The sequence below is a fragment of the Vipera berus genome (genome assembly GCF_964194415.1).
Source record: "Vipera berus genome assembly, chromosome: 1".
Lineage (NCBI taxonomy): Eukaryota > Metazoa > Chordata > Lepidosauria > Squamata > Viperidae > Vipera > Vipera berus.
Window position 1 is genome coordinate 228506150 of NC_138202.1, and position 60948 is coordinate 228567097.

Consider the following 60948-nt stretch of genomic DNA (forward strand, 5'->3'; position numbering starts at 1 on the left):
TTGAGATAATATTTCCATGACATTGCAATTTTGACAAAGTTCCCGCCCCTCCTCTTTAGTTGGTGTCATAAGGGGACTTTGTTAGAACGTTACTGGTATTATTTGTGTATAAGAATGAATGGTGTATGGAAATTGCATGTGTGAATGTGCATTGGTTGTGGAATTCTAGCTCCAAAGCTAATTATTTTAGTTTATTACTTTATTTTCAACTTTGATTTTAATCTGGATTTTAATTATGAATGGAACCATTTGCTGTTTTCTGAATGTTATATGTTATATGTAGTAACATATTGCAAGCATTTACAATATTTTTAATTTTCCATATATGAAAAGGTAAAGGTTCCCCCGCACATGCGTGCTAGTCGTTTCCGACTCTAGGGGACGGTGCTCATCTCCGTTTCAAAGCCGAAGAGCCAGCGCTTGTCTGAGGACATCTCCGTGGTCATGTGGCCGGCATGACTAGACGCCAAAGGCGCATGGAACGCTGTTACCTTCCCACCGTAGTGGTCCCTATTTTTCTACTTGCATTTTTACGTGATTTCGAACTGCTAGGTTGGCAGAAGCTGGGAAAAGGCGCTCACTCTGTTACACGCCACTCGGGATTCGACCTGCCAAACTGCCGACCTTCTGATCGACAAGCTCAGCGTCCTAACCCACTGAGCCACCGCGTCCCTTTTCCATATATAACAGTAACTCAAAAACCATTGCCTAATACGAGAATTATTATCTAAAGGCATTTTTTAAAAATCACAATAAGAGAAACTGTAGCATATATATTAGGTGTTTTCTACACAAAAGGCAAATATATTTCATTATAAATTTACTATTTTATTATTTATATCAACATAAATTAACTAAAGCTGTATCTTACACTCAAAATTGCAGAAATAATTGAACAGCATAAAATAGTTATATTTTTACCAACTGATACAAATACCAGAACAAGTTTTCCATATTCTGAATAGAAACTCTCTAAAAATGCTTCTGAAAAACACTATTATTTGTCAATTTTGTTTTGCTGCATATCTCGCCATCGAACTAGGCAATCCCACTTTGCTTCTTACATGAATTTGGATCATGTTTTATTGTAGAAGTTTCATTCAGTTTGTTTTCGTGGAGTTTCACATTTAAGTGCTAAGAATGCTGTTTTGACTCAGAAGAGGATTTGGTGGAAGTTTGGTGAAAATAAGTCATAACTTGGGAAGTCTGGTCAATTTATCCCATGGTTTGGAGACTTTCTTACCTGACTGCCCAAACAACAAAAGGCAGGAGGAGTTCTAGATCTCTGTTTGATTTGCACTAATTGGGCAAATATTGATTACTGTAGAGGGCTCAACCTTTTTTGCATAAAGGCTGTGCCATGAAAACATACCTGATAAATTGCAGCCTGACATTCAGCTGTTAAAGGAGCTGGAAACAAATAATAATAATAATAAAGTCTGTTCCTATTCTAACAAATATTGAGGTTAAGTTATGTGGGATGTACAGATGCTTTCAAATAAATTTTCAACCCATCTTGAATATAAACAATGAACCAAATGAAAGAAAATATTAAAATAAGTAAAGGTTTAGGTAAGCAGTGGTGTAGTTCAAATATGTGAACAACTGGTTCTCTAATGTGGATGCTGCTTCTGGAAGTCCGTTCTGGACCTGGACAACAAAAAAATTAGCTAACAGTTCTGCCTAAGTGGTGCAAACCAGCTGAATCCCACCACTGGGTATAAGTAAATATACTATATTTACTTTTTGCAAAGTCACAGCCTCCATTTGGAGAGAATTGAAAGAGTCTCTCTCCCTCATAAAGGGATGAAATGAGGGGTAATTATTTAAAATCCTCCTTTCTCTCATAACTTTAACTTGGTTTTCCAAACATACAGCATACATTTGAGGACTTTCTGTGATTCTTACCTCACACTGAATGAGTTTACTCATTCTCATTTATTCATCCCCATTAAAATTTAAACTGATTTTTATTCTATTTGGAGTTCTATTTAAGAGTATCTTTCTGTCTTCCATATTTTGCTAATGCCTGATGTCACGGTAGATAGGGGTCCTCAAACTATGGCCTGCGGACTGGATGTGGCCCGCCTTGTCTTTTATCCAGCCCGTCGGGTGAACGGTGGTGGTATAGTGCAACACAGGACTTGTGTGTGGAGGGAACGAGCTAAAGCGGCACAGTGCAGGACTTGCCTTGAGAGAGTCATCAGGAGTTGCAGGGCTGCTGGGGCCAGACAAAGGCCCCAGGATTGGCACTTCTGGCACACCCAGAAGAGAAAGGAGGAGGAGGCCAGAGACAGGGGAGGCTATAAAAACAGGCAGTTTTGGCGGGAGATCAAGAGAGAGAAAAGACATAGCCTTGGCAAGAGGAGTCAGCTGGAGTTGCACCGAAGAGAAAAGGGGAGGAGAGAGCAGAGGAGATAAAATAGGTCAGCCGGTAGCCGATATATAACTTCGTGGCAGCCATCCATGCTGGGCGCGCACACAGGTTGCAGGGAAAAACAGGCAAGAAATGCAGCTGGGGAGGAGTCACCCTCCACAAGGAATGAAGAAAGGCACCATTGACTGGAAATGACCAGCAATTGGCCCTTGCCCACTTCACACACCCAACTCTGTGGGCTCCAGGGGAGGGGATGCCGTGAACAGAGTAAGAGTCGGCATCTGCTGCCCAGCCCCCAGCTATCTTGCTTGCACAGCTCGCCACCTCCTGTGAGCCTGCCGAGGCAGGTTCAGCTTCTCGCTAGCTTCGCCTCGCCCGGCCCAGCATCTCCGTGCTGTGAGGAGAGCACGGCACTGCCTGCTGAAAGCGGGCAGGCTGGGGGCTGGGTGGCAGATGCCGACTCGCACTCCGCTGACAGCGTCCCCTCCCCTGGAGCCCACAGAGCCAGGTGTGTGAAGTGGGAGAGGGCCAATTGCTGGTCACCTGCTGGCGATGGTGCCTTTCTTCATTCCTCACGGAGGGTGACATTTCCCCAGCTGCATTTCTTGCCTGTTTTTCTCCTTCCCTCATCACAAATATCTTCCCGCCACTCTGCTCTTAAGGCTGTGCGGCTCTTGTCCAGGAATTTACAGTGGCTTTTCAAGCCATGGCTACTGGCAACATGGCCACCAGCCACACTGGCGGTCTCTCCCCCTCCCCTTGTCCCTTCCTGGGCACGGAGGGAGGAAGGAAGGAGATGGGAATGAGAAGGAGGGAGGAAGGAAGGAGATGAGAAGGAGGGAGGCAGGGAAGGAGTAAGAGAACAGCAAGTTCATTTCCAAACTACACCTGGTGCTTCAAGGGGATATGCCAACTAACTCTCCTTATCCAACTCCACTCTTCCAGTACAAGTAGTCCTTGACTTATGATCACAATTCAGCTTAAAATTTCTGTTGCTAAGTGACACATTTGTTAAGTGAATTTTGCCCCATTTTATGACCTTTTTTTGCCACAGTTGTTAAGTGATTCACTGCAGTTGTTAAGTTAGTCACATGCTTGTTGTAAAAATGGTTTCCCCATTGATTTTGCTTGTGAGAAGTTTGCAAAAAGTAATTTCATGACCCTGGGACACTACAATCCTCATAAATATGAATCGGTTGCCAAGCAAGTGAATTTTGATCACCTGACCATGGGGATGCTACAATGGTCATGTGAAAAATGGTCATAAGTCACTTTTTTCACTGCCATTGTAACTTTGAACAGTCACTAAATGAACTGTTGTAAGTCGAGGACTACCTGTACTTCAATCTTTCTTTTTTCGATCAACCTTCGGCTTGTTTGCTCTCATCCATAGCTTATTTAGACCTTCTTCAACTTCCCGAGAATTCTCCGAAGGAGTGTTGATTACACTGTAAAATCCAGATGTATTAACGTCAGCTAAAAATTATGCAACATTACCAGTACTGAAATGTACTTTGGATGATTCTAATAATCTAAAAATATCAAAAATGCAATTTTTTAAAAAAATTAAAGGAATATTACTATGGTAAATGTGGGTTATTTGCAAGAACTGTAGAAGAGGGTTGTAATATATGAAGGAAGCAGGATACATTTGTGCAACATGTTAAAGGACAAAAAACTACCCAAGCTTAAAACTAATCAAGCTGAGCATGTTCGGTAAATATAGTCCCTAGCTTTGACACTGAGCAAAAGCCAGGTAAAGGGATCACAGTCTTAGGGGGACAAATGATGGACTGACTTTATCAGTGGTACAGAAGATTTTTCAAATCTATTTGCCTCCATCTAGAGATAAAAAATGCATGCTGTCCCATGACCCTTCAGAGGGGGAAAAATATGGCTTTGAATTAAACTCAAAACAACATTGGAATTACATTGTAAAATAAATGAATTTAACTGATAAAATATCGGAGAACCAAGCGTCTCTCTGGTTCCATTCCCGATCAGTAAAATCTATTGTAATGTAGTGGGTCCGATGCAAGGAAGAGATGCCAGCCGGAGTACGAGTTCAGCTCTTTATTGTGGGGGAGGGGGTTCGTACTGGAGAACAAGGGCTACCTGGCCTCCTTATATACTCGGCCAGGTAGGCGGCTGGCCAATGGGGTTGGCCCTAGGTTTCCCGCCGAAACTGGGTTTCCCGCCAAAACCGTCCAGGCCAACGCCCCCTGGTGGCTGCTGCTATGCAGATGCCTGCACCTGGATACATAACATCTATGATATAGTGTGAAACTGAAGTAAGTCAATAATAGAGGATAGGAAATGGATGCTGGCAGGACCAAGTGCATAGTGCTTAGCATCCATGGTATTATTTCCCCTCTTCCCTTTAGGGCAGAGTTCCCCAACCTTTCCGGCTTTGCGGATGGGAGTGGGGGGGGAGGGGATGGTTCTGTGCAAGTGGCCTCCAAGCTTAATTTGCACAAGCAGCGTTCTTGTATCCCTGCAAATGGAGCACACATGCACCCATCATCTGCTGCTCGTGCAAAGGGGGATGTGCGTGCGCTTGCCTTCCATTTCTGCAGCCCGGTTGCAAACAGTTCACGCCCACCAGTGGGCCACCACCCAGTGATCCCTGCTTTAGAGTTAAAAAAAAGAAGAAAGAATATAGTGAATGTTGTCAATACAAATTATGACAGCCTTTAAAAATTAATGAGCAAACAGAAATATATGCTATTTCCCACAACAAGGAAAAACAGAGATGGTTGATTTCTTTACTCAGAGAAGAGAATATATTTAATTTTGTTTCTACTTGGAAATTGCTTCTGGATTTTGTACTTGTGATAGAAAAAAAATGACACTTTGATCTTATGTTTGCTGATTAGATAGGTTTGTTGTTATAAATAGTATATACTATTGTGTAAAAGTAAACAGTTGAGGTTGTAATGTTATCTTCTACTGTGCTAAAAGAGTTGGAAGTCAACGCTTTTTCCCCTTTCTCCTTTTTACCCCACATCTTCTCTTCTTCCCTTTTTTCCTTCCCCTAGTACTTCCAGTACTTTTTATTTTCCTTTCTATTTTGTATTTTGACAAACTAATTAAAAATTTGTAAAGGTATTTTTCCCCTCACTCATTCCTAATTGCTAAGCTTGTTTGCTAACAAGAACCTGCAAGTTCCAGAAAAATATGGCCATAGACCCAGAAAGCAGATAATTATTCCCCCCTCCCACCGCATAGTAGATATGTCTGGTAAATAAATGACATGGTTTGTATCAGCAAGCCATCAGCAGCAGAAGCTAAGTTATCTATTTTAAAATGTGTTTTATAGATATCCTGTCTCACTGAGATACAGATTATGTTTTATGAGGATCTCCAGGGACAGACATGTAAATGGAAATCTTGAATTATCATCCCATCTGATACAGGACTTTCTGTATTAAAAAGAATTCTGGGCAAAATCACCCAGTAAAGTCATCATAATCCTGAGTAATTTTCCTGGCAAGACTTCTCTCAAAGATAAAACTAGATAACACAGAGGGTTTGTTTTTTTCTTTTTGCCCTGCTCATAAATTTAATTGGTTATGAATTTCAGTTCAGCGATGTACTTCACTTCTAAAACCGGTTTCGGAAAGTATGCTGGATAGTGTTGTGAGGTTGCCACATTACCAAAGGTTTTCAGGTTGTGTTCTGCAGAATCCTGAGGTTCCCAAGAGACTATGGGTAAAAAAAGTTCGCTCAGTCTCAGCCAGGAACATCCCTAGCAATTTTTATAAGTAGGGTGGAAAGGGCAAGGACAGTGGACATTCAGGAGCCCCTCCCTCCAGAGGGACTTTCTTCTCATCATGAATAATCACTCAGTGGGTGTCTGCATGGCAGGCAGTGGGGATTCCAAGAAAGGTTCTAGGCCTGAAAAATCTGGAAAACCCCTGCTGTGTGCCACCACCTAGGGCAGGGCTTTTCAACCTTTTCACCCATTGTACCACTTTTAGGATATGGCAACATCCGAGTACCACCATTCGCCTAGCAAGGTGTCAAAAAATTGATGACCAAACAAAAAAGGAAAAAAATGATGAAGTACAGGTAGTCCTCGATTTACAACAGTTCGCTTAGTGACTGTTCAAAGTTACAATGGCACTGAAAAAAAGTGCCCCCCAAGCCACAGTTGAGCAAGACACCTGCCTGCCCGTCTGGCGGCGCTCTTCCTCCTGTCCAAGGTTTTCATTGTTGTGAGCATTTCTGTTGAGGATTGGCAGTGGGGGTGGGGTGGAGGGTGTTTGGTTTTTATTTCCCCCCCTCTACTGGGTGGTTGCAGCAGGTTTTGGTCACTTCACATGACCCTGGGACACTGTGGCCATCATAAATATGAATCAGTTGCCAGGCATCTGAATGTAAATCACAAGCCCCTGGGGATGCTGCAACATTCCAGCTGATCGGCGCTTCCTCTGGGCTCAGAAGTGCCAGGATCAGCGCTGAGCTCCAGCTGGAGCCTGGCGCTGATCCTGGAGGCTCAACTGAGCCCTGACAACCCCGAAGAAGTGCTAATCCTGGCACTTCCGCTGAGCCCTGACAGCCCTGCAGCTCCGGACATCTCTCACTCAGGCTTGTGCAGTGCTGCCACCTGTTCAGCTCATTCGCCTCCCCCGCTACCACTTTTCTAGGATGGTTGTGTACCACCTGCCAGGTGCCAATGTACCACAGGTTGTTCCCGTACCACTGGTTGAAAAGCCCTGCCCTAAGGCTCATACTCAAGAATGTATGAAGTGCCTCCACTGATTCAGTGAAAACTCTCCTTCATAGTTGATGTAACATATGAAGCAATGGACAGAAACTAATCAAGGAGAGAACCAACCTAGAACTAAGGAGACATTTCCTGACAGTTAGAACAATGAATCAGTGGAGCAATGTGCCTCCAGAGGTTCTGGGTGCTCCAACACTGGAGTTTTTAAGAAGACACTAGACAGACATTTTTCCAGAATGGCATAGGTTCTCCTGCTTGAGTAGGGGGTTAGATTAGAAGACCTCCAAGGTCCCTTCCAATTCTGTTAATGATAGTTTGAGTGTTCTCCCTGAATGGAGAAAGCTCAGCTTCAAATCTCTAATTAGTTTATGACAATAACGAGAGGATCTCTAAGCCAGTCAACCAGTCAGCTTATTACAGTTTTAGACCAGGACAAGGCTCTCTGAGCAAACTGACACAGGATAACCTTCAAAGGGTAGCTTAACGTCTTCCACCAATTCAGTTTGAAATGAATTAATGTTTAAGAATCCATTGTTTCCCCCTTTCTTCAATGCACTAAAGATGGCCACAGATCAGTCGCTGGAAGAATGCACGCATCAGTGTTGGAGAAAGGGGGAAATGTTGCAATAGAATCTTTCTGAAGGAAGAAAGGTTCCTTGCTTTATGCTTAAAATCCAAGGGTCAGTTTCTTCTGGCATGGTCCAAGCAAACATAAATGAAGATTGATGCTTGGTTACTGGGCCGTCTCTGTTCTGTAGAAGTTGACAAAGTTAGCAGCCAGCAAATATATATGCTTCTTTTGTTATTATTAAAAGACTAACACTTGGATCTTGAGATCAACTTACTTGAGGTTCATGGAAGAAAAGTTTCCCATCTCCTCCTGCAAGGACCTTTGATCTTTAGAAATTGTCTCCAGCGAAGCAGACAGGAGGGGATTTCCTATGAGCCCAACTGAACTGCCTATTCCTGAAAGCTGTAAAAATAGACCTGAAAAGGTTATAGACACACATCAGATGAGTGGGTTCCTACAGCGTGTTGAGCCACAGCATGGTTTGCTTGGTTCTGGCTTTGTGCATTGGGTGATTCTAGACATCCTGGCTTTTAAATCATGACAATGAATCCATTTAAGGGCTGCCCATTCATCGAAGCATGGATAAGGCAACAGTGGATCAAAGCAATATTCGAATGAAGTCAACGCTGGTGAATTTAAAAGATTGGATGACAAGAGAAATGAAATTGGGATAGTTGGCATATGCGGAGACCGTATTTGAACCTTTGACTGAAAGAAGACATCACCTTTTAGTTAAACCCAGCCCAGTATTGTTTCATAGGTTACATAGGACTTTTCAAGTTCTTAGACCGAGCTTACTGAAGCCTAGCTTCTGAGGTGTACCTCCCTTAGGGAGTTGCACCTCACAGAGTCCAGGGGAGTTGTGAAGAACCTGTTAGTTATGTAGTTAGAATAAATCCACCTTTCCTAAAGTTTCAATGTATTGTTTTCATTGCTCCTTAGTCTTTATTTTGGTGCTTAGATTCTTAAGGAAGGTGTGTATGTTAAGTATACATTAAAGGGGGACATAATGGCAAAAGGTTTAGGACCTCCTGTTCTAGAACATCACTGGTACATTAAATCAATGTCTTCATAGGCTGGAATGGGAAAATATTGAGCACCAAAGGATTACAGGCAGTCCTTGGCTTACAAACCATTCATTTAATGACCGTTCAAAGTCACAACAGCATTGAAAACAATGTATGTATAATGGTTTCAGCGTCCCAGGTCCTGGAATTGTCATTTGCAACCTTCTTAAGCAGCTTCAGAGAAGCAAAGTCAATGGGGGAAGCCAGATTTGCTTAATGACAGCATGAGTCACTTAACAACTGCAATGATTCGCTTAACAACCATGGCAAAAAGGTAATAAAATAAAAATAATAATAAATAAATAAATAAATAAATAAAATAAAATGGGGCATGAGTCACTTAACAATTGTCTTGCTCAGCAACTCAATTGTGGTTGAAAGTCAAGGACTCCCCATATACATACATACTTACATACATACTTACATACATACATACATACATACATACATACATACATACATACTGCAAAGAGGGCAAAAGTAAATGGACAAAGTCATAATTTCCATTATTATCAATTTTGGCAAGTAGCTTTTTTAAATAATGGGGCACTGTTGTTGCAATACCATTTTCATGTGCTTCCAACTGCATATAACAGCAGGTTACCGATACCAATTTCAGCAAACAGGGTCAGAGAAATTTCAAGGAGCATAAAAAGAAAAATTAGAGAATTACTGGCCAACCTTAATTAATACAGCAATTGACCTGAAAGGTTAAAACTCCCTTTGCACGTTGTGGTTCTGATTCTGCCTCCTCTTAGTCCCACCATACTCACCTGGTTAATATTTTGAAAGATAGAAGATCTCTCTTCTGGTAGAGATCCTAGACATTTTGCATTAATAAAGTATGAGGAGTACCCTACTTTAAAAGTGACACACTTCCAGATGGAGGTTCAGTTAATACTTCGATACAAGTTTTCATTAATTTAAGCTCTCCGATTTTCCTTCAGTCAGACCTTCTTTTAAGAGATAAGTGTTTTAGACTTAGGAAAGAAGACATGGTAAATTTAAATTACATATGAGGATTATATGTAAGAAATTAATGCATGGAATTAATTTTCCTTTCTACTTTTAGTTCATTTCTATAATCTCAGGAATATAATTGTATTAGAAAGCTGGACCATCTCCAGAATGAGGTTTTCACCTTCAACTGCTTCCATTGTAACTTGCTAATTTGGAGTATGGGATACAGTTTTGGTACCATTCCAATTGAAGTACATGACTGGAAAAACCCCAAGCATCTCTCAAAACCCTAGCAGATTTCTGTATTTAAACTAAATTGCAAAATGGGAATGTCAGATTAATATCCAAAAGAATTAATGTGTTTGAAGTATGTCCCAAAGATGCTTTTTCAAAAAGCAACTGGACTTTGTTTTTCCTTGAAGACGTTTCGCTTCTCATCCAAGAAGCTTCTTCAGCTGAAGAAGAAGGACCTTTGAAGCTTCTTGGATGAGAAGCGAAACGTCCTCAAGGAAAACCAAAGTCCAGTTGCCTTTTGAAAAAGCACCTTTGGGACAGCCATGACCTGGATGACTGATGTGTTTGAGGTGTGTACACTTTTTTTACTTGCTGCCGAAAACAAGGGAAATTTTATTTTATTTATTTATTTTTATTTTAATCCCATTTATATCCCGCCCTTCTCCGAAGACTCAGGGCGGCTTACAAACTTAGCAGTAGCCTTCATTCTATGTATATGCCTGCTTATTAGGGCTTTCACACACACACCCAAGCGGCATTATTACAAAGTCAGCTTAATTGCCCCCAACAATCTGGGTCCTCATTTTACCTACCTCGGAAGGATGGAAGGCTGAGTCAACCTTGAAGAATTTTGATGGATTGAGCAACTTTTCCCACCTATCTAATGTATGTTCTTCTTGTCATATCTTCTCTATACACCATCATGAAGAAGTGGTCAGTTTACCCAGAAATCATTCGAACTGAGTTCAGTGGAGTTTGCTGCCCAGGGCTGGGTCTGCAGCTGGAACCTTTGCAAATCAAGCTCTGTCTTCTCACTGGACTCCATAGTACAACACATGCTTCATTCTCTAAATTCATAAAACCATTGGAAAGAAAGATATGATAGTTTCATTGTAGCCCCATAAATCTCTCTTGATTTCAATTTGGAGTCTCTGAACTCCAACATGAGAAATTCTCATGAGAAAACAAGCATCTATCTATAAAAACTCCTGAACTCCCTGTGGGATCTGGCTGGTTTAGAAGAGTTCAAGGGTTGAAAGCTGTGAGTTGCTTGCTAAGATTTTCTCAGTAAATACACAATGGTAACACAGCAATAAGAAGTACTGCACTCAGTGTAAGGAATGCCCATCCTTCTTTATATGACTTTGGAACCATCAGATTTAAAAGAAAAGAAAAGAAAGAAATTAAGACAATCTTAACTGCTTGGGTTTGAATGAACTCTGATAACACTTTCTCCTTTAAATAGTGTGTATTCAAATTACTAACAGTATGCTTCCTGTTTTTAAAAAGTTTAATCTTGCATTTATAGCAGGGGTCTTCAAACTTGGCCCTTTTATGACTTGTGGACTTCAACTCCCAGAATTCCTCAGCCAGTGTGGATGACAGGATGAGAATAAGGATCAGACGCATGTGATCATTGTCATTCTATCACCAAGTCTAGAAAAAAGTCCTGTTGGTCATTATTAAGTACCTTCCTTCTTCTAGAAAGTTCACAACCAATCCCAACACAGCATGCCACATGTTAATAAGGATTCCATAATCCTTGAGAAAGCTCTGAGAGATTCATGTTCAGTCAGCATTAGCTGTCATTGTGTATAGATGTCCTTAAGAGATTTCCATTCATATCAACATATCTTTCATGGAATACTTTCGGGGTAGTGCTTTTCTTGTTTGAGCTCTTCTGACATTTTGGGAGCTAATCCCCCCCCCCCGCCCCAGTTCTCTCAAATACCGGTACATACAAATACCTGGGTTTTTACAGTGTATTTGACAAGCTTATGGATATAGCAATTCCACACCCAACGAAAGATGTGCAATATGCATGTAAGTGTCATTATGGGCATGGATATGTATTCTTATTTTTGAATAATATTAGAAAATTTACAGAAGGCTGAAAAGGAATACTGGATTTTAAATGTCATTTGTCCTTTAAAACTCAGTGTATATAATCTTAAAAACAATTAAGTCCCCTTCCTGTTAACTGAACATATTTATTTTAAAAAGATCAAATCTTAATTTAGAGGAACATTTAGCAAATATCCAATATTCTCCTTCTGAAATTAGGAAAATAATATTAATTTATTAAACTCATATGCCAGCCAACTCTGAAAAAATACAGCCTATTTATAAGGTATGTTAAGATGTACTGAAAATAGTCTGAAATAAATATTGGTGCTAGTGCGTTTTTGGATTCTTAAAAAAAAATCTCAAAATCATTTGATTAAGGGTAAGCTAGATTTAATTATTTTTGTGACCATATTGTTGTCATGTATGTTCCAAAATACGATTTGAAAGTGAGATCCCTTCCTATTGCATATCCATAGGCGCCTTTTACTCACTGATATAAGTTGCCACAGCAAACTAGCCTCCAAATTTTATCCATGGAGTTGATTCTAGATGAGAATGATGGGGAAACCTCTTTGGGCTCTTTTCCTGAAATGGAAACCAAAAAGCCTCTCAAAAAGATGGGCCTTCTATGACTGGACGTCCACTGGTCAGCAGCAGTTTTTTCAGCCATCTGGTGGTCTTCCAGATTTTTTTCAGCCAAGATGATAGACCTAAGAAAGAAAACAGTCAGCAGAGTTTTTCTGGAATATTTATTATTCTTAGTCTGAAAACTGTGGTGCTCAGAGTAGACAGGTGAATGGTTACCAGGCCGGCCTCAATTTTAGGGATCCCAGAAGTAGGGTTGCTAAACAAAGTGTGTGGGGGGGAACAGGGTTAGATCATGCTTGACTGAGTTTAGGTTGGCAAGCATAGCAGCCTCTTCTCCTGAGACAGATGCAATGCGTCAAGTTAAAAGAAAAATTAGTATTGAAAGATGTGTAATATTTGAGACAAGCACTATTCACAAGTGCAAACACAGACATATATAATAAGTATATATTGTATATTTTTTACTAAATGCAATCATGTTGGGATATATACTATAAACATTATGCATGCATGTAAGTGTGTATGGGAACACATGGGTGTATTCTAAGAAATTACTAAAGAGGGTGAAAGCCCATTTTATTAAAGACTGGAGTGAAGAATGTAGAACAGGGACACATAGTGTAGTTGTTCTTGTCAGAAATAACCATTTCAAATAAATATAACTTCAAATTTGAGTTTATAATGGAACACTGACTATTAGCTTTGGCACTGAAACTACCATTCTAATTTTGATTTTTTTAAAATAAATGTAGATTTTGAAGCTGAGAATATAGCTGAAGCATATAAGGTTCCATGGGACAGAAGTAGTTCTGTGGTAAAGCTTATTGGCTCATATTGCAGTGTTTGCTTTTTCTTTTTTTACCCAGTAAAACAAACCAATGCCCTGTAGAGCCTCTGGCTTTGCTTTTGCTTTTCGTCTTCCAAGCACAGGTCCCATCATCACCCTCCACAGAGAAAATCTAAGGAACCTCACTCTACCAATTCAAGTGCAAATATTATCCATTCCTGGAGCATGGATAGGCACAGAACCAGCTCTGGTAGGCCTGCTGCAGAACCAAAACCAACAAGATGTGTCAAATTCATTCATTAACAATAACCTTTGTGAAAGAGTTTGGAAACCAATAACTTAATAGCAATAGCACTTAGAGTTACATACCACTACACAGTGTTTTACAGCCCTCTCTGAATGGTTTACAGTCTATTGCCCCAACAATCTGGGTCCTCATTTTACTGACCTCAGAAGGATGGAAGCCTGAGTCAACCTTGAGCTAGTCAGGATCAAACTCCTGGCTGTGGGTAGAGTTTGCCTGCAATACGGCATTCTAACCACTGTGCTACTACAGCTAATCAAGAGGTGATTCAGTTGATTAAATGTTGTTTAAAAAAAGAATAGGATAGTATGCCATAGAACTATTCTTCCCCTGTTTCTGAACTCCCATTTAACAAACAGCTTATCTCAGTCAAATTCATCCAAAATAAGTATTATTTCATAGCAAGAGCAAGGTGAAGGGGATTAACTTGCATTACAGCAGAAATGAATATCTTTTTAGCTCAAAACAGATGCTGATCGGAGGCTTGATGAGAGAGTTCGACTTGGTTTTTTTTTTAAAAGCAATTTTCAATGGGTCTCACAGGCAGTTCAGCCCAAAGGTTGCATTTTCCAATGGAGGGTTCCACTGGCTTCCAATGGCTTCCAATGCTGTAGGATTTCAGCATTTGAGCAGCTGTGCTCTGAAGGTTTATTTATTTAGAATAAAACCACCAGAAGCTGTAAATGCTCAAACACTGGAAGTTTTTAAGAAGAGACTGGGCAGCCATTTGTCTGAAATGGTATAGGGTTTCCTGCCTGAGCAGGGGGTTGGACTAGATGACCTCCAAGGTCCCTTCCAACTTTACTATTATGATTATGATTAGAACATTTATATAGCCGTACCTCTTTAAGACAACTCTGGGTGGCTCTCAGTAAAAAATAAATGAGAAAATAGATTAAACAGGCTAGACATATGTAGAGTCTGGAGCAGGAAAATATGGTATTGTAAATATCACATTAAATGTTGAGTTTGATGAGGGATGAAAATATTATAATTGTTTCTTAAATCATAAACCCCAAGCATTCCATATTCTGTTTTAAGGTCTGGTTGCTTTTTTTAAATGGGTGTCTTTTTTCTCATTTTCTGTCAAAATAGCTATTCCAGAGCAACAATATCCAAATAATCTAGAATTGGTCCACATCAATGACATTTTGACGAGGCAAATAATTTTTGCACTGATTATATACAGTAATGTACATAACTTAATCATAAATTACAAACCATGAATACACAATCATAATTTTAAAGCAAGATAAATAAAATTGTATTTTTTTAAAAAAATCAACTTCTAGGAAATTATCACACACCAAACCTCAAAACAGGGGACATTCTCAGAAAATATTTACTCAACAGAGTGCTAATGACTTCAGCTAGGTTTCTAAAAAGCAGCAGTTACAGCGGGTTATCTTCTTTCTGCCAAAAACATGCTTAGCTTCTACTGACAAAGAGTTTAATTTGGAAGACTAAGGTCTATTCCTGTATTTGATCATGAAAGGCCTTTGCACCATGAGTGAATTGATGCTTCCAGAATGCTCAGCTATCACAAAATCCAAATAAATGCTGTTAATCTCCAGCAGCCCAATACTGATCTCCTCCACCCACCCCCGTTTCTTTCTTTCTATGCCACAAAAATTAAAAATAAAATAATAATAAAAAAAATCAGAATGCCATTTGTGGAATCAAAGAGCTCAACATTTTTCACTTTCTTTTCTTCCTGAGGGGAAAGAGCCAGTCTTTTTGACCTTGCTGAATTAAATTCTCCCAGGTTCTGAGATCATGTAGGATTGATTCCTGTAAGATCATTTCCAATGCTTCAGGATGGTTCCTTTCCATCCTCCACAATCCACTCTTCCCTCTCCCCTGCTCTTCTGACAATCGCCGTAAAAAGACCCTACTAGATTTTAAAAATACCAGTGGTAGTTTCAAAGACTGCGTTTGCCTGCTATTCTTTTCTGGGGACGTTCAAATTATTGTGTGTATAAAGCATTCCCAGCACCTTTGGCTGTCCTGCATTCAAACCAATACACAATTATTCAGTGCAGGCAGCCTTGAATTCCAAGTGCGGCAGAACACGCTTGCAAACACGAGTCCAAGGCAGAAAAAGTTTCAGGATGGAAATAATAATAATAAAAAAAGACTATTGGAACAGGCAGCTAAGAGGAAGAAAAGAAACGAACAGCGTTGAAAACATTAGAGCAAGGGTCTTCAAACATGGCCCTTTTATGACTTGTGGACTTCGACTCCCAGAATTCCTCAGCCAGTGTGCCAGGCAGAGGAATTCTGGGAGTTGAAGTCCACAAGTCACAAAAGGGCCAAGGGAACTACGGCCCCTTTACGACCTGCGGACTTTTAACTCCCAGAGTTCCTGGCTCAAGAATTCTGGGAGTTGAAGTCCACAGATCGTAAAGGGTGTGTGTGTGTGTGTCATAGTTGCCGACTTTGGTTTTTATAGCCTCGTCCCCGAGTGGTCTAAGCTTCCTTCTCCCACGCGGTGGCAGGCTCGCTCTATCGCGTGTAGGAATTGGGCCAGCCTCCGACCCGGAGTCCAAAACTAGGCCAAAGGACAAGAAAAGCGAAGACGCCCTGCCTGGGGAAAGGAAAGCGGCAGGGGGCACTCGCGAGACTCGGCCCGTGGGAGGCTTCGGAGGAGGGTTTTAAAGCGGGGGTGGGGGGGTTCGTCCTACGCCCGTCTCGGAGCCGGAGGTATGCGGAGGGACGGAGGAGGAGGAGGGAGGGAGGGCTGGCCGGAAGCCCCTCTCTGGGGGGAAAATGCAGCCTCGGTGGTCAGCCCAGGGAGGCGGCGGCGGCCCCTTGCCTCCAAAGAGCTGATCGCCTCCTTCCTTGTTGTCGCGTTAGCGCCCGGCCTAGAGCAGCGTTTCCCAACCTTAGGAACTTGAAGATGCGTGGACTTCAACTCCCAGAATTCCCCAGCCAGCTATGCTGGCTGGGGAATTCTGGGAGTTGAAGTCCACGCATCTTCAAGTTCCTAAGGTTGGGAAACGCTGGCCTAGAGTGACACGGAAGCGTGGGTGGGGTGTCCCCGCTGGCTCGGCGCTTACGGGACGATCTCGAGGGCTGGGAATTAAGCCGCTTTTTCGCCCGCTTTTTTTTTCTTCTCTTGCCAAAAATTAAGCATGGGTTTTGTAGTCTTGACTTGAAGCTTGGAGCGTGCCTGGAAGCGAGGGGGATGGGGAGTCCACGGCAGGCGTTCAAGTCAAAATTGACGGACTGTTGCGCGCCCGGAGTCTGCGTCGTAGGTGGGCGGCTCTATAAAATTGTGGATTTCTGTCTGTGTGACTGTGATTTATACGTATGTATCTACACATGCCTTTATAAGCAGAGACACAAATGTATAAGCAATGAGTTGGGGTGGCTCTCTTAAATTTGTTTTATATGTATGTATATGCATACGTATTCATATACACATACATAAAAACGCAGGTATAAAACATGAGTTGGGTGGCTGTATATGGTGCTGGAGAAGACTCCTGCGAGTCCCTTGGACTGCAAGGCGATCAAACCAGTCAGTCCTAGAGGAGATCAACCCTGACTGCTCTTTAGAAGGCCAGATCCTGAAGCTAAAACTCAAATACTTTGGCCACCTAATGAGAAGGAAGGACTCACTGGAGAAGAGCCTAATGCTGGGAAAGATTGAGGGCAAGAGAAGAAGGGGACGACAGAGAATGAGGTGGCTGGATGGAGTCAATGAAGCTGTAGGCGTGAGCTTAAATGGACTCCAGAAGATGGTAGAGGACAGGAAGGCCTGGAGGAACGTTGTCCATGGGGTCGCGATGGGTCGGACACAACTTCGCAGCTAACAATAAATATTTTTTTATATATATGCATGTGTAGGTGAGTGTGCACACATTATATGTGTGCACACACCCTTTGTTGGTTAACTCTTGTCACTTGGGCATGCATTGCATTGTGTACAATTGATCTTTCTGCTTCCTGTTGGTAGATCATTGCTGATCTCTGGAAGCCACATTCCTGATCTTTGGGGATGTCATCAATAAGTCTTGCCTGTGTATAAGGGTTTGGGTGCTCCATAGAAACAATCCAACTGCATTTCTAAGAATAGGATCCAGCCCTCATGAAAGTGGCTATCAAGTTCACATCAAGAATATTCACCAAAGATAAAACCATACAGTAGAAGAAGCAATCAGTACAAGTGTATGTCGGTCTCATGACAGATAGGGTATTTGGGTTTAACTTGTAATTAGTAAATCAAGAATCAATCATGGCTTTTGACTAAACAATAATTGGCTGAGTTTGCACAGCACATTAAGGGTGCCCAAATGATCAGCAGCACTGAAGCTATTGTGCTTAGCCATGCAATAAATGCTGTGGAAAATAAATAGGGCAGCCATCAGGTGTCAATCAAAACCTCCTCTAATCTCCTGGCTTGTTACAGGGTCTCCTGTTCACCACATCTTAACATTGAAGGTCTTGCCACTTCTAGTTGTTAGCACTGAGAATCAGTGTTCCTTGGACCTCTGAAAGGAGCTTGCCAACCCCATTTCTGAAGAGCATTCATTGATTTTTCCATAGGTAGCAAAATACAGAGGGACGTACTATGGCTACTCTCATTATATAACAGTGGAAGCCTGCAGGTATAAGACTCCCAGTATCCCTTATATTCCAGGCTTGGAATCAGATATGCTAAAATCAAAGTGAAAAGAAAGTCAACGAACAGATGGCAAAGGGAAAAGGGTTATTTATGTTGAGGAAGGGATGCCATGTCTATTTAAATATCAGTACCCTTGCATTATTCCTTAATTATAATGTACTACAATTACATGTAAATTTAACTTTATTTGTAAAATTTATATGCCCATCTCACTACTGAAGCGACTCTGGGTGGCTTACACAATGGTACGTAGAAACCCAAAATATCCAGTTTTATGTGTATTGCCTTGGTCCAAGAAAAGAACTAAGTCATCAGAAAGAACCTAGGAAATTATTTTTCCCTACTGGGAAAAAGAGCAGTTTGATCCCAAATAGTTATCCAGATACTGGATTCAATCCTACTAACACCAGCTTTGTGACATAACCACATGCAATTTGGAATAAATCCTGAGGATTAAGTCCAAAAGGGCAAAAGAAGTCTATGGACCTTTTTGAGCATCAAATAATAATATTGCCTGGACCTAGGCTGAATGCACTCCCAAATGCTGTAGGAATATACATTGCCCTTCGGGCACAAGTCTGGTTCGGACTTGTGCGCCCTCAGAGGGGTTTCTCCCTCTTGGATACGACCAGCCTTCTTTTCTAACATTCCCCTTGATGACGGACCCAATTGCTGGGGCTCCGAGAGGTGGCTGGGCTTAACTAGGGGCCTCGAGTGGAGACGTACTAAGAGGCCCCTGATAAAAATTTTAGCCGGTTATTTTAAAAGGTTAGGGAGGGGGAGGGAGGGGAGGGGAGGGAGGGAATCTTTAACCGGCACTCAGTCTGGACCTGTTAGAGGTCCCGACGGGACGGGGTCGGAGGAGGTGGCTGCTGGTTCTGGGAATGTGGGGGTGGGGCTTCAAATCCCCACGGCGATAGGGAAAGGCAGCAGGTGTTTGCGCGGAGGGCCATATCAACACCTGGGATCGCGCCCCCGCTATCTCCGAGCGGTGGCGCGCTCCGACCCTCCGGTTAGCACCCTCTTACCCGGGGATGAGGGTGATCAGGCCCCTGAGCTCAGGTTGGTCTATTTTAACGCTAGATCCGTAGTCAACAAAGCTCCCCTCATCCGTGACCTGATCGAGGAGGAATGTGCGGATCTAGCGTGCATCACGGAAACTTGGCTGGGCTCGGAGGGAGGGGTGCCTCTCACCGAGTTATGCCCGCCGGGTTTCCGGGTGCTGCACCAGCCGCGGGCTCAGGGCAGGGGTGGTGGAGTGGCAGTGGTTATTCGGGAGACTTTGTGTCCCCGGGAGGCCACCATTGTCCAGATGGCCGGGAGTGAATCCCTCCTCTTGAGATGTGGTCCTCGGGTTCAGTTGGGCTTGTTGCTTACATACCTGGCGCCCAGCTGTGTGGCAACAGCCCTGCCTGAGCTGCTCGACGCCCTCTCAGGGTTGGCAGTGGAGTTCCCCAGGCTTATAGTCCTGGGTGACTTCAACCTGCCGTCACTGGGAGGGTCGTCGGAGTTGGCTCGGGAGTTCATGGCTTCCATGACAGCCATGGGCCTGACCCAGGTTATTGAGGGCCCGACTCATGAGGGGGATCATACTCTCGACCTGGTGTTCCTGTCTGGACAGTGGTTGGACGATCTGGGAGGGGGTTCCCCGTCCATCACCCCTCTGTCATGGTCAGATCACCACCTCCTGAGGCTGGTTTTCCGTCATGCCACCCCCCGCCGCTGGGCGGCGGAACCGTCCAGGTGGTTCCGCCCCAGGCGCCTAATGGACCCGGATCGGTTCCAGAGGGCGCTTGGGCCTATACCTATCACCCTTACCCACAGCCCAGTCGATGCTCTGGTGGAGGCCTGGGAAACGGCTGCCACCAGGGCACTTGACTGCGTTGTACCCATGCGACCTCTGACCCGGCGCAGATCCCGTTGGGCCCCATGGTTCTCTGTGGAGCTCCGGGAGATGAAGCGTCGGAGACGAGGTCTAGAGAGCGGTTGGAGATCCAGCCGATCCGAATCCGACCGATTGCAGTTAAGAACCTTTATAAGGTCTTATCTTGCGGCGATAAGGACGGCGAAGTCTAACTACTTTGCCGCCCTTATCGCGTCCGCAGATAATCGCCCGGCCGCCCTGTTTAGGGTGACTCGCTCCCTCCTTAACCAGGAGGTGAGAGAGGATCCATTGCAGGGACGAGCCGAGGAGTTTAGTCATCATCTGGCGGACAAAATCGCTCGGATCCGGACCGGCCTGGACTCTGACTGGGCAGAGTCTGATGTGGAGGAATCAGGCGGTCTTGAGCACGTTATCTGGACTGAGTTCGACCCTGTTTCCCCTGATGATGTGGACAGGATCATGGGGAGACTGAGCACCACCACCTGTTTGTTGGATCCGTGCCCCTCCTGGCTAGCTTATGCGGCTCGGGAGGGAACACGAGGCTGGTTCCATGCAGTAATAACTGCTTCTCTGAAGGAGGGTGTCTTTCCTGCCGCCTTGAAGGAGGCGGTGGTGAGACCCCTTCTCAAGAAGCCTGCTTTGGACCCGGCTGCTTTAGACAACTACCGTCCAGTCTCCAACCTTCGCTTTCTGGCGAAGGTTGTTGAGAGTGTGGTGGCGCATCAGCTCCCTCTGTTCCTGGAGGAAACTGATTATCTGGACCCGTACCAATCGGGCTTCAGGCCCGGACACAGCACGGAGACGGCATTGGTCGCGCTGGTGAATGATCTCTGGAGGGCTAGGGACAGGGGTTGCTCCTCTGTCCTGGTCCTATTAGATCTCTCAGCGGCTTTCGATACCATCGACCATGGTATCCTGCTGCGGCGTCTCAGGGGGTTGGGAGTGGGAGGCACCGTTCTACGGTGGTTCTCCTCCTACCTCCAGGGCCGCTCGCAGTCGGTGTTGACAGGAGGGCAGAGATCCGCCCCGAGGTCTCTCATTTGTGGAGTTCCTCAGGGGTCGGTCCTCTCGCCTCTCCTGTTCAACATCTATATGAAGCCGCTGGGCGAGATCATTCGTGGTTTCGGGGTGGGGTATCACCAGTACGCTGATGATACCCAACTTTTTCTTTCCACCCCGAACCAACCCAGCGATGCCCTCTCCGTGATGTCCCGGTGCCTGGAGGCGGTTCAGGTCTGGATGGGGAGAAACAGGCTTCGTCTCAATCCCGCCAAGATTGAGTGGCTGTGCATATCGGCATCTCGGGTTAACCAACTTATTCCACCTTTAACGATGGGGGGGTGAGGTGTTACCCCCCGTTGATAGGGCTCGCAACCTGGGCGTCCTCCTGGACTCACGGCTCAATTTTGAAGACCACATAGGAGCCGTGACCAGGGGGGCTTTTGCACAGGTTCGCCTGGTGCGCCAGTTGCGTCCCTATCTGGACCGAGACGCCCTACGCACAGTTACTCATGCGCTTGTTACCTCCCGTTTGGACTACTGTAACGCTCTCTACATGGGGCTGCCCTTGAAGACCACTCGGAGGCTTCAACTGGTGCAGAATGCGGCCGCGCGAGTTGTAATGGGGGTTTCCCGATACTCCCATGTAACACCTCTACTCCGCGAGCTGCATTGGCTTCCGGTTGCCCTCCGGGTGAAATTCAAGGTGCTGGTTATTACCTATAAAGCCCTACATGGCCTGGGTCCGGGCTATTTGAGGGAACACCTGCTGCCGGCATCAAACGCCCTTCGCCCAGTGCGCTCCCACAGGGAGGGTCTGCTCAGGGTGCCGCCGGTGAGAGATTGCCGGCGGGTGACACCCAGGGATAGGGCCTTCTCAGTGGGAGCGCCTGCCCTCTGGAACCAGCTGCCGGTGGAGCTGAGGACTGCCCCCGACCTCCGATCATTCCGCCGGGGCCTGAAGACCTGGCTCTTTGAGCTCTCAGGCCCAGGCTGAGGAGAAATTTTTAATTGGGGTTTTAAGTATACAGGGTCAATTTAATATTTTTTTTTTAATTTGGTTTTTTAACTTTTGTATGGTGGATTTTTTAATTTCCTGTAAACCGCCCTGAGTCCTCAGGGAATAGGGCGGTATATAAATGTAACTAAATAAATAAATAAATAAATAAATAAAGCAGGCATGGCACAGGCAGCGTGCAATCTCATAAGACACACACACCTCTAAATAAAGGAAGTTTGTTATTTATGAACATTAACTATATACGTAGCCCAAGACAATTCCTCTTCACTCAGTGTGGCCCAGGCAAGCCAAAATGTTGGACATGCCTGATATAAAGGAATGCTTGGAGGGCCGGTGGTATGAGACCTTCACATGTTTAGTGAGAGCTAAACATGTTTAAACATGTTTAGTCAGAGCTGGCATTAAGCCAGGAAAGGATTATCCCATCTTTCATTGCAAAACTGGGCACGAGAGTAAGGCTATCTATTTACAGTCCTCTAATCCTTACACAAACCAGTGAGTTAATTAATACCTCCCACAGCTCTGGTCGGTTTTCTCAGAAGATCTGGTTTCACTTTTACTGCTGGGTGATTATTAGGTCTTCCTAAAATCTTTCTCTGGTTTTCCGCCTGTTGAGTTTGATTCCTGGTAACTACATTGCCGCATTCACTTTGTTTTGTTGGTAGCTTTGTGTATTCCCATCACCTTCTTCCTACTTTTTTTTTTAAAAAAATATCCAATCTAGCCTTGGGAAATACTAAATGTATTTAGTTCTGACCTTTCTGAGATAGCCATGGTTAATTACAGGTTGCTTCTTGCTGTGACACAATCATCCTCTCCTCCGTCCTCTTAAATATAGTTTTACCATGTTCATTTTGCTATTCTATTTTGTTCTTCAGACTTTTCACCATGAGTGTGGATTGGATTGGCTTTGGTTATGGGTTGGTCGTGGCTCTTGGCGGTATCATAGGATATATTCGCAAAGGTAATAGCAGACTTGTACGATGGAGAAAGTTATGTAATTGTTTTCTCCTGGTTCTTCTGTATTTTCTCAAATACTTTTGTTAAGTTCCGTGCTGTTTTGCAATATGTTACAGCTCATAAGATAAGAGTAATGTGTGTAAAAAAGATCAAGATATTAAGATAGATCAAACTAAATCTATATACTACTAAACCTCTTGTGTCTGTTTGATACTTTGTAACCTTCAATTGAGTGAAATGATGCATCATAGAGCAAGGGTCTTCAAACTCGGCCCTTTTATGACATGGACTTCAACTCCCAGAATTCCTCAGCCAGGCACGCTGGCTGAGGAATTCCGGCAGTTGAAGTTCATGAGTCATAAAAGGGCCGAGTTTGAAGACCTCTGTCATAGAGCAACAATTTTTGAATCAATGTATCTCAAATGGACTAATTTATGGAATATGTTACAAAACGGGAATCCATGTGTGCCATGGGATTGAAACTTGCCAGAGTTGTGGCTGCTTCATTGGCACCATGCGTTCAAACTACATTTCCCAATAATACGTAGGCTGCATGACACAAGGGAGAATGGGCTCCCTCACTCTCTTTCCCACCTCTCTCTGACTGGTAGCAAGGCCCAACATGGGAGCAGCCATTGGCTGCTTTGGAATCAACTGAAAGTTGAACTCTCTTAATGGTGGTAACCAGTAAGGGGAGAAAGAGGGACTGGCAAAGTAGGGCTGGCTTGGGGGATACTGGCCATGCCCCCAAGCCATCTTCTTTCCAGGAAGGAGGAGGCATTTGGGGAATAAAATATTGTTTCAGACATCTGTTTCTGGAATGTTAAAGGCCAGCTGGGAAGAATTAGATTCCTTTTTCTCTTTTTGTCTCTGCAAAACAGAAAAATGTATTTGACACCAATTTCTAAAACTTTCCCCATCCCAAACCATAACATTCATCATATTTTAATGTGTTCTTGGTACAACTGTGTTATTTTTCCACTGAAAACTAATAGTACCTAATTCTTTCCTCTCACTGACAAAGTGGCTTTATCAGCAGAATTGGAATAAATTTGGAAAGAAACAGAAAGACATGGTGGGAGAAACATGTGTCATGCAGTATTTGATTACAGAAATGCCATGTGCATGTTAGATTGGCTGAATGGTGCATATTTGCTCTACCTCTGCTGAACACCTAATTCCCACAGCACAGTCTCAGATCTAAAGATATTTACCCATGTAGTAGGGCTATATTACTACTATCCTTCTCATCTTTCATTTTACCTTCTACTATTGGTATCTTATGATTATATTACTTTGTTATTTGTATGTATACTGAGAGCTTCTGCACTGGAGACAAATTCATTGTGGGTCCAATTACATTTGCCAATCAAGAATATTCTATTCTATTCTTGTGTAAATCTGAAAATATCCTGCTTGAATCTCCGTGGAGCAGATATCAAAGGATGGTAGAACTTTGGAAAAGAATGGGGGCACAGACTCCTGATCAGATACTGTTCTGAAGAACATTAAGAAATAAATTACTAGTTAATGATTCCCTAACTGCATTTGTACAATACTTTTTGGGATCCTTTCTGTCCTGTAGTAGGATAGTTACTGTACATAGAGTGGTTGCTATAATTGCAACGTAACCACCCCAAAGTTAATAATGGGTTCAGAAGAAATCCTGAAAATCCCATGAAACCTGAATACATCATTTCAGCCAATGTCAATATTGGTGTAGATTAGTCACTCCTGTTGAAGCACCAGTGTGAGCACAGGACTATCAAGTCACTCTATCGTAACAGAAGAATGCAGAAAAGAAAGTGATTGGGATAACAAGGGCTAGAAGCTTCCGAATGAACTTATCCCCTGTTCAGCTTCTGACTGCGCACTTTTAAATTTCATCCTTGGATATTTTTTTTCTTCAGTAAATTGGAGTATTGTTCAAAATAGCTGCTAATGCTGCACTGGCAACAATTGGCGTAGCCAGAGATCTCCAGAGCCCCCCCCTCCCCACTGTGTATATGTATGTGTATATATGTGTATATAATGTTATTCTTGGATTATAGCATTCACGTATAAGAAATGAAACTCTGTCAAATTTAGTCACTTGGCATCATTTATCTTTTTGCTCTTATTATCTGTTGAAATATGTCAAATAATTAAATACATTTTTTGGGTTCCAAACATCAAAGACATGTCTTTCAAAAACAGAAGCACATATTCTTAAAGAGTACAATAAGACTTTTTTTATTTATATATTTTTATTACAGGAAGTAAAATCTCATTGGTTGCTGGCCTTTTCTTTGGCTTGCTGGCTTGTTATGGAGCATACTGGGTAACGCATGATCCCAAAGATGTAAAGATATCATTATGTGAGTATCCTACTTCTTGAAAAGAAAAGCTGCTTCTCTTTAGCATTTCATTATATATTGGAGTTTTCAGAATGATCGGAAACTGAAAACTAGTTGCTGTCATATGCATTATTTGTAAGAACAGAACATGCAAGGTAAAAACTTAATGTTGTCTATAAATTACATCGGTATTGCATTTAGTGTGGGAGGCCGTGATGCAACCTTGAGGCTTGAGGGCACTCCCTCTGCCTTGCTAACTTGTTAGTCTTCCTATTTGATTTGATTTTTTGAACTTTGATTTCCATTTTTAACTTGTACGTTTTAACTGTGTCCTTAATTCCGGTGTTAACTGTGCTTTTAGTCATATGTTTATACCTGAGTCACTTGATTGAGATGGGAAGTTATGGAAATTGAATAAATAAATTAAATAGTTTTTATTTCAGTGTTGTAAACCGCCCAGACTCCCTCCCTCAGGTGAGATGAGCAGTATAGAAATTAAAACAAATAAATTTAGTTTTGAAGTGTAAGATTGAGGTGGGTTGATTCATGTTCTTTAAGGATGAAGAAATAATAATTGGTGAGCCATCCTTACTTGTGCAAGCCTGCATGTATTGGAACTTTGAGGATTTCTCCATCACATGCATGGAGCAAGCTTCGTAAAACCTGGAATTAAATGCTTTATCTTTCTCATCAAGCCTTGTTATTGGCTAGGCTAGCTGGGATGATGGAATTTATAAATCCACATTTCTGAAGGCTCCCAGGCTGGAAACTAGGTTGTGCACTTTATGGATTCACCTTAGACACACTGGGTTGCCATTTAATTGAAGTCTGAATATGCACGTGACTTGGCCAAAATATGTCTGGATCACACAACAAGGTGTTGTAATTTAATCAAAATGCATTCTTTGAAAGGTACCCGAGCTATTTCTTGTTTCATTAGTGAAATTTTATGAGATATACCGTTAGTTGCCAAACAGGTTGTATATTTAGGAAAATAATTATGGAAAAAGAGATCACTGTTGCTGAGATGGAAAGATAGAGGTTCAGAATAGGCACAAAGACACAGTTTGTCTTGACCTCAGTATAATGATTTCTAATTATAAGATGGTAATGATGTAGAAAAAAACTTTTTTTTTTAATATTATGACATTTGAGTGATTTTTGTTTTGTTTCAAGAGCTGTCTACTTAATTTGGAATAATTTTAATTTTTTGCCATACATTATTATGAGAATATAGTTGAACCACAGTATAACATTTGCTAAAATAAACATCCTGTATTTTTGCCTGCAGTCACAGCTTTTACCCTTACCACTGTAATGGGAGTGAGATTTAAAAGGACCAAGAAACTAATGCCAGCTGGAATCATAGCAGGTCTCAGGTAAACTGTTTCTGCTTGAAGATGCAATCCAAAGCAGATGCAATCCAAAGTGGGTCATACTTGTGATTACAGTTGTGTACAGTTGCACGGTGTATGATTTTAATTGCCGTAAAAGAGTTCCTGGATGTAAATGGGACTGATTAACATAGAATCAGTTTATATATGATCGGACACTTGTTGTCATCCAGCCCTAATGATGCTATTTCTGAATTTACATTCTAGAGTATTCTATGATTCTGCAGTCACACTGAAATAGGGATTTTGTGTGTGTGTGTGTGTGTGTGTGTGGAGAGAGAGAGAGAGAGAAGGGAGTTGAGGATTTACTTTCAGGTATTCAAAATCAAAGACTTCAAATGCCAGTCATTTCCAGGCAGATTCAATGCAACCTTATATTATAGTGGTTGAGGCCCATCGTATGTGAACTGCAGCAAGTGGAGTAGCCTGTTTTAAGGCATATCTGCAGTGGACATGTACAACGTCCAACCTTTTTTGAGGATGAAATTTTACACAGGTCCTTGGCCCTGTTGAAGCTCTCCATTCAGATCTCTCTCTCTCTCTGTCTCTGTCTCTGTCTCTCTCTCTGTCTCTCTCTGTCTCTCTCTCTCTCCATACAACTCTCAATAGAAAAATATAAAATTGTTCATGTCTTAATTGATCACTCATTTCTTAATTTTCTTCTTTTTTTTAATACAGCCTGGTGATGGTTGTGAGGCTTGCTTTCCGGCTCATATGAGGAAAGAGGCACTTCCAAATGTCCACGGAATCATTGAATTATGGATGTCCCTTCTAAAAGATCAGCCATTTTGTTGTGATTATGATGACATAAAGGCAAGGTTACTCCTCATGGACTCAGAAATCCATTCATTCCTTATGTATGTGGGGTTGCATTCTTTAATGTTTTAAGTAACATTTTTTTTATTTATGTCTTTTTGAGACCAATGACTAACTTGGCCTTTTAATTATTATTTTAATTTGTGGGATAAACTTTCAGTGTATGCTTTATTCTCCCTGGAATGAATAAAAGCCACAGGACTTTTAAAACTCAGGTTTGTCATATATGGTGGCATCTAATAAAGTCATACCCAGTCCTGGATGATGATAATTTCATAGTTTAAGATTTGGAATAATACAAATTTATGTATATGGATTATATTGGGTTTCTATCTTTGTAAGCCACCCAGAGTCACTGAGAGTGAGTTGGGTGACCATATAGATTTTCATAAATAAAATAAATAAACTAAATAAATAAATAAATATTATATTTCAGTTCCATTAAAATATTAATAAATGTATTAATTTCTTATAATGCTAAAAAATTAGCTCCAAAACAGGTCTTGCTTCTATCTTGAAATGCATACAAATACCATATTAAAAATAACATTTTTAATATTTTGGATATAAACTCTCTTGTAAGTTGTTGACTTTCAGTATTTCTTAAAGTGATTTGCATGGGTAGCTTTGGGTGGTGGCCAAACGGGGCATAGAGGGAAGGCAGGAGAAGTGAGAGGGGGTCGGTTTCTGGCATGCCTCTTTTGTATATTAATATCAATAGCACTAAGGCTTACATACCACTCCATAGTGCTTTAGAGCGGTTTAGAGTCAGCATATTGACCCCCAACAATCTGGGTCCTCATTTTACATACCTCAGAAAGATGGAAGGCTGAGTCCACCTTGAGCCAGGATTGAACTCTGGGCTGTGGGCAGAGTTTGCCTGCAATACTGCATTCTAACCGCTGTGCCATCATGGCTCTTAATATATGTGGCACACTAGAAGTTGGCTCTTTCCTATCTTCTCCACCACAGCTGCCCAAGGTTCACTGAACCAGTCAGATTCTGCTGTAATGTTGCAACTTATGTGGGGTGAAAACTGTGCTGTGTCTGTCCACAGTTCCAGCCTAGAGGGTCCAAGGGGTCAGGAGGGGATGGGTTCCTGGTGTGTCACAGGTGTTTTGCCAAAACAAATGTGCCCACTTCCCAACTCCCAGGTGCAGACTGGTTTGTTCACATCAGCAAAAGTTTGCAACTTGAAGGTTCACTAGTAATGTCTGTAGGCTAGAATGCATTGCTGCAAATTGACAGGATTAACTTCTATAGAGACGTGTGCAAAATCACATATTAAATGGTAACATAAGAGAAATTTATTGAGTTCTTTTTCTTAAGTTATTACTACATAGTAACAACTACAGAGACAGGAGTTAATGACATTACAAGTAAGGAATCACTTGGTGTTTTTAAAGGTATAAACTGCAATAACAATATTCTGGGGTAAGACAGAATTTATTTGCTCATGTGAAAAAAAACAGCATTATACATGATAATTTTAGATACAAGGCCTTAAAAATATTTTTCATGTAAATTACTGATTTTTTCCCTGTTTCCAAAAGGTTATGATCATAAAACTAAAAGGAATTGCAATTTTATTTAGTTTATCTTTCTAATAATAGGATCCTTTAAAATTAGCAATATATTGGGGGAAAACGTATGTTAGTAGAAATACGCCAGTATTTGAAAACCTCTTTAAAAATTGAATATTTTTTTAATTTGTACAAACATGTTATCATCCATTGGAGGTTTCCTTTGACTTCCAGGCTGCAAGAATTTCTTTATTGTAGGAATATTGCTTATTCTTGTTTTGAAAGCCTAGGAAAGACAGAGAGAAAGAGAGAGAAAATCCTCTAAGAAACAATGAAAAATAAGATATGAGTTTACAGCCTGAAAATGCTATATATTTCTAGATGCAAAATGAAAATGTAAGGCTAGCAATCATTATTGTTGAAGTACTAAAAGTTTTTAAGTGTTAATAAGGTACAAAGTACTGCAAAGAAACATGACAATGGGTAAGGTCAGAAATCTTAATTTCAAAATGTTCTTCTGAAGAGTAAATGGAAATTAGCAGAAAAATACACACTATTACAGTGTAAAAGTTTGAGGAACTGGTTGTCATTGCAGAACTATTGTGAGATTTGGTTTTCCTTTTCCCTCCTTCAATTCTATAGAATAAAATTGGTAGATTATTAGTGTTCATATAATTTCTCTACAGAAACAATATTCTTCAAATAAAGTTCATGCCTCACTAATTGAGTTTATATTGACTAAGAATCATGTATGACAGATATGTAGGTTTATGGTTCTCGATACTTGCTTTGTAATCTATCTCAGATGTTCTTGGTGGAAGACTCCCAAATCCTTTCCAGTATTTGGAAAAAACTACCAATCTATTTCTTTTCTTCCCTCTCTCACTCCCCCGCCTAGTCTTCCCTCTACACTCCTTTTTGCCCATCAAATCACCTGATGGTTGAGCAATTGGAAATAGCACTTAAATATTGAGCAATTTGTACAGGTTCAAACTGCAATCCAGGCTAAGCTGCAAAGAAAAAATCTGGCAAAGGATCAAAGAGCTGTGGTATTTCATGACATGTGCAGTGAGCAGGTGAGGTTTTTAAAGGGAACTTGGTGTCATTGGATCTTTGATCTGTACCCAATAAGGTATATTTGTTAGCAACTTCAAAGAAACTTCAATTAGAGACAGTATTGATGAAAGGTGCCACAAGGTTCTTCTGCAGCTAGATTGGGGAGACCTACCAGTGTAGTGTCTGGTGAATCAAGTAATATGCACATTTAAGGAAAAACAAGGAAGGACCCTTAAGCGCCCTCATGAAACAGATTCAAAATCCTGATTGCACTTGGAAGAGGTGGTGTGTGTTTGTTTCTTCCAAGCATGTGCCATGTATCAGCATGGGCAGTGTCTAGAAATGCCTATATTTCAGAAAGGCCGAATATCATCCATATTTTATTTATTTATTTATTTTTGGGACTTATATGCCGCCCTATCTCCCGAAGGACTCAGGGCGGCTAACAACAATAAAAACAACAAGACAAAAGTTAAAAGAAATTAAATAAACAGCCCCAATAAATAAGTTAAACTAAACAATTAAAAATTAAAAAAACATTTTAAAAAACCCTGTCGTCAGTCCAGGTCAGCCTGATGAAAAAGGAAAGTTTTAAGGCCGCGGCGAAAGGACCGGAGATCCGGGGCCATCCGGAGCTTAAGGGGAATTTGGTTCCATAGGGCTGGCGCTCCCACAGAGAAGGCCCTCCCCCTGGGGGTCGCCAGCCGACATTGTCTAGCCGACGGCACCCTGAGGAGGCCCTCTCTGTGTGAGCGCACTGGGCGATGGGAAGTCGTTCCCGGCAGCAGACGGTCCTGCAAATATCCCGGGCCTAAGCCATGTAGGGCTTTAAAGGTAAGTACCAGCACCTTAAATCTATTTATGGCTGAATATCATCCATATTTATATCATCCACATAAAGCAAAGGGATAGAAATTCATACTCATTCACTACATGAGATTACAGATGTCAAAGCCTTTATCATCATCAACATCATCATCATGGCATGCTGGTAGTTCTTTTAAAATAGTCCCCATCTGTGGCTGACAATCTAGTCTGCATTTACACTCTGAAAATACTGACTACCTTATACTAAAGTCACATAGCTTGCCAATTCCCACAGTTTCAGTAGTGTCCTTACCTGCAGCAGAGGAAATTTAGTGAGAATGTCGGACTTGAATTCTTCAGCCATTAAGATAGCTTCCAAGAGATGAACGTCTGCCCAACTAAACTGATTACCAACCAGAAAATTTTGCCCATGGTCTTTCAAAATCTACAACATGAAGAAACCGAGATAAGATGAAGATATTTGGGGACTAAGATTGCAAAAGGCAAAGTGGACACCTTCAAAGATAAGCTTCCTTAGCCCATGTCTAACAAATGCAATATTTGCAACAGGAGCAAAATAATTGCTTTGGCTACTGGTGCTATACAATGGATGGTTCCACTCTCTTCAAAAGTAGTACTAGAATCCAGTAACCATTGCGTGGAGGGAATTCTGATTGCAAGATACAAATTCAATAAATTTAATAAATTCTGCCTTGTCCATATTTACATCTTGGAAACTTTCACTGGAGGGTATAGGTTCTGAGCCAATCTCAAGCTGGTAGGTTCCAGACAGACTGGATTACAACCCCCATCATCCTTAGCCAGTACAACCAGGGGATTACGAATGCTTTAGTTCAACTCAACTGGATGGAAATACATGGGGAAGACGATTTCTAAAGCCCCCACCTCATTATTACTTACCTTCTCGTATGCTGGAAAATATCTAGTTGTAGCTCTTTCAATAATCAAGGCTCTTTGCTTTTCTTTGTTTTCAGCAGGCTGCAGAGGAAGCATCATTATCATTCCCATCAGATCAGTGGTTCCTTCCACATACATGTCAATCCTGAGAGACATGGTCAAGGTGGAGAGAGAAAATATCTTTAAAATTAGGTGCCACCGAATTGGGCCCCAAATGACTTTAGGGACACATATTTATTATTATTTATTATTTAGACTTATATACTGCCCTTCTCCCGTAGGACCCAGGGCGGTTCACAAGGTGATTAAAACAATATAACAATACAAAAGTTAATAACAAATTAAAATAAATTAAATTATCCTTAATTAAAATTTAAAACCCTATATACTATCTTGATCTGTATAAAAATATTTTAAATGAGTAGTTACTTTTAGGGGGGAGGGAAGGCTATTTGAGAAATTTAAACCTGATAGAAGCGATTTCTACGTCCTTCTTAGTTAATGTGTGTAACCTAATGCCTGATTCCACTTTGCATGCATTCATTGCATTAAAGATTAGTCAGTTCAGTCAGTTAAAAGTCAGTTTCCTTCCATAGATTATCATTTATTAATGCATTAAAGCTGCATTAATAAATGGCAATCTATGGAAGGGAACTGACTGTTTTGGGGGGAAAATGGGTTTAAAACATCTTCCACAACTGCTGTTCTATAAAACATATTTTTCTAAGATCCCTGTGCAGGAGGGGAACTCACAACACTGCTGACCTTCAAATGAAACATTCCAACCAATATGGCCAATATTGAAAGAAGCTGAATGTTTTAATTCATTAACACCAGGAAGACCATACGTTCCTCATTCCTACTTCAGAGGAAAGCTTTTTTTAAAAAAAAAAGTCTTGCTACATGCACTTACAGCTTCCTCTTTAAATATTGTTTTCCTACTCATTTTAACATTGTTAGAAAGCTATTTGTTCCAATCATTTGAAGTCCAAATGAAAGATTTTGCCAGGCAAAAATCTAGATCTGATTGCAAAAACTGGAGTGACCAGCAGATGGGAGCAAACAGCTACAAAAAGATCTATCTCCTTGCCACCATCTAGTGGTTGTTTGCAATACTGCAGTCCAGATCTGGCATCTAAAGCTAGTCTCTTGAATGCTACATCTCAAACTGCATCTGTATTATATGTTACATTTCTGTTACAAGTTTATAATAGATTCAAGATTTTAATCAACATAGTTACAACCCCATACATTGCTCTCTCTTTCAAATCCTTCCCGTAGAGATTGTATTTTGCTGCAATATAGCTGAGAATGGCTCGTGTTTGCACCAGCTTCATCCCATCAATTTCCACCATGGGCACTTGCATAAAGAGCAGCCATCCATCTGGTGAAAGACAGACGAGAAGAAGAATTCAGAAAATAGAAATTCAATTCAAATGAAACTAAAAATGTTAACTGAATATTTCAAATTGATATGACTGGCTATTTAATATGCTCTACAATTTAAAAAAACCCCACAAGTTAAAAATGCAAGGATTATAGCCTCAGGATAGGCAGCACACCTTACCAGAACAACATCCGTGTATAACCAGGATAAAATTTAATTAATATGAATTAATTTCTGGGCTTCAACTCCCAGCAATTTTACGAACAATTTTGCTGGCTGAGGAAATCTAATCAAGCTCATCATAGGAAGGGCTCTTTTTCTGAGAGCCACCAAATCATTCACATTGATGATCCACACTGATGATCCAAGTGTACAGATAAGATATATAGAGTCCTCCTTGGGGCTAAGTAGTAGTAGTAGTAGTAGTAGTAGTAGTAGTAGTAGTAATAGTAGTAGTAGATCCAGAAACACTCAAGCTGTCAACTGACCAAACTCCCAATAAATCTTTGCAATTCAGATGGTGCCATTCAATTCACCTCAAAGCAGGGTGCCTGTTGTGTCCGGTCAGTTGGGCGAGTGAACACGCTGAGACGGACTGCTGTTAACTTGTTTATTCAGGTACACGTGGCCGAACTGGCCCTACCTGCCCCGTCGCTGGTATTTATATGCCCGGCGTGCCCGGCGCTGTCCAACCCGCAGCCTCAGGTTTCCCGCACTGCCCCTGGTCACCCAACCCGGTGTCCAGGAATTCCCGCAGCGCGGCTGGGCCAATCAGGTGGCCGGACAGGTGTGTACCTTACACCCCTTTCCCCCCAATTGAAGCTGTTATTGTCTTATGTAGTCTTTTAAGTAAGCTGGGGCCTTGTGCACCCTGGTAGGGTATCTCCCCATTTGTCTGGCTGGCTCAGCCCCCCCTTCCTGGGTTGGTTCGGACGCCCCTAACTGGTCCCTGCCCTGATCCAGCCCCGTTGGCAGTAAGGATTCCGTGTGCTCCCCTTCCCCCCCGTTGGTGTTGGCCTCAGGTGTCCCTGGCTCGGTTGTGACATCCCTGACTCCCCCTGTCCCCGACGTCCTGGATGTGGGTCCTGTGTTGGCCTGGTGTGGGGTGAATGGGAGTGAGGCTATTCCCCCGTGAGCGGTGTTAGGTGGATGCTGGGTCTGCTTATGTGGGGTGATTTCTGGGGCCCTTTTCCTTAGTTGGTCTATGTGTCTCCTGACCTGGCGTTCCCCTTCCCCCTCAATGATGTAAGATAGCGGACCTAGCTTGTCCACCACTACCCCCGGCAACCACTTGTCCCCTTGGCTGTAGTTCCTGGCCCACACTAGGTCCCCAATGTCCAGAGTCCGGGCTGTGCATTCTTGTTCCACCTCTGCTGTTGTCCTGTTGGGATGGAGCCTGTCAAGTTTGGTCGTGAGCTTCTTGCCCCACCTCATTTCTGCCAGGCTCTTTCCAGTAGCTGTGCACGGGGTGGTGTGTTGTGCCAGTAGGAACTGAGCCAGTCTCTGGGGCCAATCACCGGTGATGATTCGGCGTAGTGCGTCTTTTGTGGTCCTTACGTTCCTTTCTGCTAAGCCGTTGCTGGATGGGTGGAAGGGAGCCGACGTCGTGTGCCTAATCCAGTTGGCCTTGAGGAAGTCCTGAAATTCATTGGATGTGAATTGGGGCCCATTGTCAGACACAATCACGTCAGGTAACCCATGGGTGGCAAAGAGTCCCTCAGAACCTGTATGGTTTTTGCTGAAGTTGTGTGTTTGACTGGCACTACCTCTAACCACCGGGAGTAGCTGTCTACTACTATGAGGAATGTTTTGCCCTGAAAGGGCCCAGCGTAATCGATATGTATGCGTGACCATGGGTTGTGTGTGGCCTCCCACCTATGGACCGGTGCATGGGCTTGTTCTGGCCTAGACTTCTGGCAAAGGTAACATCCCGCTACCCTCTCTTCAATGGCCTTGTCTAGCCCTGGCCACCAAAGGTGACTCCTGGCCAGGGCTTTCATGCGTACTATCCCCTGGTGTCCCTCATGTAAGTCACAGATAACTCTTTCCCTTAGCTCCTCTGAGATTATTACCCTGCTCCCCCACAAGAGACACCCTCTGTGAGTTGATATTTCGTCCCTCCTCCTTAGATAAGCTTGAAACTGTGGTTCCTGGCTCCCTTGGTTCCACCCACCTAGGACCCATGTCACCACCCTGCTTAGCACCGGGTCCCTACTGGTGGCTATGGCGATGTCCTTGGCCGTCACTGGGCATTCTGGTAGCTCTTCTATTGTTAGGATCTGGCTAGCTGGAGCTGGGTCAGTGTCAGTGTCTGGTAGTGGTAATCTGCTTAGTGCATCCGCGTGGCCCATGTCCTTCCCAGGTCTGTATTGTAAGGAAAATGTGTAGGCTGACAGAAATATGGACCACCTCAGCATCCTAGGTGACATTATTTGCAGGGTTTGTTTGTCCGTGGTGAATAGCCCTAGGAGGGGTTTGTGGTCAGTGAGTATTGTGAATTCCCTACCGTATAGGTAATCGTGGAATTTCCTTACCCCTGCCACTATTGCCAGTGCCTCCCGATCTATTTGGGCATAGTTGCGCTCAGCCTTGGTTAGTGTTCTGGAATAATATGCTATGGGCCTTTGATGCCCGTTGCCATCCCAATGGCTGATCACTGCTCCTACTCCATATAGTGAAGCATCACATGCTAAACAGATTGGCTTCCCTTCAATGAAGTGTGTCACCGCAGGTTTGCTGGCTAGTATGTCCTTAAGGGTTTGGAAGCTTTTTTTATGTTGTTCCTGCCAGTGCCATGGTGTTTTGCTGTCCAAAAGCCTGTGTAGTGGTTCAGCTATGGCAGCCTTAAGGGGGATGAATGTGTGATAAAAATTTATCAGGCCTAAGAATGCCTGTAATTCTGCCTTGTTTTTTGGTTCTGGGGCTGCCTTGATTGCTTTTATCTTCCCCTCTGTGGGATGTATGCCCTGTGCATCTATCCTGTATCCCAAAAACTCAGTGGAAGCTACTCCTATGGAGCACTTCCCTTTCTTTAGTTTGAGCCCAGCCTTCCTAAATCTTTCTAGGACCCTTTCTAACCTTTCAGCTAGTGTCCCCTCATTTTTTCCTGCAATAAGCACGTCATCAAAATAGGGGCACACCCCAGGTATACCTTTTAGTGTCTTCTCCATCACTTCTTGGAAGATACCTGGGGCTGTAGCTATCCCAAATTGCAGCCTGTTGACTCGGAACGCCCCCTTGTGGGTAACAATCGTCTGAGCGTCTGCCGCTTCCCTGGTGACTGTGAGTTGCAAATACGCCTGCGCCAAATCGAGTTTAGCAAAGATGGCGCCGTCCTGGATGGTAGTGAGGACTTGCTTCACCGTTGGGACCGGGTAAGCATGCTGCTTTAATCCGCGGTTAAGCGTGGCTTTATAGTCCGCGCAAATTCTCACATCCCCGTTGGGTTTAAGGGGGGTGACGATAGGCGTTTCCCAGGGGCCCCCGTCTACCGGTTCTAGCACCCCCTGGCCTACTAGTTTGTCTAATTCGGCTTCTATCTTTTGCTTGAGTGCGAATGGCACTCACCTGGCCTTAATTCGAATGGGCTGTACTGTGGGGTCTAGTTTAAAACTGATTGGTGGCCCCTTGTACTTCCCTAAGGTGCCATCGAAAACGTCCACGTATTTGTCGCAGACGGCCTGCAGGGTTTGTGTTTGGATGGAGTTTATTCCCCCGACCCATATGCCTAGCGGTTCGAACCAGTTGAGGCCGATTAGGCTGGTCCTCCGGCCCTCTGTAACTAGAAGTTCGAGGGGTCCTTTGAACCCCTTGAAACCGACGTCTATCGTGATGGACCCGCAAACTTTGATGGGTGATTTTTGGAAGTCTGCCAGTTGTATGTGTGATTGTTTGATGGGGACCCGGCGCCCGCTGTTGGCCTTGATGCAAGCCAGTGTCTCTCTGGAGATTATAGACACTGCCGCTCCCGAATCTACCTCCATTTTGCAGGGGGTGTCCTGTAACTGGACCTCGACTTGTAGTTTGGGCCTAAGCACTTGGTTGATGGCCCTTGCCCCCCCGGTCCTGTGTGTGTGTGCGTGGCCTAAGGGGCCCTTTGCCACCGTTTTGGGGGGTTACCTTACCTGCGGCCCAGGCATCAATGTAGTTCAGGTTCTCCCTTGGCTTGCTCCTGCAGATGCTCTGAATGTGGCCGGTTTTTCCGCAATTCCTGCATTTGGCGTTCCTAAACCGGCAACTTGCGTGGGGATGGTTGCCGCCGCAGCTACCGCACTTGGGTTCAGAGTCCCTGTGTCTGTTCGGGCCTTCCCTCGGTGGTCTTGCTGGCGGGGGAGGTGGCCTCCTGTTCCGCTCGCTGTCGTCCGCTCGCTGGGGTTTCACTGTGGCTTTATTGAACCGGCGGGTGACTTCATTGATGTCTGTCTCCCATGGGTAGTCCTCCACCCCACCGTCCACAAGGCACTCTTGGTGGATGGATCCGGTCGCGCCATTGCTATTGTGGGGGGGGTCGTGTTGCCCGGTGCTCTCGTAGGTGAGCAGCTCATCGAGGACTTCTTGTAAGTTCCCCGTGGGCTTGGATATGATTCTGTTCTGGAGTTGTTCATCGCGTAAGCCCAGAACCATTCGGTCCCGAATGCGCACCTCCAAGTTATCATATTTGCAGCGGAGCACGGCTTCTCTCACTGCTGCCACGAACTGTGTTATTGATTCCCCCGGTTTCTGGTTCCGTTTTTCGAAGATCCTCCTCCAGAACAGTTCGGATCTTTTCGGGGTGAAATGCTCACGCAGTTTTCCCAGGAGTTCGGCATAAGAGACGCTGGCTACCGCTGCTGGCTGGCATAATCCCACGGCGACCCGGTAGACCGGCGTCCCGCTAATCATTAGCAACGCGGCGGCTTTCTTCCGATCGTCCGTGATTCTGTTCACCAGCATGTACCCCTCGACCTGTCCCACGTATTCCTCCCAGTCCTCTGGGTACTGGGGGTCGAATTCCTGGATTGAGCCGACTTGCGCCATTCTCTTCCGCTGGTTCAGGGTTTTCGCTACTGACGTCTCTTTGAATTTCCCGCTCCGCGTCTGCTCATCTCGCGCTCTGTCTCTGCCGCTGCCGATCCCACCTTCGTCGCCACTGTTGTGTCCGGTCGGTTGGGCGAGTGAACACGCTGAGACGGACTGCTGTTAACTTGTTTATTCAGGTACACGTGGCCAAACTGGCCCTACCTGCCCCGTCGCTGGTATTTATATGCCCGGCGTGCCCGGCGCTGTCCAACCCGCAGCCTCAGGTTTCCCGCGCTGCCCCTGGTCACCCAACCCGGTGTCCAGGAATTCCCGCCGTGCGGCTGGGCCAATCAGGTGGCCGGACAGGTGTGTACCTTACACTGCCTATAAACTCCTGCCCTGATCTCATCATAAAAATGGATAATAAATTTATTGAAAATTTGCATCCAACTCACCACTGCGCAACTTCTCCAAATCTTCATTTGTTTCTAAAAATTGTTCTTCAAACTGCAATGCAGAAACAAAATGAAATGCTTTTTCCTCATTTTATAAGATCATTTTAGAGAAATTAGCTCACGCTTGGCACGTTTTTTTTAAACATGTTAAGAAAAAAAAAAGCCAATGCAACAGAAGCTTCCTATTTGGGGGTAGAGGCTGATTCAAATTTTTTGTGAAGAAGCAATAGGTGCCTTTGCACAATGGCTGTTGAAAGAACCTTGTGCATTTGCAAAGAGGTTGCCATAGCTCCAGCTCCAGAAGGTCACAAATCCTTTAAGGTGATCTCAGTACCTATCATTTCAGCCTTGCAATTTTCATGACCACAATTTGCTTTCCTTGTTCAGGAATATTTTCTTCAATTTCCTCATCTAGCATATGGTCATGAACATTCCTAGTGAATTGAATTGAATTGAACTTATTAAATTTATATGCCGCCCTTCTCCCTAAGGATTCAGGGCGGCTCACAACAATACAAAGTTAAAAAACATAAAATACAAAATTTAAACAAGAATTAAACCATAAATGTAATAATTACATAACAATTAACCCAATAAAACCAAATTTAAAACTATAGTCAGTCCAGGCCCGATTGTTGGAACATCCATGTCTTCAGATCATGGCGGAAGGACCAAAGGTCGGGGACCATCTGCAGCTCCAGAGGCAACTCATTCCAGAGGGTCAGCGCACCCACAGAGAAGGCTCTCCCCCTGGGGGTCACCAGCCAGCATTGCTTAGCCGACGGAACCCTGAGGAGGCCGACTCTGTGGGAGCGAACCGGGCGATGGGAGGTTGACAATGGCAGCAGGTGGTCTTGCAAGTATCCCGGGCCTAAGCCATGTGCCCTTTGATCCAAATTCTAATCAAATCAAGTCTGCTTAGCTTTTTGCAATCAAGCAAGGCCAGCTAAGCACAGCAAAAGGCTTTACAAGCATATTACCTGAAAAGCTTTGTGATTTTAATTCCATTGCAAAACATGGCTTCGATTGGAAACCACTCTAATCCCCCTCTTGGATTCTGATTTCATTGTCCAAACGGGTATATCAATCCTTCCAAAACTTGTATTTGGAATATCAGCTCTCCCTCTTTTTCTTTTTTTGCACTTCAAGTGCATTAAATTCACCAACCCAGAGCCTCTCTAAGACTTTAAAAAATCTGTTTCGCAAGAGAAAAGAAAGGGAGCCCTGTCTCCCAAGGGGAAAAAAATATTCTTTGAATGCTTTGATTCTTCCACCTGCGGGTGTATCAACCCATCCATTTTGTGAAGAACCTGTTGGAAGGGTGAATCATTGCTCACTCTCTGATGCTGTTATTAGAAGATCATTTTGAGATGCCAGCCAGAGCGCTGGCTGAATTGTGTGCCGTAGGCTTGCAACAAGCAGGATAAAACAGACCTCAACTCCAGCTGCTGCAAGTAACCAACGGATAGATTCCATTTTTCCTCTTCCTCGAGTGTAGTGCAGTTTGGGTTTCCCTGCCATCTTTTCGGAAATTCTTCAGACTCTCAAGCACAGCAGAGTAGGAAGATGGACTTTGTGGATGTCCTAAAACAGAAGTGGAAGAGGAACCCTCATGAATCCAGAAGTAACTGCTTTTGCCACAGAAGCAATGAAACACAGTCCATAGCATATACTGAGCATATACTGGTCTTCAAGAAGAAGACCGGGCCGTCACTTAATGGTTGGGCTCCCATCTTAAACAATTCAATAGATCTAATTTTCTTCAGTGTTACCACTAGCTGGAAAACTTTGTATTCTTAACTTTCTACTAGTAAAGGTAAAGGTTCCCCCGCACATGCATGCTAGTCGTTTCCAACTCTAGGGGCCGGTGCTCATCTCCGTTTCAAAGCCGAAGAGCCAGCGCTTGTCTGAGGGACGTCTCCGTGGTCATGTGGCCGGCATGACTAGACGCCAAAGGCGCATGGAATACTGTTACCTTCCCACCGTAGTGGTCCCTATTTTTCTACTTGCATTTTTACGTGCTTTCAAACTGCTAGGTTGCCAGAAGCTGGGATGAGTAACAGGCACTCACTCTGCTACGCGGCACTCGGGATTCAACCCGCCAAACTGCCAACCTTCTGATCGACAAGCTCAGCATCCTAACCCACTGAGCCACCGTGTCCCTATAACTTTCTACTAGCCAGCCTCTATTCAACAATGGAGAAACCTTGCTTTAAAAAAAAAACCTATACCCCATTTGAGAAGATGACTTTTGAAAAGCCAAAGCTACTCTTTGAAGTATCAGCATCTAGCCTGAGAGTTAAGAAACCTTCAACTCCAATTATGGCTCCGTTATGGCTCAATTTTAAACCAGCATATCTCATCCATCTCAAAGCAATCTGTTTCTGCTTAGATATATCCCCCCCCCAAATTCACAAACTCCAGACTGCTTCAAATCTTTAAGCAATTGTTGTTCATTCCCTTACAATGTAATACTATACGTTGCAGGGCATGAATTTATCTGCAGTCACTGCCAGATGAGTCCAGCACAAATGTCCAGGTAGATAACTCTACTTATTGTAGCAGGCAGTGTAATTGCCAGAAGAAGCAATCAAAAGCACTCACCAGGTGTAACTTCTCTGCTGGGTAATTGCTCTGAAAAATGACCCCCCAAATCAGCAAGGAGTCTGAAGTCCTGCCTGCTTTTATACAACAGCTCCTTTTGGGAGGGGGAAGGGGAGCAGGCGGATTTAAGCCAGTTTTGAAAATATGCTTAGTCATACCATCTCAGTCTTCAAGGAGAAAGGGATCAGAATTAACTTGTGAACTAAATTTTGCAACAATGTAAAAAGAAAAAAAACCCTGACAGAGCAAATGATTAACTGCGTTTAGAGCTGGCGAAAGAAGGCCACTATCAGGGTCATTCCCAGCTATGCCACAGATAGATCATGCAGCAGGAATATTGTAGTTTCTTTCACACAAGGAAAAGATGTATCAGTTGAATTTCATGCAGCTGATAGAGGAATATATATATATATATATATATATATATATATATATATATATATATATATATATATATATATATATATATATATATATATATATATATATATATATATATATATATATATATATATATATATATATATATATTCACCAGCCTTTGGGCCCGGCTTAGCTCCAGTCCTGACAAATTACATTCACACAGTTGTCTTGATTAAAAGTTGGCTCTGCTAACTGACTTGGGGCCCTTTCTAGAGATTAGATAAAACCCTATCTCCACCCTGTTTGCGCACTTGGATCCTTTCATCTAGCTCTTTATTGATGTTAATGCTTTAATGCTTAACATTTTAATATTTATAACTTTTAATTGTCTTTATTGTTATTTATGATACTATAAGCTGCTCAGAGTTGGTTGACAGGGTGCAAATAAATTTAGTAAATAAATAATAATACAAAAATGGCCTGCTATTTCTTTCTTCCAGAATATAATTTCAAGCCCTCATGCACAGATCTTCCAAAGTGGTCTCTGACTGAAGCACAAACCATTGTTTTCTCTATTTAGCTTTCTAGATAAGCCAAGATGACTTAAATGCCTGGTGAGGCTAACTAATCAATTATAGAGTTGCCAATTAATCAGAAAAAGCAGTAGAGTTGTATTCTTGCTCTTCAAAGAACTGCTTGATGTGGATGAACCAAGAAGCAATTTTTTTAAAATCACACAACCAAATACTAAAGGAAGTCTAATAATCTCTCAGTTTAAGAAATGCATGTGGAGGGCACACAATTATGCCTATGATCAATTAGGAGAGTCCACGTTACCGCCCATTGTCATGCACACAAAGGAAAAAGAGATTGAAGACAGTACAGGTGGGTGTCCTCTTACAACAGTTCATTTAGTGACTGTTTATGTGATCAAAATTTGGATGTTTGGCAACAGACTCATATTTATAATGGTTGCAGTGTTCCAAGTCATGTGATCACCTTTTGCAACCTTCTGACAAGCAAAGTCAATGGGGAAGCCAGATTCACTTAACAATCGTGTTACTTGAAAGGCATCTTTTTCACCATATACCCAACAAATGCAAAATGATTTTGCCAATCAGAGAGACATTTGATAATGGGTATAGCCACTGGGTGGAAGTTCACCGGAGGAGCCCACCCAGGCCATCACCCATCCATCCATGCCCATTTGGGAAACATATCTGGGATCTGAATGCCATATTGAGACCACTAATTATGAAGGGCTGACAGTTCATCAGGCTGTAAGAAAAGCCGAGTTCCAAATTATCCCTTGTGAATGTTTGATGACCTGCTTAAAGATTCCAAACTAACAGTTCAGGAATTCATCCTGCTTCCAGTAGGATACATGGTGAAGTAAACATCTTCAAAGGAGTGGAGACACGTGATCAGTGCCTAGATGGCGCTTTCTGACTGGCCAATCCAGATAAAGGAGATTATCTGGATAAAGGAGGGTGTGAGATTGCCCACTTGCATTCTGGATAGCTTCTCCTCATGAATAAGCAGCAGGAATTGAGGTTTCTGCAGTCAGATTGTGAGGTGAATACCTCAGAGTTGAGCAAATTCCATCAAGCTCAGAATGGCAATGTATCCCTCATAGGCACACTGCCAATCTCATTTCTTAATCACTTTGGGAAAATGGATCTTAGCAGCTATTCAGCTATTAAGAATGTTACAATGGACAAGTCTGATAGCATGCACTGGATGCGTTCAATCCTTAGCGGGGGGAAAAAGTTCTAAAATATTTAAGGAAAAGAAAAAGACAAAAGAAAAAGACAAACACCCCTCCCTCTTTTTTTGGAATAAACAGCAACAGGATGACTAAAATATTGACTGTGACCCCTGAAGAGGCCTGAAGTAGCTTCAGGGGAACAGAGAAAATTTAATCTCCCCCAGCATTGTCCAGAAAAATTCCACATGTGGTTAATTTTTTTAGAGTGTAAACATTAGATTCATATATAACAGTGCATAACAGCGCAACTGGCCAGTGTGTGTGCCTGTGTGTGTCTTTTACAGGTAGTCCTTGACTACCATTCATTTAGTGACCACTCAGAGTTACAACAGCACTGGAAAAAGTGACCTAGGACCATTTTTCATAAGCTGCAAAACCATTGCAACAGCCCCATAGTCTTGTGATCAAAATTCAGACGTTTGGCAACTGACTCAGATTTAGGATGATCGCCTTTTGTGAGCTTCTGCCAAGCAAAGTCAATGGAGAAGCCAGATTCACTTAACAATCATTATTACTAACTTTACAAATGCAGTGATTCACTTAACAGCTGTTGCAAGAAAGGTCATAAAATGGGGCAAAACTGTCTTGGCAATTGTCTCACTTAGCAACAGAAAACATGGGCTCAGTTGTGGTCGTAGGTCAAGGGCTACCTGTGTAGGAGCATTAACAAGCCACTCCCAGTGGCTACTAGGAATGGAACTGATAAGAAATCAAAGGGGAAAGAAAGGGAAAGGTTTAAAAAGACTTGCTGGTCTGTCTTGCAGTTTCTTGTAGAGTCTTTTTTAAAAGAATGAATGGAAAGAGATGAGCCAAGAGTTAAATTCTCCTGCTGGCAAAAGTACACTACAAATGGAAATCCCTCCTAAGTCAATGTTTAAAGTATTGCATTAGCAAAAAAAGGGTTTAACCTAGAGGTTTCCAGCTGTCCACCCTCTTCCAAAGGACAGTCCGTGTCATCTGGTACATCTGGTTGACTTTTTGCAATCAGTTAACCAATTAACCAGCCTGGATATGGACTTTGAACAGTTCACTGCACATCAGACTGCAAAGGGTAACATATAGCGATATGAAGAAGGCCTCACAGCCCTGCCTTCTGCAGATTGACTTAGAACACGGGTCGGCAACCCGCAGCTCCGGAGCCGCATTCAGCTCTTTGAGCCGTCTCCTGCGGCTCCCAGTCGCCTGGTGCACGCGCACCTCTCTGAATGGGCGGAGGTGCACGTGCACCACTCCGAACGGGAGGAGGTGCGCGCGCACCACTCCAAAGGTTTGGAGAGCTGCCGCGGCCCGCAGCAGCTTTCTAAACCGGCACCAGCAGGTCTCCAAACTGCTGTTCAGGCGGAGGTGCGCGCGCAGCTCTCCAAAGGTTTGGAGAGCTGCGCACCTGCGCGCGCACCTCTCCAAACCTTTGGAGAGGTGCACGCGCACCTCCGCCCGAACACCCGTTTGGAGACCTGCTGGTGTTCGAGCGGAGGTGCGGTTTGGAGACCTGCTGGTGCCGGTTTAGAAAGCTGCAGCGGCCCGCAGCAGCTTTCTAAACCGGCACCAGCAGGTCTCCAAACCGCTGTTTGGGCAGAGGTGCGCGCGCAGCTCTCCAAAGGTTTGGAGAGCTGCACGCACAGGAGACCTGCACGCGCAGCTCTCCAAACCTTTGGAGAGCTGCGTGCGCACCTCCTTCTGAACGGACAATGGCGCCGCGTTTGGAAAGCTGCCAGATCCCCCGCAACCTCCAGGTGAAAATCCTCCATTTTCCCTCTCACAGCCCTCCCTTAAAAATTCCGTTCCCAGCGAGGCCCCGGGCTTTTAAAAGCCACCGGGGCCAGGCCGCTGTAGGCGAGGACAAGCTTCCTGGCTCGCTCCCTCTCTTTTCTGCAGGTATTATTTGCTCGAAAGTGTTTAGGTTTATTGCTCAAATGATGTTTCTAATTAGCGCTTTGGACCAGGTCCCTCTATTTTTGAGGGAGGGGAGAGGGAGGAGAAACTTATTGTAAAAAAAAATAGAGGGAAAAGACTCCGCTGGAAGCAATTCCTGCTTTACAAAAGCCACTAGTGCCGAGAACTCCGTTCGGGCGGAGGTGCCCGCGCACCTCTCCAAAGGGAAGACCCGTTGCCGCGCAGGTGCCTCCCATGTTTTTTGCGCATGCGCAAAATGTTTTTTGCGCACATGCATGTGTGGACGCACGCGCACGCACTTTTTGCGGCTCCCACTTTTTTGTTTGTGTGATGGAACCGGTTCTGAGTGGCTCTTTTTGTTTTTCCGGTTGCCGACCCCTGACTTAGAAGAATCCTGCTCCTCCTCTTCTCTTCTGTCTGAAAAGAGTTTTCAGTGAAGAGGTTGTTAGCAGTCTGTCAGAATGAAGGCATCAAAACAGTGGTGGGATTCAGCCGGTTCGCACCAGTTCAGCAGAACCAGTAGCTCATTTTTTGTTGCCCAGGCCCAGAACGGACTTCCGGAAGCGGCATCCACGCAGAGAACCGGTAGTTCACATATATTTGAATCCCACCACAGCATTAAAAGCTTTCCCTTAGATTTGCCAGAGCTTCATCTGTTAAACTGGTATCTGCCACAAAGTATAGTTTCACCACCCTTCAGTTGTTTCTAAAATCCATATGGCTGCTTACAGAGTCTTGGCAGCGAACAGCAATTACCACAAATTTCAGTCAGGTAAATTTGTGTTGTGCCAGCAAGCTCCTTCATCAGATAGCCTTTTTTTTACACTTCTCAATTAATTAATCAATAATTTGTGTCAGTTCCCAGACAGCTTGTCTCGTAGGACTCTTTTATTTTAAAAATCCAAAAATTGCTTGCCAAATGTATTTCACACAGCCATCTCCTCCTCCTCCTCCTCCTCCTCCAGCCAATTTTCAGATATTAAGAAAGCTTTAATGCCTTTCAGATCTGCCCTTTGTCCCTTTCCAAGTCTGCTTTTGCTTACTTTTTCAATTGGAATTCATCTCTCTCTCCCCCCCTCTCCTTTCCTAGTCCATGTCTCCCTTTCTCTAACCAACATTGCCAAGATTACAAAGTATAAAAAATGAAGGTTTAAGCTGATACAGTACCATTTGCTTTACTTCCCACTTGGTTTGGATTTTAAAATTAGGCAACGCTTTTCCAAAATAAAATAAATATGAGACTAGCTTCTAAGCCCCCATTTTTCCTTCGTTCCAACTCTGCTGCAAGTTGATTTGGCTTACACTGAATTTGTATTAAGTTAACTCAGGAATATGAATGAACATCTTTTCATTGTATTTCATTTGCAGGGAGCAAGGGGTATGAATCAATTCACCTCAGATTTCTTTACTAACCTCCAAATCTTGGATCCAGCTGAAGGCCCTTGGTTGAGACCTTTATCGGAAGGTCTGCCACCTTATTCGGAGCGTTTGCACAATGCCTGCTCCTAAGCAAGTTAGTCTGAGAGGCACACCAATACTTGAAATCCAATCTTTTTTTTTTTTTTTTTTGCTCAGCCTTGCTCTGGCAAGGAGGAAAGGGCAGTGCTCAGTTGGAGCCTTCTCAGATTTCAAGAGGGTAATCCTTATGCAACAAGGAACAGGAATGTCCAGTTGCCTCTTGAAAAAATGCCTTTGGGACAACCAGAACCTGGATGACTGAGAACCTCCATAAAAATTAGCTATGCACTTTGGGATGAACAGCCTTCAAATGGTGCGGGAATATGAACGGATTTCCAGAAAACATTGCCAACTACAGGAACCATTTGCACTTCAGTCTGAGATGCAGACAACACAGACTCATCCCCAACAGGGAGAGCAAAAAAGCAGGAATGACTTCTGAATTTCAATCCCCCATTTGAGTTTCCTTGTGGGAAACTGACAGGGAGCATCAGAAATCTCCTTCCCTTTCCTTCCCAGCAGGAACGAAAGTGGTTGCTGCTGGGTGGGAGAGGGAGGGAGCGAGGGATTGTGAGACTGGCTGGGAAACTGTCACAAAATGTTGACAATGAAGGTCAGATGACTGCAGCAACCAAGCAGCACAGCAGGAACCTGTTGGTCTGAAGCAGCCACAACTTTTCAAAATGTCATTTCTTCAGAAATCAGGAGTGCCAGATTTTGGACATATTCTGTAAGTTAGCCCATCCAAGGTACCTTTGTTCAAAAATGGTTGCCCTATGATACACTGTTTCATCCAGTGAAAGATCATGACAAGAGTTTTAGCAGTATGTAGATTCTCACAGATAAGATAAAATCTTTTGATAACTTCAGTTAAATAAAAATAAAATAAAAGCATAGAATTGAACGAATCAGATAATTTCTGTTCCTGATCCTCTCTGTTTGATGGAAACCATCACTAAGAAATAATATTGCTTGCTTGATCGATTGTTTGACCAATTGATTAAATGTTTATGTCGCCCATCTCTCTACCTAATGTCTTCTTAAAGTGTTAATGGAAGATCAGACATATTGTTTAGTCACTAAGTCATGTCTGACTCTTCGCAACCCCATGAACCTCCCCTCAAGTTCTCCACTGCCTCCCAGAGTTTGCCCAAATTCATGTTCACTGTGTCAAATGTATCAGTTCAGACACATTACTGATAGCTTAATTCTGAAGAGATGTGACCACTATTAAATAATCAAATAAATATTGGTTTGGAATATTTTATTTCAGGTTAGTTTAATGGTGCTGTACTGTACCCATTTCATCTTTACTTCTCTTGATCTTTCTTGATCTTTCTACTGCTTGATCTTTCTACTGCTCATTCAGCTTTCCACTGTAATTATGTGGATTGATCCTGAAATACAGACCTGCAAAGATATATATTCCCTTACAATCACCTGAAGTACAGTTACTACCTCATCTAAAATCAGCATTTCTATCTACAGCAGTGAGTGATCCCAGATTCCTAGCCAAACGTTAATTGAAAATTTTTATTGCTTCAGCTGCCGTTTTCTCATCCATTGGAGGTTTTCGTGCTCTGCCGGGCTGCAAAAATTTCTTAATTGTGGGAATGTTACTTAGTCTTCCTTTAAAAGTCTAAAAAAAGAGGAAAAAATGAAAAAAGTTGAATTTTTACATTTTTTTTAAAAAAATGGCATGGCTAAATAGACATTTTGTCATCTGAACAACCTGCAAGTATTATATTCTGAAAGCTCATTTATTTTAATGCTGCTTTTGATCTTGGTTGCAAACTGTAATCATCAAAAGAGGCATATCTGTCAACACAAGCTTCCATGACAAAAAAATGGTTAAAAGATTTGCTTTGTGTGTGTGGTTTTGAGTAAGCATTGAATCCTAGTGACTGCCCGGAGAAATATCTGCAGTTTTTCTTGGCAGAGTTTTCAGAAGTGGTTTGCCTTGCCTGGTTTCTAGAGCTTTGGGTAGCCCAAAGTCACCCATCTGGCTTCGTACCTAAAGCAGGATAGAACTCGTGGCCTCCTCGTTTCTAGCCTGGTGCTTTAACCAATACACCAACCTGGCACTCAGATTTGCTTTACATTCCAACAGCTGTAGTCAACATGTCATCATTGAAGGAAGATGGAAATTATAGTTCATAACACCTAAAGAGTCTAGGAACATTTACCTAATAATAGATTTTTTCATATGTTTTAGCCTATGCGTATTGCCTGTATCCATTAAGGTTGAAGATACGCATTAAAATGCTAGTAAATACTATAAAGAATTAGAATTCCACATATGCATATTTTCAAACTAGTACGTGGGCAGAAGCTGCTGTAACTGGAAAAAAAAAAAGAGACCCAGATTTGAATTAGGGTCTAGTATCAGAATAACTGCACATTATCTTTCACTCCCCTTCATGGATTACTGCCTTGTCGTGGCGAAGGGGCTTGCGTAATTCAATGAAGCTATGAGCTATGCCGTGCAGGGCCACCCAAGACGGACAGGTCATAGCTGAGAGTTCTGACAAAACGTGATCCACTGGAGAAGGAAATGGCAACCCACTCCAGTATCTTTGCCATGAAAACCCTATGGACAGTACCAAAAGGCAAAACGATATGACGCTGGAAGATGACCTATATGCGGGTCAAGAAGCAACAGTGAGAACTGGACACGGAACCACTGATTGGTTCAAAATTGGGAAAGGAGTCCGGCAAGGCTGTATACTGTCACCCTGCCTATCTAACTTATATGCAGAGCACATCATGAGAAAGGCAGGGCTAGATGAATCAAAAGTTGGAATTAAGATTGCTGGAAGAAATATCAACAACCTAAGATACGCAGATGATACCACTCTAATGGCAGAAAGTGAAGAAGAACTAAAGAGCCTCTTGTTGCGGGTGAAGAAGGAGAGTGCAAAACTTGGGTTGAAACTTAACATTAAGAAAACCAAGATCATGGCCTCTGGCCCTCTCAATTCCTGGCAAATAGATGGGGAAGAAATGGAGGTAGTGACAGATTTTGTTTTCCTGGGCTCCAAGATCACTGCAGATGGGGACTGTAGCCAAGAAATTAAAAGACGCTTGCTCCTGGGGAGGAAAGCCATGGCAAATCTAGACAGCACACTAAAAAGCAGAGACATCACCCTGTCAACAAAAGTGCATATAGTCAAGGCTATGGTCTTCCCAGTTGCAATGTATGGCAGTGAAAGCTGGACCATAAGAAAGGCTGAGCGCCAAAGAATTGAAGCCTTTGAGCTATGGTGCTGGAGAAGACTCCTGCGAGTCCCTTGGACTGCAAGGCGATCAAACCGGTCAGTCCTAGAGGAGATCAACCCTGACTGCTCTTTAGAAGGCCAGATCCTGAAGCTAAAACTCAAATACTTTGGCCACCTAATGAGAAGGAAGGACTCACTGGAGAAGAGCCTAATGCTGGGAAAGATTGAGGGCAATAGAAGAAGGGGACGACAGAGAATGAGGTGGTTGGATGGAGTCACTGAAACAGTAGGCGTGAGCTTAGATGGACTCCAGAAGATGGTAGAGGACAGGAAGGCCTGGAGGAACATTGTCCATAGGGTCGCGATGGGTCGGACACGACTTCGCAACTAACAACAACATCTTTCACTATCGGCCTGATGTGTATCAACATACCAGGGGAACTAACTATAGGATATAATTATTACTGGCAGATTGTTTTTGAGTGGCAGCTGAAATGACCACCACCGTATTATGCCTGGTACAGCAAACTACCTTGCACTTCTGTCATTACCAATTGGAGAACATGATTTGGGAACTGATGGGATTTTGATTTGGTGTTGTGCTGCATGTTTTTACTGCTTCCTTACCTCTATTATTTTATTGCTTACAAGAGTAGTTGCTTACCTTTAATAGAGGAAATGTTGAGAGAATATCTGCCTTCAACTCTTCCACCATCAAAATGCTTTCAAATAGTTGAATGTCTGCTCTGGTAAACTCTTTTCCCACAAGGAAGACTTGCCCATGATCTTTGAGCACCTTCAGAGCATAAAACATGTTAAAGACTTATTATATTTTAGATACATATTCAATATTGAAAAGGACTACAGTATTTGAAGGACCTGCAAGTTAGCCAACTGGAGAAGGTCCCATCCTTTTACAGGGAGTCAGTGGATTTTTTTTCTTTAATGTTAACTTGGTGCCGAAAAGGTTGGGGACCTCTAGCTTAGAGGAATTCTACTCTTCTTTATGGCCTCCAGGAACTCAAATGCATGATGTGAAAAAAAGCAAAATGGGAGAAAAGCAAATTGTAACTCTCTTATTATGTACCCATAAAAGTTTCATAAAAGAGTTTGAACATTTGACTTCTGGTAGCGCTGCCGCGCCAAATGGCGGCGTTTCTGAAGCCGCCTGATCTTGGGAAGCGTTAGAGCGCCCGGAGGCAGCGAAAATCAGCTGTCCCGTGCCGCTGAAGTCTCTCCCTCGGGAGAAGAGGGAGAGGCGAGCCTGTTTGGGTAGAGGTAGAGCTCCTCTGTGATTCCCCCAACGCCTGGGGGCTAACGAAGTGAGTTCCCTCGTATCCCAGGCTTTCTCCGCTCCCAGGACGCTTTCACTCCACAAAGGAGTGGAACAAGACGCGACAACTACATCTGCTGCTTAGATGGGATTGTATTTTTTTTCTTTGAGAAGCAGGCAGAGCAAAGCAGGAGGATTTGAATTTTCAAGTTGGATTTTAACTTTAACTCAGATTCATTATCTTCTTCAAGTTTTAAGCTGACTGAAATGGAGTAAAAATGGCGCTGGAACGTTTCTTTCTTGTGTGAATTGACTGTTTTTGAAAATTGTTATATTTTGCAATATAGCAAGAGATATAATTTGCAACTGATTCCATCCAGTACCGGACTTTGTGTATTTGAAAGTTTGTTCTTTTTTTATTGAAGGATAAGGAACTTTGGGAGAAAAACTTTTATTTTTTCTCCCTTCTCCTTTCTTTTTTTTTCTTTTTGAACTTTGATTCTGCTGGGTGAAAGAGGAAATCGAAACTTAAGAGATGGCTGCAAGGCGTGGGGGAGACCCTACAATTTCTAAAAGTATTATTTCTTCACCTTTACCACAAGCCGCAGGGCAGACTTTGACGAAACCTACAGTACAACCACCTTCCCCCCCACCTCCTGCATTTACATTGGCAGACATTCAGCAAGTTGTGATGCAGTCAACACAAGTAATAACACAAGTATTACAGCAAGAAATAAAGGAAACAAAGGAAGAATTTGTTAATCAAAACAATCAAATGAGGGAGGATATAGTGCTTGCACTCCAGGGCTTGGCTGCACATATCGAACGCCTGGATATTCGTGTGTATTCAGTTATGGAGTATGTGGAGAATTTGGAAAATAAAATTATCAGTACTGAACAGAAAATAGACAGAGTAGAGGTTAAAGTTGATAGAACAGAAGATGAACTTACTATATCACAATATAAAAATATGGAATTTGCATTGCGCATCAGAGGCCTTAAAGAGAATCCTAAAGAAGATTTGGAATGGGAAGTAGCACAAGCAGTGGCTCCTGTCTTGAAATGTGAACCTGAAGAATTACTTAAAGAAATGGATAAGACATTTAGGGTTAATTCCTGGATTGCTAGGCAGAAAAATTTACCTAGAGATGTAGTGATTTACTTTTCCAGGAGATCAACCAGAAATTCTATTATCCAGGCTTTCTATTGGGAAAGATTTCAAATTGCAGGTCAAGATATTATAATTTTAAAGGAGATACCTCCAAAAATTCTCAGAAAAAGGAAAGATTTCGCTTTTCTGTCCGATGAGCTTAAGAAGTGACAAATTCAGTTTAGATGGGAAATACCCAATGGAATTGTGGTGAATTATGCAGGGACGAGGTGCAGGTTGGACACAATTTTAAAAGCAAAGGATTTTTATACTAAGGTCCTTAAAGCAGGCTCACCACCGTCTCCTCGAGTTAAAAGAACAGAAGCAAGACAAGAAGATAAACAATTGAGTGAAGGGGCAATGTCATTGCCTCTTCAGGAGATGCAGCAGGCTGAGATTATGGAGCAGAGTTTGGCATTAAAGGAGGACCCGAAAGAACAGAGGATAACTAGGGCTGCATACAAGCGTATGGAAAAAGAGCAAAAAAAGAAGCTTGTATCTGGTCCAACTACGCAAGATGCGGCTGTTTCAGAGCCTGTGGGAGGAGCACGTCCGAAGAGAGCAACAGGTGATCTTCAGGCTATGTTCCAAAGGCTCCTGGTCACCAAAGATGGTGAAGTTCCTGACATGGAATGTTAATGGCTTAAATTCACCACAGAAAAGAAAGAAAGTATTTTATTATTTGAAACAACATAAAAATGACATTGTTTGCTTACAAGAGACACATATTGCATTAAAAGACCAAAAGTATCTGGCTAATTCCCGATTGGGAACACATTTTGCATCTTTTGCTCTGGACAAGAAGGCTGGAGTGGTCATTTATTTAAGAAAAGATTTTTCGGCTAGATTAATTGAATCGGACAAACAAGGGAGACATGTTTGTATTGAATTAATGCTACAAGGAAAGAAAGCTCTTCTTGTTGGATTATATGCTCCAAATCAACAACAGCAAAAATTCTTTAAACTTTTATATCAGAGAATAATTGAATTGGATTACAAATCTATTATTATGATGGGGGATTGGAATGGAGTTTTGGACCCATCTGAAGATAAGAAGGGATCCTTCAAAAACTTTTCTAATTCAAAATTGCCTAAAGCTTTTTTTGATTTGAAGGAGGATCTGGAATTAAGAGACGTATGGCGGGAAAGGAATATGAAAGACAGAGATTTTACTTTTTTTTCGGATAGACATAAATCTTTCGCTAGGATTGACTTTATTTTAATTACTACTGATCTTTTCTCTAGGGTTAAGAACGTTAAGATTTTTCCTAAGACATTGTTGGATCATAGTCCTGTTTGGTTGGAGTTTTTTGCTGAATATGGTAGTAGAAGATCCTGGAGACTAAATGAAAATTTATTTAGAAATGAGGTGTTCTTGCAGAAATGTAGAGAACATGTGAAAGAATTTTTTGTTATGAATATGCATAAAGGTACATCGATGGGAATGGTTTGGGATGCCAGTAAAGCTTATATGAGAGGGGTCTTGATTTATATGAATAATGCTTATAGGCGTAAACAAATGCAAAAACGTATAGATCTTGAGGAAGAGATTAAATCTAAAGAGAAAGATTTTATTTTGAATCCATTGGATAATAATTTAAGGATTTTGATACATTTATTGAAAGAACAATTTAGTATGCTATTGGCTGACCAAGTAGCAACTAATTTGCGTTATGCTAGACATAACACTTTTTGTAATGCTAATAAGCCTGGTAGGTGGTTGGCTTACCAATTAAGGAAAAAACAGAAGTCACGTACTATAGATAGAATAGAATATAATGGAAAAGAAGTCTATCAAAAAAGCTGATTAAGAGGAGTTTTTTAGATTTTTATTCGAAATTATATTCTAGAGAAAATATACAAGTTTTAGATATAGATAAGTATTTACAGGAAGCTCATTTTCCGAGACTTTCAAAAGAACAACTTGAGATGAATCGCCTAATAACTTCAGAGGAAATTTCTTTAGCTATTAAACAGTTGAAAGTGGGCAAGGCCCCGGGAACAGATGGATTAACAGCAATTTATTATAAAAGGTTGTTGGTTGAAATGATTGAACCTTTAAAGATCTTGTTTAATGAAATTCAGACTGGAGGAGCAGTTCCTCCATCTTGGAGGACAGCTTTTGTATCATTGATACCAAAGGAGGATCAAGACCTTACTCAACCTAAAAATTATAGACCTATATCGCTTTTGAATACAGATTATAAGATTTTTGCTAAAGTACTGGCTAATAGATTAATGCAAGTTTTGAAACAATTGATTCATAGTGATCAATCAGGATTCATATCAGCAAGGTATATGAAATATGTAAGACAAATTGTAAATTTGCTTGAATATTTGGATAAGAACAACCAAGTCCCTGCAGCATTGATATTTTTGGATTCAGAGAAAGCTTTTGATCAATTGAATTGGCAATTCTTAATGAGAGTTGTTGAGGAGATGAATTTTGGAGAAGGATTTCTACATTCTATTAAAGCTATATACCAACAACAAACTGCACAAATTATAATAAATGGGGGGCTAACAGAGATGTTTAAAATTGAAAAAGGTACAAGACAGCGATGCCCCCTATCACCATTATTGTTTGTTCTAACTTTAGAGATTTTATTAATTAAAATTCGAGAGTACTCTATGATAAAGGGAATTAAAATAAAACAGAATGATTATAGATTGAGAGCTTTTGCTGATGACTTGGTTGTGACAGTATCTCAACCGATACAGTCGGTTATAGATTTGATGGAAATTATAACTCAGTATGGTAAGGTTTCTGGGTTTAAGGTAAATAGTAATAAGACTAAGATATTATCTAATAATATATCTATGAGTGAAAGGGAAATGTTAATTAAACTAACAGGTTTTGAAATAGTAAAAAAGGTTAAGTATTTAGGAGTGTATATTGCAGCTTCAAATGTAAAATTATATAAGAATAATTATGAAACATTATGGTTGAAGGTACAAAGGGATTTAAATAATTGGAAAAAATTACAATTATCTTTATTGGGAAGAATCGCAGTTGTTAAAATGAATGTTCTGCCAAAATTTCTCTTTTTGTTCCAAATGATACCTATATTGAAAAAGGATGCCAACCTTGATGAATGGCAGAAGGGTATTAATAAATTTATTTGGGCGGGGAAAAAACCAAGAGTTAAATTTAAGATTTTACAAGATGCTAGGGAAAGAGGGGGACTCAAGGCACCAAATTTGAAACTGTATTATGATGCGGTGGCCTTGACATGGGTTAGTGATTGGCTTAACTTAACTAATAAGAGAATACTTCACCTTGAGGGTTGGGATTTGGTATATGGGTGGCATGCATATTTGCTTTATGATAAGAAGGTGGATAGGGCTTTTAAATCTCATATTCTTAGAAGTGCCTTGTTGCGTGTCTGGAAAAAGTATTATTATAAGTTAAATTATAAAATACCGATTTGGGGAATTCCTGGACAAGCGATAGAAGGTGTATCTATGGGAGTGGGTTTGGATATGTTTTCCTATAAGGAATTACGTAGATTGGAAGGGAATGATTGGCAACTTAAATCATTAGAGGAGTTAAGACAAGAAAACATAAGTTACTCTTGGTTTCAATATACTCAATTGAAAGCTAGGTGGAAGTTGGATCAGAAGGTTGGCATCACAATTATAGATGAAAATTTAGTAAAACAAATTAGAGATTTAAATCGTGCACATATAAAGAGGATATATAATGTTTTAATCGAACTGGACTCGGAAACGGAATTGGTTAAAGATTGTATGATAAAGTGGGCACAAAATATTCAGGAACCAATTTCGCTGGATACTTGGGAGGTAATTTGGGTTAGAAATGTTAAATTTACTCAGGCTCAAAATTTAAGAGAAAATTTTTATAAAATGTTTTATAGATGGTATCTGGATCCCAAAATGTTGTCTAACATGTATCCTAACTTACAGTCTAAATGTTGGAGATGTGGTAGTTTAGAAGCCACCTATTTTCATATGTGGTGGACTTGCAGAAATATAAAAGCTTTTTGGGTTAAAATTTGGTGGAACATTCAAAAGATTTTTAAGAGAAAGATAAAGTTCTCTCTGCAATTGTTTCTATTGGGAATTGTTGTAGATTGTGATGTTAAAGAAACTAACTTGATGTTGAATTTGATAACAGCAGCACGGTTACTGGTGGGACAATACTGGAAGAAGGATAGTTTGCCTACAATAGAAGAATGGGTGTTTAAAGTTTCGAATCTTGCAGAAATGTCTAAGATTTCTGCTTATTTGAAGGATCATTCACAAGAAAGATATATTTCAGTTTGGAGGAGATGGATAGATTATATTCAGAATAAATATGGGACTAAAAAGTTCCATTTAGCTTATGAGTAGATTTTAGAGGGATATTGTTATTAATTTTAGTGTTAGTACTTTGTATGTATTTATGTTAAAGGGGAGTTAAAGCACATTATGAATTTGGTTAATTTTATATTATGGATAATCTTTAGCTAGAATATGATTATTATAACTATACCCTGTATTTAGCTCTGGGAAGTGGGGGGGAAGGGGGTGGTTTGGGGTGGGTGGGATTTTGGGATGTATTGTAAAATCTTGTTTTTGTAAAACTCTTTAATAAAAAAAAAGAGCTTGAACATTTTCCGTATTGGTTTTAGAAGTCATGTTAAGTAACCTCTTTTTTATAAGTATTTTCCAGGATCTCTCATGCAGCACATGGAATTGATATCACATAGGCAACTGGACAATTAGGTTCATCATTCCATGGTCTCCCTTTCTTGGTAATTGGAGAATAAAAAGATGCACAAGTAGAGCATCTTTGTGTGTGTTTCAGTGGTGCCATGCTAAGATTAAAGTATACAAAATTATACTCAGACCATATATTTTGGAACAATGCATGATTTTGTACTTCCTGCTCCAGCCATCATTGTAAACCTTCCTGATCAGGAGAAAGATATCTTACAATAAGTTGATTAGTATTCATTGCTATTCTGACAGAATGTTCCACAAGCATCTCTCTGTCTACTGGGCAGTTAAACACATCTAATTGTAAATTAAAACCCAACATTGACCCCATGCTGTGTTTCATAATATTCAAAAGCTGTTGCTGAGAGCAGTGTCCTTTCCGCCTGAGGGTAAGGTCAGATAGATATGGGTTTGTAAACTGCGATTCTGAATGAACATTTCTGCCATGCCTTCAGAGGACAGTATTTACTGAAGATACGGAGGAAGTTGGCAGAATTGTTCTCTCACTGAGGAGAGTTCCCAGCATATCCAACTGGCCTACACCAGTTTGGAAAGAGAGAGTAGGGTTTTGCTGTTGCTGCTGCTTGTTGTGCTCCATTTCTGAAGTAACCACGTCCATCACCTTAGCTTCCCTTTTGCTCCCTACCTTTTCATAGGCTGGGAAATATCTGGTGGAGGCTTTTTCCAGGATTGTCTGTAGAGGTGAATTTTACAGTTCAGGAGTGAGGAACAATGTCCTTTTTATGACTTGTGGAATTCTGGAAGTTGGTCCACAAGTCATAAAGGGGGCCACTGTTCCCCACCTCCATTACAGGGCATGCTTGGAATTTCAATATTTTACCTATACTTCTGAGAAGATGTCACTTGCTTAATATTTAGATCAAAAGTCTTATGAGACAGTTTTGCTGTATATCACACACAAACACAAGGTAATATGCTCACCGTTTTTTAACTTTTGTAGAGCTTCTTTTGAGTCAATGAATTGTTCTTCAAACTAGTAAACAGAAAAGACAAAAGATTTCTATGGCTTCCAAAATTATTGCAAGTGGCAGATTCATCTCCATGTCCACCATCCTTGACAGAGATTTGTAAGAAAAGGAACTCCATATTCCAAAAGGAAATTGGAGACCTAGATTTACTGAGTTAAGTTGTGACAACCCACCCAACTATAGTTAAGTCAAACCATGACTAAAGGGAAACATAGTTTAACATGAGGTAGGAACCCAACAAATAAGACACAAACACAATGATGATAAAGTAGTGGAAGTTAATCACTTAATACATTTTAGGAAAAAAATATGGATTTCCACAATGTCAGAATCATGAAGTTTGTTCATTACAAATTTCTATTTGAGAATTAAAATGGACCCACCTTGGCAACAATAGATTCCAACACAAACATTATTAATTAAGAGGATTTTGTAAGACTCACCTCAATCCCAGCTGCAGCCAACATCCACCTTATGGTTTCCATTCGCCCTCTTCCTTTGAAGTAGTGAAGCTTTGGTTTTCCAGCCATGGTTCTACTAAACTGTTATCCTGTGTGGTGGAATGTGGTCTGGATTCCCAGGAGCGAGGGAATGCATTCCAGAGGAATAAGAGACAATGAAGTTTAGATAGTTTGACTTTGAGAAAGAGAGTTAAGACACCTCCTAGCAATTTTCAGAATATACCTTTAATGATGCAAGTAGTTGCTTTAATTTGGCAATATTTGTCTATAGACGAGGAACAATAAAGGAACAGGTTTAGAAATAACTCTATTTAATTTAATTTAATTTAATTTAATTTAATTTAATTTAATTTAATTTAATTTAATTTAATTTAATTTAATTTAATTTAATTTAATTTAATTTAATTTATATACCGCCCTTTCCCGTAGGACTCAGGGCGGTTTACAGGGCATAAAAAACGTCAATACAAAAATTAAGAACAATTAAAAAGGTTAAACTAAATCCCTGAAAAAAATATAAAACATATAAAACCCCAGTTAAAACCCCAATTAAAACTCAGCCTGGGCCGGAAAGCTCGAAGAGCCAGGTCTTCAGGTCTCGGCGAAATGATCAAAGGTCGGGGGGCAGTCCTAAGCTCCACGGGCAGTTGGTTCCAAAGGGCAGGCGCACCCACTGAGAAGGCCCTCCCCCTGGGTGTTATCCGCCGGCATTCTTTTACCAGCGGCACCCTGAGAAGGCCCTCCCTGTGGGAGCGCACTGGACGAAGGGAACTTGATGCCAGCAGCAGGTGTTCCCTCAGATATCCTGGACCCAAGCCATTTAGGGCTTTATAGGTCATCACCAGCACCTTTGTCTGTTTTGGTTTGGGGAGCTGGCACCTGCTACATTAAATATATAAATATAAATATAAATCTTATGAAGATACAGATACACTCAGGCAGACCAATATACATTTTACAATGCTTTTTTATACATTGGTTTTAGCAAAAAACCAATTTTATAGCAACATCTTTAAGATTACAGAATTGCCCCTGCCGCCACCTTCTCCTCACATTTCTACCTTTGAATACTGACCCGTTGAGAAACCTCAGTAAACACAGGCTCTTCTTAATGCAAGCAATGTATTCTGTGCACCTTCAATATAGAAAGCTCCCAAGCTCCACCTTCTGACCGAAGAGAGATAAGAAGCAGCCCAGATGAAGGAGGAACTTCACTGGTGGCCAAGAGAAGAATTTCAGTGCCTTTTCCCCAGCAGAACAGCTGGCTTTCAAGTCAATCCATATTGGGAAAAAGTGGCCCACACACAGAGCATGATGCAGCTGGTTATGCATCTGTTTCGGCAGGTGTATGTAAGGCACATAGCATTTTTTTTTGGTACTACCTCCTCTAAACCTCCTTCAGTCAATAGGCTGGTAGATGGAGAAAAGCCCTTTCTATAAAAGGATCCTTTGTCTGGCAAAGGGTCAGTTTGGTGAAGTTTGCTTAAAATGTTTGCCTGGTGTAGGACCTTTGTTGCTATTGTTCAGTTGCTAAGTCATGTCCAGTTCTTCATGACCCCATGGACCTTTGCACGCCAGGCCCCCCTGTCCTCCGAAGCCTCCAGAGTTTGCCCACGTTCATGTTCATTGCATCATCTAAACATCTCCATCCCCTTCTCCTTTTGCCTTCAATCTTTCCCAACATCAGGGTCTTTTTCAAAGAGTCCTCTCTTCTCATTATGTGGCCAAAGTATTAAGAAAAATAATCAAGTAAAAAGTAAAAAAAAAAGTAACCAAGTGTGTTGGGGTTTTGCTCCATGCCTCAAATGCCTGTTTGTTTCTCCAGCCACAATAACGCATTTCACAGAGCAGCCTCCTCACTTGACCAAAATGTCATGAGATGGGTCCTATGCTGGCTGGTTTCTGACAAGGATGGGCAGGCTCTCAAAATCCTGAAGATGCCCCTTTCCTTTTTACTTTGATTTTCAGTTTAGCAATAAGCTCCTCAGAAGTATTAGAGGGAATCAACAAAAAAGGCATCTTACAAAATGCTTATCAATGGAAAATTGTGATGGAATGTTGTCTGGATTCCCAGGAGAGAGGGAGCGCATTCCAGAGGTCCAAGAGACAGCACAGTTTAGATGGTTTGTGTGGGAGAAAGAGAGTGAAGACGGCTCCTTCCTAATAGTTCCCAAGGTATATTTTTTTTTAAATTGAAGAGTTTTGCAAATACATTTTAAACATAAAAAACATAAAAACCCATCCCCCCACCCCCACCCAATTTCCCCTCCCTCTCCCTCCCCCCCGACTTCCCAGAGCAAATACACGGATGGGCCTACCTTTTCATAGACTGGGAGGTACCTGGTCACGGCCTTTTCGATAAAGGCAGCAAGTTGCTTCTCTTTTTGCTCAGGTGAGGA

At 42.1% G+C, this 60948-nt stretch overlaps 2 protein-coding genes and 1 long non-coding RNA gene across 4 annotated transcripts; 1 reads left to right on the plus strand and 2 right to left on the minus strand.

Moving 5' to 3' along the window:
* The first annotated feature begins 16106 nt into the window (after positions 1-16106).
* Positions 16107-28080, plus strand: TMEM14A (transmembrane protein 14A). Of its 2 annotated transcripts, none has more exons than XM_081314882.1 (5): positions 16107-16168; positions 22879-22964; positions 25216-25317; positions 26588-26675; positions 27369-28080. In XM_081314882.1, exons 2-5 carry the CDS (start codon positions 22889-22891, stop codon positions 27406-27408), a joined length of 306 nt encoding a protein of 101 aa, XP_081171008.1. In that variant the 5' UTR covers positions 16107-16168; positions 22879-22888; the 3' UTR covers positions 27409-28080. The 2 variants fall into 2 exon arrangements, with proteins under 2 accessions (XP_081171008.1, XP_081171009.1); XM_081314883.1 differs by lacking the exon at positions 16107-16168 and adding an exon at positions 16599-16722.
* A 796-nt stretch (positions 28081-28876) lies between these two features.
* Positions 28877-47627, minus strand: LOC308660637 (glutathione S-transferase-like). Its single transcript, XM_081315087.1, has 7 exons — positions 46692-47627; positions 40085-40234; positions 38651-38702; positions 33062-33194; positions 31814-31955; positions 31206-31337; positions 28877-29315 (listed from the first exon to the last, which is right to left on the minus strand). The coding sequence occupies exons 2-7, from the start codon at positions 40169-40171 to the stop codon at positions 29193-29195; spliced, it is 669 nt and encodes a 222-aa protein (XP_081171213.1). The 5' UTR covers positions 40172-40234; positions 46692-47627; the 3' UTR covers positions 28877-29192.
* An 82-nt stretch (positions 47628-47709) lies between these two features.
* Positions 47710-57798, minus strand: LOC308660642. The gene is made up of 3 exons (XR_014024769.1): positions 57746-57798; positions 50619-50750; positions 47710-48375 (listed from the first exon to the last, which is right to left on the minus strand). It is a non-coding gene; the product is annotated as an uncharacterized lncRNA (long non-coding RNA).
* Positions 57799-60948: the final 3150 nt, after the last annotated feature.

What these genes read in the sequence shown, in the direction of transcription:
- TMEM14A (XM_081314882.1), top strand. Translation starts at nt 22,889, where the DNA reads ATGAGTGTGGATTGGATTGGCTTTGGTTATGGGTTGGTCGTGGCTCTT. An exon ending in CATAGGATATATTCGCAAAG is followed by an intron (nt 22,965 to 25,215) that starts GTAATAGCAGAC and finishes TTTTTATTACAG; the next exon opens with GAAGTAAAATCTCATTGGTT. An exon ending in AGATGTAAAGATATCATTAT is followed by an intron (nt 25,318 to 26,587) that starts GTGAGTATCCTA and finishes TTTTGCCTGCAG; the next exon opens with TCACAGCTTTTACCCTTACC.
- LOC308660637 (XM_081315087.1), bottom strand. Translation starts at nt 40,171, where the DNA reads ATGGCAGGGAAACCCAAACTGCACTACACTCGAGGAAGAGGAAAAATG. An exon ending in TTGCAGCAGCTGGAGTTGAG is followed by an intron (nt 38,703 to 40,084) that starts GTCTGTTTTATC and finishes TCTGCATTGCAG; the next exon opens with TTTGAAGAACAATTTTTAGA. An exon ending in ATTTTCCAGCATACGAGAAG is followed by an intron (nt 31,338 to 31,813) that starts GTAAGTAATAAT and finishes TTCATGTTGTAG; the next exon opens with ATTTTGAAAGACCATGGGCA.